Source organism: Peromyscus californicus, unplaced genomic scaffold (genome assembly GCF_007827085.1).
Source record: "Peromyscus californicus insignis strain IS unplaced genomic scaffold, ASM782708v3 Scaffold_14__1_contigs__length_90479793_seg_2, whole genome shotgun sequence".
NCBI classification, from domain to species: domain Eukaryota; kingdom Metazoa; phylum Chordata; class Mammalia; order Rodentia; family Cricetidae; genus Peromyscus; species Peromyscus californicus.
The window spans coordinates 48,256,145-48,327,853 of record NW_026294436.1 but is presented as its reverse complement, the minus strand read 5'-3'; the positions used below and the strand labels follow the sequence as shown (position 1 = coordinate 48,327,853).

At 42.5% G+C, this 71,709-nt stretch overlaps 2 protein-coding genes across 4 annotated transcripts; both read left to right on the top strand.

The window, feature by feature from the left end:
- Positions 1–830: 830 nt before the first annotated feature.
- Positions 831–24,930, top strand: Fmo2 (flavin containing dimethylaniline monoxygenase 2). Of its 2 annotated transcripts, XM_052737414.1 has the most exons (9): positions 831–932; positions 1,283–1,420; positions 11,850–12,038; positions 13,011–13,173; positions 14,310–14,452; positions 18,287–18,486; positions 19,695–20,050; positions 22,522–22,594; positions 23,521–24,930. In XM_052737414.1, exons 2-9 carry the CDS (start codon positions 1,289–1,291, stop codon positions 23,870–23,872), a joined length of 1,608 nt encoding a protein of 535 aa, XP_052593374.1. In that variant the 5' UTR covers positions 831–932; positions 1,283–1,288; the 3' UTR covers positions 23,873–24,930. The 2 variants fall into 2 exon arrangements, with proteins under 2 accessions (XP_052593374.1, XP_052593373.1); XM_052737413.1 differs by lacking the exon at positions 831–932 and having other exon boundaries at positions 1,159–1,420.
- A 7,727-nt stretch (positions 24,931–32,657) lies between these two features.
- Fmo1 (flavin containing dimethylaniline monoxygenase 1) lies at positions 32,658–64,081 on the top strand. 2 transcript variants are annotated; one of them, XM_052737411.1, is made up of 9 exons: positions 32,658–32,911; positions 39,977–40,112; positions 51,071–51,259; positions 52,585–52,747; positions 55,951–56,093; positions 57,521–57,720; positions 60,069–60,424; positions 60,915–60,987; positions 63,351–64,081. In XM_052737411.1, the coding sequence occupies exons 2-9, from the start codon at positions 39,981–39,983 to the stop codon at positions 63,691–63,693; spliced, it is 1,599 nt and encodes a 532-aa protein (XP_052593371.1). In that variant the 5' UTR covers positions 32,658–32,911; positions 39,977–39,980; the 3' UTR covers positions 63,694–64,081. The 2 variants fall into 2 exon arrangements, with proteins under 2 accessions (XP_052593371.1, XP_052593372.1); XM_052737412.1 differs by lacking the exon at positions 32,658–32,911 and having other exon boundaries at positions 39,667–40,112.
- The last annotated feature ends 7,628 nt before the right edge of the window (positions 64,082–71,709 follow it).

Below are 71,709 nucleotides of genomic sequence, written 5' to 3'. Positions count from 1 at the left end.
TCTCTGATTTAGAAGCCAGCCTCATCTACAGAGCAAGTTCTGAGACAGCCAGGGCTTCACAGAGAAACTCTGTCTCAAAATTTAAAAAAGAAAGGAAAGGAAGGAAGGTGGAAAGAGAGAGAGGGAGAGAGAGAGAGAGAGAGAGAGAGAGAGAGAGAAGGAAGAAGGAAGGAAGGAAGGAAGGAAGGAAGGAAGGAAGGAAGGAAGGAAGGAAGGAAGGAAGGAAAGAAAAAGGAGGAAAGAAAGAGAAAAGAAGAAAAATCAAACTAACAACAACAACAAAAAAAAAAAACCTAAGTTCAGATCCCCTACACCTACACAAAAATCCAACCTCAGTAGCATGCATCTGGAACCAGGCACCAGGTAATTGGGAATGGGAGGATTCCTGGGGCTCACTGGCCAGAATGTCTAGCTGAATTGGTGAGCTCCAAGGTTAATGAGAGACCCTGTCTCAAAGAATAAGGTGGGAAATAATTGAAGAAAACACCTCATGTCAACCTGTGGCCTCCACATCTGTGTATAAATGTGTGATGAGCACATACACACATACACTATATGGGTGGAATAACTTGCCAAAATATTAATGGTGGTTGTAGGTATATCTGAATGATGATAGTAGGGATGGTTTTAATTTTTTTAAATTTATCTACTCTTCTCAATTTGTCAATGCACACTTTCTACACTGACTATAAAAATAAGCTTTAGACCATCTGTAAGCTTCAGTGTTCTCAACCTCAGCAAGTGGACCTCTTGCTTAATTTCAGTACTAATAAAGCCCTTGGAGACTGAGCTGGCAGAGTGCTTGAGAAGGAGGAAAGCTCCTCCCACTTCTCACAGCCTCTTCCATCTCTTAAAAACTCCCATCTCTCAGCACACCACCCTCAGAGGGAGCTCTTCTGCCGGAGGGACAGTGCTAAAGAGCACAAATCAAGGTAGGATGACAGCTGGGGAGAGGGGCTGAGAAGGAAGTCCTCAGACCTCCAGAGAACACAACCAGCTTTGGTTCACAAGCCTGGGACTGTTCGGTTGAGTAACTTGGCTTGCTTAAACGGATCCCTTTTTAATATTAAGCCAAGACATTGTAAGCACGTTTACAATGAAGATCATATGACCAGACAAATTCCTCTTAAGGGGAGGAGGAGATGAAGATTTGATTAGTGAGGCATTTTATTTAATTAGTGATGCTTATTAAATTACCACCAGTGGTGTGACCTGACCACACTGGGGGATTCTCTTACCTTTGTCCTGGTTAAGCAGTAATGACTGATGGACTCATTGACAGGAAACAATGACAAAGAAGGTCGCAGTGATTGGAGCAGGAGTCAGTGGCCTGATCTCCCTGAAGTGCTGTGTGGATGAGGGTCTGGAGCCCACTTGCTTCGAAAGGACTGAAGATATTGGAGGACTGTGGAGATTCAAAGTAAGTGAGACTTTTCTTGCCTTAGACTAGGGCACACTCAAATTTCAAGGTGGCTGATGGGCCTTTGAAAGATCTCTTAAGCAGCTTTGATCCAATTTTATTTTTTTTTATTTATTCAGCAAACCAGGAACTGAACTCAGGCTGGCATCTCTCCTAAGTCAACACTGTGCTAACCCATATGATCAACTCAGGGCTGCAAGGAATCTTCTCTTTAAAATCCAGCTAATTGCAAAACAGCCCATATTTCTGTCATTTTTCTGATATGTGAATTAGGTCGTATGCTAATATTAGAAAACATTTTATAAAATAGAAGTAATTAAAATTATTTTTAAGACATCACTCTTATCCTAATCATTGAGTCAAATGCTTCTTCAGAGGATGAGCCCTTATCACTTGTGACTTTGTTTTTCTCTGGAAATGAACCATGCTTTTCTGGTTATATTCCAGTATAACTGCTGTGAACCTCTTTATTAGATATTTTCTATTAATTAAAGTCATTCTATTTATCCAACCTAAATTTTCATAATATTAACTGTCATTCAAAATTTTATTGATAGATTCACAGTCATAGGCTTATGGCCTGTGAATATAAATATTTGCATTCCCTCCTGAGAGTGGTAGCACATGTCTAGAGTTACACCACTAAAGAGGGTGAAGCAGGGGGATTGGAAATTTGAGGTCAGCTTTGGCTACATGACAAAACTCTATCTCAGTCAGAAAATATACTCATTCCCAGAACCAAAATCTCCTGAAGAGATTCACACAAGTCTAAGATGAACCCTACGATAATGGTGAAACCGCTTGGCAAACCGTGGGACAGGGGCCAAATGAAAATGTATTCACCCAACCGTGAAAACACAGAAGTAATGGAGAAATTGACCTTTCTGTGAGATGAGTGGCTGTACAGAGAGGAATCACGTCTATGTCTTAACGATCACTGGCTGCTAGAATTACAATTTTTCCTGAGAAAGTAATGTAATATATTCCTGTCTTAATTGATGAAACTTATTATCTTCTACATTGTGGGCTCACACACACAGGGGTTTCTTTTGCATCTAAATAGGTTTAAAGTGTAACAAATTTAGCTTTTATTTAGTGTGTGTGTGTGTGTGTGTGTGTGTGTGTGTGTGTGTGTGTGTACGTGTGTGGGTGTGTGTGTACGTGTGTGGGTGTGTGTGTACGTGGGTGTGTGTGTGTGTACGTGTGTGGGTGTGTGTGTGTGTGTGTGTGTGTGTACGTGTGTGGGTGTGGGTGGGTGTGGGCGTGTGATATGTGAGCTTGGGTGCTCCGGTGTCAAAGCATGCATGTGAAGATCAGAGGACATCTTTTTAGAACTGGTTCTCGCCTTCCACCTTTACGTGGGTTGCAGGGATTGCATTCACATCATCAGGTCTGTACAATAAGAGTTTGACCCAATGAGCCATTTCAATGGCCCTGTAAACAGATTTAACGTGTAAGACTTCATATCTAAGCACAAAGCGCTCCTTATTTGTCACTAATGTGTTAGCCAAAGAGGTAAAAGTTACTTTGAATGGTCTGTCAACAACATGATTTAGTACATTCCAGGAAGGTAGCTCCTATAGCATTTCCATGACCTAGTGTATCACATTTTAAAATCAGAGATAGTTCCTTATGTATTGGGGGGGGGGGGACAGATTAAAACGTGAATTAATTAATCTTTATTGGATAATGTTAAATACATAATTTCCTAGCACCTATAACAGTGTCACATGCCAAGCCTCTCTTAAGATTACATCCAGTGGAGAATGATAAATAATTTTCTCCTCTCAAAGACCTCTTTACTGCAGAGAGAAACACTAAGCAAAATTTCACAGGCTGCCACTGGGGCCCCATGAGCATCTTGGATACTGGACTTCCAAGAGGAGACTCTGGAAAGGATTCTTGGGGTTTCCACGCTCATCCCCAGGGAAGCTGCTCCTCATGATTACACAATCCAAAACTAGATCAAATCAACTATTCGCTGATTCCCACATGGACACAGAATCCTCTGAGATCACTTGACACATCTAGTGCTTACATAAAACAAACCCAAAAAAGTTTAAATCTCTGTGCCTTGCCTGGCTTAGGTGATATTGAACTCTTCCAGAAGGTTCTCCAGCACCCCCTGGTGTCATCTTTGGGATACAGGCAAGGTGATTAATTAAATATTTTTTGCACTTCTTCCAGCAAAGCAGCACTCAGAATGCGTTGTTTTTCTTCAGACATTTAGGGTTAGATCTTACGGTTTTTCTCACCAGTGGCTGAATGGGAAGCTGAATTTTGTGATACACAGTTTGCCCGGAGGGAACACAGTTGAAAGAAAAGAACAAAAATGAAGGTCTGTGTGATTCCTGAGGCCACACACTTATTGAAGAATTGAGAGGGGGAAAAGCAACAACAACAACATCATCTTTCTGCAGTCATTAACTTACTCTGCTTCTATACCCTATCATCACAGAGAAATTACTAATATACACTGTTTTCTGACTTGGGAATTTTCATACATAGATCTCCTCTCTCTTAGCAATGCATATCCAGTTATTTTACTTAACCTTTGCATAATGGTCTACAGATTTCTTTCCATCTTAGTCTCTTTTGTCTATAATCAGCCTGAAATATTACCATCTCTTAACATGTGACTCTCCTGAGATCTAATATTCAAATGGATAATATATTTTTTTTTTTTTTTGGTTTTTCGAGACAGGGTTTCTCTGTGTAGCTTTGCGCCTTTCCTGGGACTCACTTGGTAGCCCAGGCTGGCCTCGAACTCACAGAGATCCGCCTGGCTCTGCCTCCCGAGTGCTGGGATTAAAGGCGTGCGCCACCACCGCCCGGCTGGATAATATTTTTAAAGCTTATCTATTTCAAGATCAGAGAGATGCTGGCCACTGCAGTAGACATTAAGCAATGAATCAGACACAATCACTTCTCTCAACAAAATTGTTATCAGTTGCCTGAGTCTTGTCACTAGGATTTACCTTGTACTTCACCTGGATACCACCTCCAAGGGTCTTCCAATCAGCAGTAACATTAAGAGCAAACATATGCAGGCACCACACTTCCTCTCACATCACTGGGAGTGCTCTATACATTGATGAGTCATATTGAGTTTGGAATCAAATAAAACTCTAGGGTCTTCTCCGTTTGAGCAACTAATAGCGTAAGTCATTATTTTCCTGTCCTTGTGCGATGGGTTTTAACCCTGTTGAAAAAGTTCACATCTATAAATATTAAATATTATTTAGTTTGTTTTGGCCTTGGGAATTTTATTTGAAATTTCAGTTACCTGTCATCTTTGCTATACCACCCTCCTGTGAGCATACCCAAATATGATCATCTGTATTTATAGCTGTCAAAGTTATTGATTAAAATATTGATCACAAGGCCAGCTATGAAAAGCCACACTGTAATTGCCACACTTGGGAGGTGAAGGCACAAGGATATCCAGCTCAAGGATACCCTGGGCTATAACAAGTTTGAGGCCAGGCTAGGCTGTATAGACCCTCTGTCTCAAAGAAACAAACAAAATATTGATCAGAAGAAGATGAAAATATAAAGTGTGTACCTGAAGTATCTCTCTCCCAAATGAGGTTTTCTATTTGGTGCCACCTCTACACTGACCCAAACATGTACTTGATCCATTTATTGTTTGTGTCCATCACAGCCTTCCTTCTGTTTTAGTTGACATCTGCCATCTAACAGCCCATTCTGCTCACTTAGGACATACCATTCTACAGACTCTTTCATGTCCTTTCCTGAAGAGATGACAAACAGCCTTACCCTTGTTGAACTGGGAATTCTCTTGGATAAATTTATCACAGCATAATTCAATATAATAAGCATTTGCATCCTAATGGCTGTTTATAGAACCATGTTTAACATAATATATGTGCACCTCTCCAGGCAATCAAATATGTAGTACTATGGTCCTGTAGGCATAGTCATTAACAGTCTAAAATACACTTTGATTCTTCCTAACAGCTTTGAAGAAGTGGAATTTGCATGCACAGACTAGAAGAAAGTGTCTAGCATAGGATCAGGAAAAACAAAAACATGTGCTTTAAGCCCAGGCCTGGTAGTATAAACAGGTAATCTCAAACACTCCAGAGGCTGCTGATGTAAGGTCATAAATCCAAGGTCTGCCTGGGCAACTTAGTGAGACCCTGTCTCAAGTTTTAAGTATAATTTAAAATAAAAAATTTAAAAAGAGACTAGGGGTGTATTAGTGGTAAAGTACATGTATGTGCTTATATGCATAAGTCCCTGAGCTTAATCCCCAGTTCCTCAAAGAAAAAGAAAAACATATAATATTTTTATGCATAAAATAGAATGACCTCTATAGTATCCTATGAGAAAGTCTATTTTTCATCCATTGTGCTATTTGATATCTATTCAATGCCATCAAGCTCCTTTGCAGAGACAGAGGAATGCTTATGATTGATGTTGCACATTCTTTCACAAATATACTGGCTCATGCTCGATGCATTCCAGACATGCACTCAGTGCTGAAAACACAGAAATGCAGTCTTTGTTGTCGTCAGAGGGTGTGCACTTCATGGCGAATCACTAAGGTTATCACTGCTAGGGTACAGTTCTACCAGGGCTGCTTTAGAAGCACAGGATTCAGTAGAGAATAGGACAGGCTTTCACGACTGTGATGTTTTCATCTGTCTTGACAATCAGCAGGGAATCCTGTGACTATGGAGAAACAAAGTTACAAGCAAACCAACAAGCACATTAAAAGGTATGGGAGCTTAAATCCGATGCTCTAAAAACGGATAGTCACGATCTGTGGCTGGCACGGAGGCTGTGCGTAAGAGAGTGACACCCAGTGAGACAGAGAGAACCATCAGAGACCAGTCAAGAGGGGACTGTGTCCCAGGTAAATGATGACCCTCTACTGTAAATGGAATGTAGAAACTAGGCAAAACTGAGGCAGGACTCTATCAGTGACTGAGGCTGATCTAAGGAAATATCATCCTACTTCATTAGAAGGGGAGGGTGGCAGGGTGCTGTGATATGGATGATGGCTCCCCAAATTCACTGCACATGAGAGTCAGCTGGGGAGCCCTTCTAAAATACAATGGGCTGTGTGTTTGATTAGTGATGTAGTGCTAGCCTACCATACACGTGACTCTAAAGCCCCAGCACCATAAAATTATTTATTATTATTAATTATTATTATTATTAAAATACAGTTTAGTGTGAGGTCAGGTGCTTGCAATCCTAGCACTTGGGATGCAGAGACAGGAAAGAGGCCATTGTGGGCTGCATAATGAACTCAAGGCCCGCTTGGATGCACAATTAAACCCACATGAAAAAGCAGAGTAAGTTAAGACCACATGCTGCACTTCTAGAAGACCTAAGTTTGGTTCACAGCACCCACATTGTATAGACCACAATCATCTGTAACTCCAGCTCCATCAGATCTGCCACTCCTTCTGGCCTCTGTGGGCAACCTCCTCCATACATAAATAAAAATGAATCTAAAAATATTAAGAAGATTAGTTCATGCAGCATATGATTAAAGAATTGAACCTGTTGTTTAAATAAAATAAGAATTAAATGGGGAACTACATGATCTGAGTTGGGGAAAAAATAAGAAATAGAATGCAGGGTGCCTCATGGTCGAGAGACAGCCCGAACTGACCTACTCTGGTGATGGGATGGCCAAACACCCTAATTGTCGTGCCAGAAACCCCATCCAAAGACTGAGGGATCTGGATGCAGAGATCCATGGCTAGGCCCCGGATGGAGCTCTGGGAGTCCAATTAGGGAGAAAGAGGAGGGATTATATGAGCAAGAATTGTTGAGACCAAGGTTGGATAAAGCACAGGGACAAATAGCCAAACGAATGGAAACACATGAACTATGAACCAATGGCTGAGGGGTCCCCAACTGGATCAGGCCCTCTGAATGAGTGAGACAGTTGATTGGCTTGATCTGCTTGGGAGGCATCCAGGCAGTGGGACCAGATCTTGTGCTCATTGCATGAGTTGACTGTTTGAAACCTGGGGCCTATGCAGGGTCGCTTGGCTCGGCCTGGGAGGAGGGGACTAGACCTACCTGGACTGAGTCTACCAGGTTGACCTCAGTCTGTGGGGGAGGCTTTGCCCTGGAGGAGGTGGGAATGGGGAGTGGGCTGGGGGGAAAGTGAGGGGGGCGGGGGGGGGGGGGGGGGGGGGAGAACAAGAGAATCCGTGGCTGATATATAGAACTGAACTGTATTGCAAAAAAAAAAAAAAGAATACAGGTGCCTCAATGCTACCCAGACCAACTTGAACTTTATAGTATCAAAATTCCTCTGAGTTCTTCTAATGCTGCTGCTCCACTCTCATATGTGAGGACCATAGTTCTCCTGATCATACAAGGAGGTGAGACGTTTTAATCCTATCCATTCCAAGTACTGAAGAAGATAAATGCAGGAGTGAAAGGATGGATGACAAGATACTTATAAAGGCCTGCAATGTTATTGTTTCCTGAGTACAATTGATACGGCTGATAGGATGCTTCATTGAGAAGAGGGCTGAGTTCAAGCATTTATCATTCACATGCATGATGTCAACTTTCACTTTACAAGCCCCCCTCACCTTGAGTAGTTACATTTCACTTTGGTAATCATCCTTTTGAACTGTAGATTTTACCACCTTTTCATTTTCCCAGAGTCAAAGATAAACTTCAGCCCAACCCATGATCGAAAGATGGAAAATTTAAAACCAGTTCTCACTGAACTCACTCAATTCTGCTATGTGGTTTTAGGAAATTCTGAACATGATAAATTAGCAAAGTCCTTTAATAAAAATTATTTATCTTGAACATTTAGCGAGTTCCAGAACAGCCAGGGATACACAGAAACCCTGTCTCAAAGAGAAAAAAAAAAAAAAAGAATGTGGCAGGAGGGTGGAAATCATGGGGCCTTAGTCATACTAGATAAGTATTCTACTACCCCCAACCAGACATTGTTTTTGTCAAGAAACTGCTTCTGTGAATGAAATCTACAATAAAGATTGTCACTTCCTCCTCAGGAAAAAAAAAAAAAAAAAAGACTTGTGAAACCATCACTGTTTGGTGATAATCTGTAAAAGTGAAACTTCCAAAGAAGACTTCAGTCTGGCCCTAAAATTTGTGTTAAGAATCAGAAATTATAATGAGTTCTTCTCATCCTCAAATCCTCCTTTAAAAATGTACCTGATGGAGAATCCAATCAAACTTCTAGGCAATGTTTTGATTCTTGAAAAAGTCCTCGTGTTTTGGCTATCCTGTCACAGTCTTGGTTCCAATGAGTGTGATGTTTTCCTGCCTTGGTGAGGTTCACCGTGGTGGGCTGCAGGAAAGGTGAGAGAGGCAAGCATTGACTTATCACATATTTGGAAGCGGGCATTATGCTAAGCACTTTATCTAATCTCTGTAAACTTCAGAACAACTGTTTAATGTTTGGGTTATTAACGAGCCCCATTTGACACAGGAACATGAAGAAACTGGATTATGTAACTTGTCCATGTTTGCAGAAGCATTAAGAGAGGCAGTAGGGATGGGCCCCAGTGGAACAGTCATAGAATCCTCACTGTTTACTCAGCACTACTCAAATTATGGAGCCTTAAGCGGGGGAAATGCATATCTTTTCTTAATGAAATATTTCCTATTTTAAGACTCTGGTTGGATAGAAAAACCAAGTATTCAGTCTTGCCAAGGACATTGTGTTCAATTATGTCCAAACAACCAGAAAAAAATGTTTGTACATCAATATGACTGTAGTGTTGCACAATTTGAAGGTAGTGTTTGAAAATAAAAGCACCATTACTTATTCATCCAACGTCCAAGTCATCATATCCCTGTATGGAAGTCAGAAAACCCTACATTCTACTGAAAGGTGCTTTTGTATTCTATACATATATATAGCTCACTACAACAGCACCATAAGCCCTCTCTGTCTAGAGACCCAGCATAGTCTAAAGGCTGCATACTCTGCTCTGCCTGCCTTTGCCCAAACCACCTGCAACTGGAACAAAGTTATTATCCAAGTTTAGATTGTAGTCCAAGAAAAATAAACATGGGGAAAGTCTGATCATAGGCATGAGAGAATAGATATATGAATGCTGCATGAATGATAAGAGAAGAAAGAAAAGGGGTGTGTGAGGGAGAAGGATATTTATAAGCAAATCTATATTTAGCAAGAATTCTGGATATTTTTTAAACAACCTGTTCTGAGAGTGAGTAATATGTTGTTGAGAATCCTGATATTAAGACCCAGTGAGGTCCAATACCTAGAGTACTTTCTACTTAGACAATGGACGGTAAGTCACATAAGCTTGCTCTTTTTTAACTCACCGAGACCAAGTACAACCTCTTGCAGAACGTCCATGTGTAATAGCGAGCTACAATGCCAGTTCTTTTTTTTAATCAGCAGAGTAGCTGATACCCATATTAACCTCCAGTGCCACAGTGAGCTGTAATAGTATCAATGCCGAGGTCTAACGGCATTCTTCATAGTATGGAGCACTTCTTACATCCCTGTCTCACAGATGAGAGGCACAGATTGGTCCAGACTTTCCTCTTTAAAGAGAAAGACATGTGTTGACACCTATCCAACATGAAGACTAAGCTCATCTTCTAGTCCTGGTTACCTCTTTCTTTTTTTTTTTTTTGTTTTGTTTTATTTCTTTATGCATGCTTTTTTGAGACGGAGTCTTGCTATCTACCTGTGGCTGGCTTAATGATCATTATGTAGCTCATGCCTATCTCAGATGGCCACTTTCTTTTTTTTTTTCCTCGGAGCTGAGGACCAAACCCAGGGCCTTGCACTTGCTAGGCAAGTGCTCTACCACTGAGCTAAATCCCCAACCCCTTTTTTCTCTGTGAGTTCGAGGCCAGCCTAGTCTACAGAGTGAGATCCAGGAAAGGCGCAAAGCTACACAGAGAAACCCTGTCTTGAAAAACAAAACAAGACCACTTTCATTAGTGCCAAAAACTAAGGAACTGAAAAGCTTGGCAGGCAAGGAATAATTTTCTATTTAAAAAAAAATTACAAGAAAGAAACATGCATACTTGATTTAAAATGCTAGTTGGATAATAAGTGAATATTTTTCTTTTTAAATGTCTCTATAGAAGAAGAAACTATGGTGCCATACAAGCAAAATGAAGTTATTTCTTTCAGCTAATGAATTTCTACAAACTTTACTATCTTTACAGTCACTCTAATGCATAGTCAAATAGCAATTACTATTTCTCTGGATTATAGCTTAGTCTTTGTACACACAGAAGCATCTATTGAAGAGTTCTTAAGCGCCGTTATTTAAATTTTCTAATAAAAGCCTCTCTGATCACAGGTTTATTTACAGGCTCTGATCACCAGTCTTGGTTACTTGCATAAATTTACATGAAGTACATCATGCAGAGCATGACTTTAGAAGAAAACATTAACTCAATCATAACATGTGCTTTATGGGGTTTTTACCAAGGCACAATTGCAGACATTAAAAACCAGGTTTGAGGTCTGGTTGATGTCTTAGTTTGTTTCCTATTGCTGTGATAAAACACTGACAAAACCAACTTGGGGAGGAAAGAGTTCATTTCAGCATATAGGTTACAGTCTCCATCATCAAGGGAAGCCAAGAAGAAGTTCAAGGCAGGAAGATCCTGGAGTCAGGAATCAAAGCAGAGACCACAGAGAAGTACTGTTTACTGGCTTGCTTAGCTTGCTCTCTTACGCAGCTCAGGCCCACCTGCCCAAATATGGCACTGTCTACAGTGGGCTGGCCCCCGTACATCAATCACCAGTCGAGAAAAGGTCCTACAGATATTCCCACAGGTCAATTCCTCAGTTGAGATTCTCTCTTTCCAGGTGTGTCTGAGTGTGTATCAAGTTGACAAAAAGTACGCTGTTTGGTGTCAGTATTGATCACCTTTATCTCTTAAGGAAGACTGACTTGAATTGAGCACAAAATAAAGACCTATGGGGTCAAATCAAGATGTAAAGCCTCCCTGCTCCTAAAAGCACTCATTTAATTTTAAATTCTGTATCCAGTGCCCCAAGAACTATTAGTCCTTAAAAGGCAGAGGGTAAATAAAGCCTCCCCAGGGGAGTTTAGGAAGGCAACTGGCTCACCAAGTTTGCTGTTAGATAGGTAAGAAGATGGAGTGCTAAATAGTCTGCAATGTTTAAAAAAAGGGAAAAAAAAAAAAACTTCTCTCTACTCCAAACCCCACCAGGGCCGATAGCACACCCACTGAGCAGCACTAGCTGTCAACAAACAGGTTCATCACACAGAATGATGGACCACCTGTGCCTCTGCACCCAGATGTTTTAGTCATAATACAGCAGGGAAAGAGATTGCTGTCACTCGGGGGTTCGATTCCAGAAGACAACTTTTAGCACAAGTAAGACTTGTATTAAAGTCATTACCATTAATTATTTCACCTGCTCTTTCAGGAAAACGTGGAAGATGGCCGAGCAAGCATCTATCACTCTGTCATCACCAACACCAGCAAAGAGATGTCCTGCTTCAGTGACTTCCCAATGCCCGAGGACTTCCCCAACTTCCTGCACAACTCTAAACTCCTGGAATACTTCAGGATTTTTGCCAAAAAGTTTGACCTTCTAAAATATATTCAGTTTCAGGTACCGTGTGTGGTGGGAAATGGATTTCTCTGCCTTAGCTCAGTTCACGCTTAAGTAGAAGAGCAACTCTGGCAATGAAAGAAGTTCGAATAAACTATCCCATTTTGGTGGGTTTGTTGGAAGGCAAAACGTGGTATTATACCCAAAAAAAGTAGTCTCCCTACTCCTGATCCTTTTAATGGTACACATGAACAGGGGAGGAAAACCATCCATTAAAACTGAAAGTTTAAATGATGATTTTTAAAAAATCATATTAAAACTACTGTAAACCACGGCTACCACTGACTTCCCCAAGTCTCAGACCTCTTGAAAGGATGTATGAAATAGAGTCAAACTGTTCTTTTCTTAAGTTCTTCATAGAAATGGCTTAAACACACTTTCTACTTTCCATTTATCTCAGGTGCACGAGATAACTATTTTTTTTCCTAATTTCTTTTCTTTTCTGCATGTAATCTGCAGCAGCAGAGAGATGGTGAGATCCTTTTGAGTTATACTTGAAATTACCATTCCCTGTACTTTGTACAAAGAGGAACAACAAAGAAACATGTAACCATTAAGCATGGAGCATTGTTACATTTGAAATTGCATTTCTGAATAAATAACTTAATGGGGCTCATTTTTAATGCGTTTCACTTTCTTAGCAACTTCAGCTGCTTAAGTACCAGGCTTGTCATATTAACATAACCACTGATCTTCATGGAAACCTGTATTTGTAAATACTGTTAAAATGTTCAGTTTTACCTATTTCCCCCTGCAATTCCTGGTAGAGCCATCCCATGAATGACAGTCTTCTAAGGATATCCTCAGTGTTTGCCTGCCAAAGAATAAGAAGGGCGCACTTGGCCATGTTTGCCTTCAGAGGCTGGCAGTGGGCTCAAGAAAATCAAATGGGTTACCTATTACACTCACCCCGTCCTTACTTCCAGGGCCCTGACAGAGTAATTAATAAGGCCTTTTCTGTGTTTCTTCAAGACAACCGTCATTAGTGTGAAAAAACACCCAAATTTTGCAACTTCTGGGCAATGGGAAGTTTCTGTTGAGAGCAACGGCAAGGAGCAACGTGCTGTCTTTGACGCGGTTATGGTTTGCAGCGGCCATCACATCCAACCTCACCTGCCACTGCAGTCTTTTCCAGGTGAGGCTGCAGGGCTTCTCAGACCGTAGGAGTAGGCTTCCAGGAATCTTGCATGCCATTTAGATGGGTAGGCAGGATTTGCTGCTAAGAACGGGAGTGATAGTAAGATTGGGATACAGCTGGAGAGCTGAAAAATGCCAAACACCGTCTTTGTCTCCATTGATTTCTCTGGGTCATCACACATAGCTAACTTCCTCCAGCATCATTACATTTTCCCCAGCAATTCAAAGAATTCTCACAAAAATTCATTCTGTATAAGAGGACCTCCATTGCCTACTCTAATTGTTCTGTCCTGCCAAACCCATGTAAATTTGCTACATCCTTGGAGCCTTTTCTACCGGCCAAAGGTTGCTAGAGAGAATTCCTGGAAATACACACTGAGGCAGGACAGAGATGAAGGGAGGAATGCAGGTCCCTGAAGCCAGCTGTCCTGATGGCCGAGCCTTCCCTCTGAGACCACTTCCTAGTCAAGAATCATCCCCTAGACAAGGAGTCACAAAGAACACTCCCTTCCCAGAGTTCTCTGGGAAAATATCTGACACAGTGGGTGAGAACCAGGCTTCATATGAGAATTTGCCCACACTAAAAGCAAAGGATACTTTAATAAGGCCATATATTCCTGGGAAGTATAAACGTGGTTAATTGGAAGGACACAAAGGAGCATACAAATGGTTAACAAGCAAATGGTTATTGAGTCACTCAGTGAGAAACTTCTGTAGGCCTGGGTTTAGTTGTTTAGTAATTTGCTTTTGCAAAATGATAAATACTATTCTAGTTATTGCCCAATTACAATAACACTATTTCAAAATAGTTCTTAAAGGTATCTACTGTGTGAAACTAGAGTGTCACTAGACTGTCTGCAGTAGAATAGATAGTGAGAAGCCAGCATCAGGCCGTGCTCTGTACAGCAAAGGCACTTGTTTGCCATGAGTGAACACACACACTCCAGCCTCTCACACGGACCTGATATTTCTTGTGGACTTTTTACTTAGAGTTTGATAATTGACTATCATAACTCCCCTAAGAGAGGAAGTGAGAAATCAGAAAGGGAACACTGACCATGCAGCTTTATTGAAATTAACTTGCCATAATTGCTTACTTGAAAGTTCATAGTTTCCCTCTTCTTCCTCCTGAAGGTATCGAGAAGTTCAAAGGCCAGTATTTCCATAGCCGCCAATACAAGCACCCTGCTGGGTTTGAGGGGAAACGCATCCTGGTGGTTGGAATAGGAAACTCAGCCACAGATATTGCCTCTGAACTGAGCAAGAAGGCCTCACAGGTGCGATGCTTTTGCTGATCATGTACTGTGTGGAAGGGGTGGGAAGAGACATCTGGAGCGCCCGGCTGTACACCAAAGGTCCATTGCTTGACAGGTGGCTGCCTGTGGTAACAGCACAGGAAATCTGGGGGCCACAAAGCCAGAGCCTAACTCCCACCTCTGCTGCTAATAGCCGTGTATCCTCGAACCAGTTGTTCCAATTCTCTGAGCTGTGGTGCCTTCGTTTTTTGTTGTCTTTTTTTTTTTTTTAATTTATTTATTATGTATACAGTGTTCTGCCTGCATGTATGTCTGCAGGCCAGAAGAGGGCACCAGATCTCATTACAGATGGCTGTGAGCCACCACGTGGTTGCTGGGAGTTGAACTCAGGGCCTCTGGAAAAGCAGTCAGTGCACTTAACCTCTGAGCCATCTCTCCAGCTCCGCCTTCGTTTTTTCTTGTTTTTGTTTTGTTTTGTTTTGCTTTGTTTTTTTCCTGGCTCTCGCTCTGTAGACCAGGCTGGCCTCAAACTCACAAAGATCCGCCTGCCTCTGCCTCCCGAGTGCTGGGATTAAAGGCGTGCGACACCACGGCCCCGGCCTTCGTAGTTTTTTGGTTCTTTTTTTTTTTTTATAGGATGTTTCAACTAGATATTTCTGGTACAAAAGGCCTAGTTTTTACCCAAGGGGCCTAATGAGAAACTGACTGTTAATGCTTGTTTGTTTGTTTGTTGTTTGTTTGTTTGTTTGTTTGAGACAGGATTTCTCTGGGTAGCCCTGGCTGTCCTGGAACTCGTTCTGTAAACCAGGTTAGCCTCAAACTCAGAGATCTGCCTGCTTCTACCTCCTAAGTGCCTGGATTAAAGGCATGCAACAACACGCGTGGCCTGACCCCTTAATATCTTAAGAACCAACTTTTAGAAATTTAGTGCATGGACCAGGAGATAGCTCAGTTACAAAAGTTCTTGATGCACAAGTATGGGGACCTGAGTTTGATCCCTAGAACCCACATTGTTTTTTTAAAACCATGCATGACAATACACAGTTGTAATCCCAGTGTTAGGGAAGTAGACACAGGTAGGCACCACAGGTTTGTTAGACAGGAGCCTATCTACTTGGCAAGCTCCAGTCCAGTGAGATGCCTTGTCTCAGATAGATAGATAGATAGATAGATAGATAGATAGATAGATAGATAGATGATAGATAGGTAGATAGATCACTGTCACCTTTCACTTTTCAAAGCTTTCAGCCCTTGCCATAAAGAACAAGTAAAGAAGCAATAACTGAAAATTTGATACACAGTAGAAAGGGGTGGGAGCCACCAGCCACCATCTCCCCCATGCTGGAAACACCTCTAAAACCTGAGAGGAAGAGAGTGAAATAGGATTGGAGGAAAGGAACTGATCTGCCTTTGCTGTCAGCCAAGTAAAGAGCCACCCAAGGCCACTGCATGTGCCCAGGTCAGTGATTTGGACTTAGAACAGAGAAATGTCCCAGAGATTCAAATATTGAATTTCAAGAGCCATTTCTTTATAGGGTCATTACATATTAACAAACCTAAGTATTGGCCAAATTTGATACCAAGATGCTACTTTGGCTATATACCTGTGCCTTATAACTCATTAGTCTTTTGCATAGAGCCCATCTTCAATATTTATTAATCACATAAGTCTGTAATTAAAACAGAATAGTAAGTTCTCAGATCTTCACCTCTTGGGCTGGAAATTTGCATCTCAGAGAGAGCAACCTGAACCTTGACCCTCAGGTGGATCACAGTCTTCATCGAAGTTAGATTTCTATGCAGCAAAAGGGTCACAACAGAAAGAAAACCAATAAAACGGAAAACTCAGTATTGATTCTACAGAAGAAGAGGTAGGAAATCACAGAAAGAGATGGTGACGGAGTATTTAAATAGAATATCCAGTACCTACTCCAAATATTGTCGAGTCTGCACAAGCACAACAACAGCAGGAACAAATTGGGACATGAGCACATGGCCACACACAGACCAAGAGTACAGCAACGCTTGGGCATGCGCTACTTCACAAGCTTAGGTAGGATTGATGTCCTTCCCCCGCCCCCCCCCCCAAAGAAAATCTGTAATGCCTCCTCCAAGGTCAATCTACAAAACAATGAGAGTATGTGTATGCTTATACTTAACAGTACATCTGTAACTTCATTAAACCTGCCCAATAATGTCCTAAGACAGATGCTATGCTGCTCTATTATTTTTTTTTTAAAAAAGAGGAAACTAGAGCATAAATAAATCCAAATAATTCACCAAGGCAACTCAGCTCATAGGTAGTGGGGCTGAGTTTCAAACCTAGGGAGTCTGGACCCAGATTCCATTATCTAAGCTTCTTGAGTAAATTGGATGCCTTGAAAATGAGTCTTGTTTATTCATTGAAGACAACCTTAACAGAGCTAATAAAATGAGACAAAAATTCAGGAAGCTGAAATGACGCATTTGGACCATGGGAAGGCAACAGTAAACAAGGAAAATGCATCTTTGGCAAGATTTTTATATGTATGTTTTGAAAACAAGAGAAATTTTAGTGTTCAAGGCAAAGAATACACACGACAACAACAATTAATGAAAAAGAGGCCATCAGTTTGAAAGAGAGTGGGATCAGAGTGTACAGGGAGGGCATTGGAGGGATAAAAGGGAAGTGAAATGATTTATAATCTCAAAACATAAAAATAATTTTTAAAAAGATGTGTACTTGAAGAGGAATAGGGCCACCGCATACAGGCAGAGGTTTTAACTTTTAAAACACATAATATTCTTTTAGGTCCGGAAAGAGGTGGTTGCTCTTATTATTTACCATCCTGAGATACTGAGATCCATGCATGCACACCTGCAGCCATTACACAATAGGTGCACATTTGCAAGACCTGTGATTATTCACCAGATCTCCCTGGGTAAGCACAGTGAAAGAACAGAAGGAGCTGTTTCTCAGGAAACAGCAGAACACACAAGAGAGACTGATTCTCAACCAACCATGAGAATCAGTCCAAAGATTTTCTTGACTCTCCAGGATATTGTCAGGGCTTTGGTGCACTCCTCTATCAGTGCAAGTTACCAGATAGCCCTCGTCAGGACACAGCCACCAAAGAGGAGTGAAAAGGCTAGGAGGACCTCACTTTGAGGTCAAACGCACTTAAAATGGTACCTGATAAAGTTATTTCTTCATAAGCAAAGGAGCTGGGCTTGACGCCCAGAACCAGAGAAGGAAATGGGAAAAAGGAAATGACTAAAATTCATTATTATATAAATGTATGAGACTATTAATGAAAAAGAGAGAAGAAACAAACAAACCAGGAAGAAAAGAAGAGATGGAGGGAGGGAGGAGAGGAAGGAAGAAAGAAGGAAGGAAGGAAGGAAAGAAGGAAGGAAAGAAGGAAGGAAGGAAGGATGGATGGAAGGAAAGTTAGGGTTTGTGGTGCATACATCCAGTTCTACAGAGGCAAATAGAGGCAGATTCCTGGGCACTGGACAGCCATCCTATCCTAATTGGTGAGCTCCAGGCCAATGAGAAACACTGTCTCTAATAAAAATCAAGATGGGTAACAACGGGGGATGATATTCAAGGTTGACTTCTGGTGTTCTTATACACAAGCACACACACACACATACACATACTCACACACAGCTTCACAACACACACACACACACATATACTCACACACACCTTCACACACATACACTGAACACACATGCACTGCACACAAATAAATAAAATAAATAGAACTTAGCAAACTGTGCCACTAAACTCCTTTTACATCACCTGTATGAGAGATTCCTCCCAAAAGGCCAAAGTCCATAATTTCAAGGGCACTCCTTTCTGTTCACCAGGTATTTATCAGCACCAGGCATGGTGCCTGGGTCATGAGCCGAATCTCTGAAGATGGATACCCTTGGGACATGGTGTTCCACACTAGATTTAGCTCCATGCTCCGAAATGTCCTGCCTCGCACCGTTGTCAAGTGGATGATGGAACAGCAAATGAATCGATGGTTCAATCATGAAAATTATGGTCTGGTGCCTCAAAACAAGTAGTGTTATTTTTCTTTTTGTGGTATGCTTATTATAGGCAGGGGTGTCTGATGATGCCTCTCTTTGCAAAGATCCAGTTTGCCAGCATGGTAATTCAAGCTATAACCCAACAGTATGTGTCAAATCATATTGGTCCTGGAGTCTTAATTCCAAATTTATACTGTGTGTCTTTGAAAAAATACTTCAAATTATGGGGTAGAAGCTTAGAAGCTGCTCCAGAAAGAAGGGTTGGGATTGATTGGAAGAACTATCTAACAGTCAGACAGTCTGGAGAAGGCTCCATAAGAAGACCATGATCTCAGAGTACTGTGATAGGAAAAGATAGCTCTTCATCTGGTAAGTCAACCTTTGCTGTCCACATACGCTGAAGGCTGTTCCCATGAGAACATATTCCTTTCTAGTGGCCAAAAGACAAATATTTGCCAATAGCAAAGTTCCACATCTTGGACACTGTAAGCACAAGTAAACACTGTGGATGTTTACCTTTCTTCAGCTGATAACAGTCTCCTTCCCCAGAGGAGGGGGAAGATATTTAGTCTTGTAATAGATGTTCCATTGTGCTGAATTAAGAGTCCAGCATATATGCCATATATTGCCTTATTTTTTAAAAAAGAAGAAAATAGTTTACAAACCAAGAACTCCAGAAATACAAGCAGACTTTGCTCCACCCTCCATGCTACCACAAACAGTTTCTATGGATACTGGAGTCAGGAAATATCAGCAATTTTCATTTTACCCATTGATTCATACGCTGATCCCACAGTAGGTCTTGGTGCTAATGTAGTATGTTTTCCCTTATTTATTATCAGGTATAGATTAAATGAAACTACCGAATAATGAAAACTAGATAGCATAAAAAGTGATAAAAGTACCAGAGGGAATAATTACCAGCAAACTCAAAGATTAACACTAGGCGCCGACATTATATCTGAGCCCCTGGAGAAACTTCCACCTTCAGGTTGTTTTTTGTTTTGTTTTTTTCTTCTTTTATCACCTACTTGCCTTTCTTTGTTTGTCAAGGGAAGAGATTGTCAATATTAGAATCAGTCTAATGACGAAGTTTGGGGTGAACAAAACATTTGAGTTAGACTTTTATGGATACTTGGGAAACGCCTGTATATTTTTCAGAGCCTCCCCTAAAACTGCCAAAGGGGTTGAAGATTCCTCCAAGACCGCTCTGAATGTGTTGCTTCCTTTTGTGCCTCAGATACCTTATGAAAGAGCCTGTATTAAATGACGATCTGCCCAGTCGCCTGCTGTACGGAGCCGTGAAGGTGAAAACCAGAGTGAAGGAGCTCACCGAGACGGCCGCGGTGTTTGAGGACGGCACGGTGGAGGAAGACATTGATGTCATTGTCTTTGCCACGGGCTATACTTTCTCTTTCCCTTTCCTGGAAGAGTCGCTTGTGAAAGTGGAGGCTAATAGGGTCTCGTTGTACAAATCCATGTTCCCCCCGCAGCTGGAGAAGCCAACCCTGGCATGCATGGGTCTCATCCAGCCTCTGGGATCCATCTTCCCCACTGTGGAGCTTCAGGCGCGCTGGGCGACGAGAGTTTTCAAAGGTGAGTGGGCTGCTCAACCAAGAAAAGCAGAGCTTTTACATTTTTTTTGTTTGTTTGTTTAATTTTTAAAACTCTATTTATGGGAGGGGAGGCAGATCTGTGGTGGAAACCTAAGGACAGCTACCCTATGGGCGGTTGGCTCTCTGCTGCCACCTTGTGGGACCCGGAGACAGACCTCTGCTTGTCAGGCCGGCACATCAGCACGGCTCTACCCACTGAGCATCTATCTCACTGGGACAAAGTTTCAATTTTTTTTTTTTTTTTTTTTTTTGGTTTTTTCGAGACAGGGTTTCTCTGTGTAGCTTTGCGCCTTTCCTGGAACTCACTTGGTAGTCCAGGCTGGCCTCGAACTCACAGAGATCCGCCTGGCTCTGCCTCCCGAGTGCTGGGATTAAAGGCGTGCGCCACCACCGCCCGGCTCAATTTTTTTTTTAATGTTTATCTTTTCTTGTTTGTGCAGCACTTTACTTGAAGGGCTATTTTTTTTCCTGCTTCTGGGGTTCAATTCTGTTCAACAAAAACCTCATTTACCACCGAGCCCGTGCTGGGATCTGGTCAGTCCGAAAGAAACGCAAACAAGTTGTTTTAATTGCACGGCAGGTGCTTTGATGGCAGAAGGTACACTATGGCAGAGAAAGGGACGCGGTGTGATGACACAGGTCCAGGGGAGCTTCCCAGTACCTGAGTTCCTCAGGTACAGAGAAGGGTTTGCCTGAGCAAAAGACACCGCGTCAGGATGCCTGCGGAGAACTGCGAGCCCCACAATACTAGAGATGACGGATGAGGTGGAACCGGATGGGGGGGTTAACCTTAGAGAAGGATAGATGGACACAAAAGCCTTTTACACTGTGGTACGGATCCTGGATTATAAAATGTAAATGTACAGGCAGCTGGGAGGTTTTGTTTGGGTTTTTTTTTTCTTCCTTGTTTTGTGTGTGTGTTTTTTTGTTTTTTGTTTTTTTGGTTTTTCGAGACAGGGTTTCTCTGTGTAGCTTTGTGCCTTTTCTGGAACTTACTTGGTAGTCCAGGCTGGCCTCGAACTCACAGAGATCCACCTGCCTCTGCCTCCCGAGTGCTGGGATTAAAGGCATGCGCCACCACCGCCCGGCTGTTTTTGTTTTCGAAGCAGAGGAGTGAGAAAGAATCTAATGTAATCGAGGCTTTCCTCAAACTTGTTAAGGCTAGCCTTGAACTCCAGATCGCCTGCTTTTACCTTTCAAGTTCTTCTGGGCCTACAATTTCAGTACTCTAGAGGAGGAGGATGGATAAGAGTTTAATGACATCCTGGGCCACACAGCATCTTCAATCTAGCTAGGGCTTCTAGAAGGACTTTCTTGGAAGGAAAAAAGGGAGGGAGGAAGGGAGAGAGGGAGAGAGGAGAAAGAAAATACAAATATAAATAAGTTCTACCCAAATCTGGTGCACCTAAGAACCATCTAGCTGATCCTTGGGGATCCATAAGGATTAAGTCTGACCTCAAAACCTGGGATCTGCACCCTAGAAAGCTCTTAAACCAGAGGTGCCAGGGAGGGGTATCCTTGAAGAATAGGGAATGTCTACTTTACATTTAATGTAATTCCATCAGTTGTTTGGAACATGAACTTTAAAATCAGAGATAGAGACTTGAGGATCACTGAGAAAGCTCCAGCACTCACCTGTGCTAAAATACAGTGCAGCCTGGGCCAGAGCCGAGAGACAAAGGAGAAAGGAGAACATCCATGTTAGAAATAGTCGATGACAAAGCCAGCAGGGCATGCTGTGTGGTTCAGCACAGGAAAGGAGAAGACTCAAGGATGGCTTGCAGGATCTAGCAATGGAGAGCGGATAGATGGCTGGGCCTGAGAATAGAGACAAGAGGGTCTCAATGGCAAACTCAGCTTTGGACTACTTAAGTCTGAGATGCAGATGGCTGGCCATGTTTCCCCTCCGAAGCCCACAGGACCCTTGAGCACAGGAGACAGGCTCCCACACAGTGATCAACGCAATATTTTATCTAGCCCAACTGTTCTCATTAGTTGGGGTCGCTCTCATTCTCACTAGATTTCCTTCAACAGCCTTTTACCTGGTCTCCCTGATTGTAAGTTCACCTCCCGTGAGCCCTCTTTCCTTAACCAAAGAGCCAGGTGAATCTTTCCAACGCGCAAATTTAATCTTGTTACCTCACACAGGAAAGTCTTCGACAGGGTCCTGTCAGTGCCAGAATAGAACCCACCCCACCTGGCACAGCTTCTCAACCATACTCCCTTCTTCAGCCCTTTCTCTGGCCTCTCCAGTTCATAGTTAATGTCATTGGCTATGTACGATCCCCTCTGGAGGCCTCACCCCTGGAGTTCAGAGGCGCAGAGGTCCTGCCTGGTGTGACATGACTAAATGGCCAAAACCTAATTTTAGAAAACAATTACTGTACAAATCAATGGTATCGAATCAAACTCACTATTCAAAGCAAATTTGTTTCTATTTTTGTTTTCTAGGTTTGTGCAGCTTGCCCTCGGAGACAGCTATGAAGAAGGACATTGTTGAAAGGAATGAAAAAAGAATTGACCTGTAAGCACTTTCCTTATAAAAAAGGAATGTCTACATAGAGTACTGTGTCACAAAATACCATGATCTGACTATCTGTGAGAGACGGCTCGCTGTTAAAATGCAGTCCTGGATCACAGCCCAGTCCAAATGGATCAGTTCTGTAGATGAGACTGGAAATTTGTAATTCAATGATTTTTTTTCATATGATTCTTAGACATCCTGGTTTAAAGACCCAGAGAGAGAGAGAGAGAGAACCAATTCAGAATATCTTTCCTGGGGTTAATCTTATTTCCTTTATCTACGGTGCCCATGTGAGATTCCATACCCTCTCAGGCCACCCACACTCAGGGAATGGGACGACACAGTGGTGATGACAGTAGCCTGAGGCCCTCGGGAAGCTTATCTGGTTTGTCAGTTCTGTTGAGGTGGAATCGAGTTTGACAGTAATCAATACTCTTGCAAACCCGACTCAAGACCTTATAGACATAAGGAGTTATCTCATGTGCAAACTTTAATTCATCTAACACAGGTTGAGCATCTACTACATGCCAGCCAGGTTACAGGGTCCTTTAGCAGTTTAACAAGGGAATACCTCGAATCCCTTCTCTAGAAGACACTACCTCTCTGATATCTCACTAGTATTTTGTATCAATCCTGAGTCATACAATCTTACTTGGAGACTTACAGCAGCTTAATAAGTAATAAAATAATAGTCACCCTTTCCATATCATTACATTTCTAGACTCTCCATGGATTTGTCTATTTACTCTGTGACCTACTCATCAATCTGAGACATGGGCCTCCTAATGGAGACTCCCGGAGATTCATTCAAAACTCAGGCCCTCGTTCATTCATTCCTTTATTCTCCAAACAGCTATTGAGTGCCTCGTATTAAGATACAACTTAGAACATTTGATGAACCTGCCCTTTTTATTTACTTCATTAAGGTTTGGAAAAAGCCAGAGCCAGATCCTGCAGACCAACTACATTGACTACCTGGATGAACTCGCCTTGGAGATAGGTGCAAAGCCAGACTTCATCTCCCTCTTTTTCAAAGACCCTAAACTGGCTGTGAAACTCTACTTTGGGCCCTGCAATTCCTACCAGTACCGCCTAGTTGGACCTGGGCAGTGGGAAGGAGCCAGGAATGCCATCCTCACCCAGAAGCAGAGGATCCTGAAGCCCTTAAAGACCCGTACTCTGAAGCCTTCATCCAACATCCCAGCATCTTTCCTGCTCAAAATCCTGGGGCTTTTTGCTGTTGTTCTGGCCTTCTTTTTCCAACTTCAGTGGTTCTAATCTGACAGCATGACACTTTTATCCACCAGTGTCTTTCATTCATCGGTGTCTCTTTGGAAAAAAGACTAAAGAAATTACATCTATATTATAATTTACATTTCAGTTACAGTTCTCCTACAAGTAGGGGAACTAATTGTAGGGAGATTTGAAGAATTAAGTCTAGATATAAAACTAAAATTGCGGTCATGGAATATCTTTATCATTCTACTCTTTCCTCAAAATCATCAGTCTTCAAACAGTATTATACAATAACACCAACACAGGTAGATAGTGCTTCCAGGCACACAGGTTTTGAGTTATATGGAAAAAAAAAACAATAAAATGATGCAGAATAAAAAGCAAGTCATAGCTAGGCATGCTGGCTCATGCCTTTAATCCTGGCACTTGGGAGGCAGAGGCAGACAGATCTCTGTGAGTTTGAAGCCAACATGGTCTACATGGCAAGTTCCAGGGCAGCCATGACTGCGTAGAGAGACCCTGTCTCAAAAAGAAAAAAAAAGCAGCAAGTCACATAGATTAGATTACTGAACAATTTAAACTGTGGTAGACATTTCAAATCCCATACACTGAGCTCCATGCTGTTACTACTTTGGTCATAGTTCCCAAGTATTAGGGTCTGTTGTTTTGATGAGGGATCACTAAGAAATACTGGAGGACAAAAATGAGATGGTAGACCAAAAGCAACTACTTTAAATGATGCACACAGCAAGCAAATCGACACAGTTCCTGTATATTGACAGAAACCCTGATGCAAAAGTGAAAATAATATACCCTAGCTACAACATATAGATAGATATTGTATCTCACAGATTAGACATTGTGCTATGTGTACATCATATATATTACTTTATTTGATTCTCATAGCAACTATGGGAGGGGTAGAGCTATCATACTCATTCGATAGATGATGCTGAGGGACAGTTACTGAGCATGCCCTTAACCACTGGTTTTGACATGAAGTTTCAACTGGAGCCCAGTTTGTTGAACTTTGGAACTAAAGGTCATAACCTCACCATGTCATATGCTCATTTATTAAAACCTCCACTCTTGAAAAAGTACTTACTAGTAGTTTATTTTATTCATTGTTAGATTAGATTGACTTCTATTCATTAGCATAAAGTCTTCTAAAACTATTATAGAAAATGGTACTTTGCTTGCAAATACAATCTGACTAATTTCATTTACAGTATTAGGTCTATATTTCATCTAGATTTTAAAAAGCACTTGAGCTGGGCGCAATGGTACAGACCTTTAATCCCAGTACTCAGGAGGCAGGTGGATCTCTGTGAGTTTGAGGCCACACTGGTCTACATAGCAAATTCTGGGCCAGCCAGGGCTACATTGTGCTACTCTGTCTCAAAAGAAAAAAAATTGAAGAGATTTAAAATGAAAAATAGTTATGCGATAATACTTAAAATCATCATCACATTTTGAAAAATAAAAATTGAAGTAAAGTATATCTCCCAAGCAGATAAAAATTATTACAGTGACTGAGCCTTTGCCTGGCATTAGCATTATAGATAAGCAAGGAAAATCTCAACAATGTATTATCTTTTTTCATCTGATAAAACACAGGGTGTGTCAGTTGTGAGAGATATTTTCTTGGAACTGAAAACTAAAGGAAATACAAGCAATTCCATGCCAACAAACATTGAGCAACATAACAAACACCAGGGTATGGACACTCCTGATAGCAACTCTTTTCATGAACCGCACTGTGGGAGATGAGCTACACCTAGAGACCAGACCAGAGTCCCTGAAGAGAGGATGAAGGTTGGGATATTGAAGGTTTAGGTAAATAGTTCTTTATCCCTCAAAAACATCTCTGAGCACTATTCTTAAACCTCGGTAGAGCTCTCTCTCTCATGCCCCCACCCCACCCCTCTACACACACACACACACACACACACACACACACACACACACACACACACACACACACACACCGTCCCCAGTCCTATGGCAATCTCTCCCAGTAGAAACATCTTTCTTTAAAGTTCACTGAATTGGGCTGCAGAATCAGCCCATCTGGTAAAATGCTTGCCTTGTAAGCATAAGAACCTGAGTTTGAGCCCCAGAACTCACATTTTAAAAGTCAGGGGTGGTGGCACACAGTTCTAATCTCAGCACTGGGGAAGGAATTGAAGACAGATTCCTGGGGATCCTTGGCCAGCCACCCTAGTCCGTTTTATTGAGTTCCAGGTCAGTGAGAGACCCTGTCTCAAGAAAACAGAAGTAGGCAATGAATGCCTAAGGAACGATACCAGAGCCTGACCTCTGGCCTACATACACATGCTCAAATACACATGCATGCACCCCTGCACGTTCACATGCAACTGCACATGCTTGAACACACACAAACAGGTATATACACACACACATACAAAGTTCACTAAAATTATGTCATTTCACTACACTTGTGCTTGAGACTTTTTACTATACTTTTAAGTAAATTCCTTTCAAAATTACAAATGAAATACATTGTATGCATATTTGAAGTCTCAGACAAAAAAAAATTTAAAATAAAAATTACAAATGAGATACATATTCTTATTTCTTGATGAAAAGCAGATTATTTGTGCCAGGCAAGATGGCTCAGCTGGTAGAGGAACTTGCCACCATGCTTGATGACCTGAGTTCAAGTCACAGGACCTATGTGGTGGAAGGTGAGAACCTATGCTTGCAAGTTGTCCTCTGATCTCTGCATAGGCACTCATACCTACACCCACACACAATAAATAAATAAACAAATAAATAAATAAAATGCAGTAAAAATAAATAAAAGCAGATTATTTTGTCAATTATTAAAAATTCTTTTCAAGTCATGATGTTAAATTACCAAGCCTGAATAGCGAAACTCAGCAAGCGGTCATATGTGGACCAGAGCATCAGTGTTTATGATGTTTATGATGTTTTTGATGGTTTCATCAGGACAGACATACCCACTTACTTATTCCCCTTTCTTTTGTGCTCCAGTGGCAGAATGGAGTATTTGCAACAGGAGCGAGTGTGTGGGCCACCAACCCCACGGTCCTTACTGTCTGCCCTGTTGCAGAAAGCATGCCAACTCTGCTTTGCCTGTGCCAGGCAATGCTCTAATGGTTACACACACCCCCTACTCAGTTCACCATCGCCACTGCCCCCCGAAGCAGCTTTGCCTATCACCCCACTTCTCCAGTGAAAGAGATGAAGGACACCAGTCAGACTGGTGCTCCATCAGTGGGGAGGATTGCTTTTACCAAGACAATTTATTATTAAATTCACAGACTGAAAATTTTACAAATCTCTTCAACTTTTCCCAAATCTTCTGACAATCATTTTCTTCAGCAGCAGTGCCTTTATAGAGGAAAATGCCTCTGAGAAGTCATTCAGTCTCCCTCTGCCTCTGTGCATCTTGAACATGAAGTTACCCCGGACTAACTTTCTAGGGCTGTTTGCTCCAAACCACAGTCCAGAGACCACCTACTTCAGAGACCCTCACAGTGCACATGGATATGACCTTAGAACTTTTGGGACATAAACATGACAATAACCTGCTCAATCAGAATCTCTGCTGTTTCAAAAGCTCCTTTGCACATTAGACATGGGAGCTGTGAGTGTGGAAAGAAGGAGCACAGGCTCTGTGTGTGTGTGTGTGTGTGTGTGTGTGTGTGTGTGTGTGTGTGTGTGAGAGAGAGAGAGAGAGAGAGACAGACAGACAGACAGACAGACAGAGAGGAGGGAAAGGGGGGAAGAGATGGGGGGAGGCAGGCTGGTTACTTCTAGCTAGGTGTGGTAGCACACACCTGTAATCCTGGGACTCAGAATGCTGAGACAGGGAGATAACATGTTTGAGGCCAGCCTCAAAGACCCTGACTAAAACTAGGGAAAAAAGAAAGAGAGAGGATGGGGGAGGAGAGGGGAGAGGAGAGGAGAGAACAGGGCAGGAAAGGGAAGGGAAGGGAAGGGAAGGGAAGGGAAGGGAAGGGAAGGGAAGGGAAGGGAAGGGAAGGGAAGGGAAGGGAAGGGAAGGGAAGGGAAGGGAAAAGGGAAGGGAAGAAGGGAAGGGAAGGGAAAAGGGAAGGGAAGGGAAGGGAAGGGAAGGGAAGGGAAGGGAAGGGAAGGGAAGGGAAGGGAAGGGAAGGGAAGGGAAGGGAAGGGAAGGGAAGGGAAGGGAAGGGAAGAAGGGAAGGGAAGGGAAGGGAAGGGAAGGGAAGGGAAGGGAAGGGAAGGGAAGGGAAGGGAAGGGAAGGGAAGGGAAGGGAAGGGAAGGGAAGGGAAGGGAAGGGAAGGGAAGGGAAGGGAAGGGAAGAAGGGAAGGGAAGGGAAGGGAAGGGAAGGGAAGGAAGGGAAGGGAAGGGAAGGGAAGGGAAGGGAAGGGAAGGGAAGGGAAGGGAAGGGAAGGGAAGGGAAGGGAAGGGAAGAAGGGAAGGGAAGGGAAAAGGGAAGGGAAGGGAAAAGGGAAGGGAAGGGAAGGGAAAAGGGAAGGGAAGGGAAGGGAAGGGAAGGGAAGGGAAGGGAAAAGGGAAGGGAAGGGAAGGGAAGGGAAGGGAAGGGAAGGGAAGGGAAGGAAAGGAAAGGAAAGGAAAGGAAAGGAAAGGAAAGGAAAGGAAAGGAAAGGAAAAAGAAGAGGGGAAACCTTCTTTCAGGGCTGAGTCCCCGGCCTGGCCTCCCTCCCCCAAATTCCTCCTCCATTTAGTGCTTCCTGCTGCTGTCTGCAATAGTTGCCCTTCTGAACAAAACGTGAGCGGGTTCCCACTCCCCTCCAGATCTCTCCGCAGGAGGAGTCTCCTCACTAATCTTTCCTTTACCCCTCCCCTACGTGAGAGCTCCTTGGTTTCCTCCATAAGAACCAGATGTGCCACGTTTACTCCCTACAGAGAAGCAAGGATGTTGTTCAAGTCAACTCCCCAGGCCGTGACATAGAAAAGACTTTCAAACCATCATCCCCAAACACTAAGGTTTTGAAAGCTTAACCCAGAGGGACAGCTTTCTTTGCGGCCAGTCTTTCACCCTGGAGGCTGCTCCTGACCTGGAACAGCTTTGGCCTGCCTCCAGGAGGTACAGTGGGCTGACACCGAGCAAGAGTCACATGTCCATCCTGCCCTATGACCCAGGAACAGATCAAAGCAGCTAAGGCGGCAAGGCCTCTTAGGATAAGACTCTAGTCGATCCAGGTCAGAGGCTAACGTGAGATGAAACATGCAAGGTTTTTCTACGGAAGACATCTGTGTCAGCAAATAAGAAGAGGGCCTGTGAAGGCTGCAAGAGTCATCAGCCCACAGTGCAAGGTCCTTCCTCTGTGAAGGAGAGAAGGAAGAAAGACCAGGTGCAAACAGTACAGACTGTTGTACAACCTCAGGGGGCGTCCTCGGGGCCACAGAGTTGTCAGGTTGTCCGAGAGGCCCAGAGGAGCCGGCGCTTCTGACCTACGAATCCAAGCAACCCATCGTGAGGACTGACGGCCCTGCTGTGTGGGTGACAAACGTACTCCTGAAACTTATCATATATGACTTAATGAGATACCTAACTATAGACACTACAAATTCCGAGGCAGGATTCTATCTACAATCAATGAGGAGTTTGCTTGCTAAATAGCTCTGTAGTCGGAGCCATTTACAGGTAGAAGGTGGATGGCTGTATAAAGGCGTCAGTTTCTCTTGGTGTTGAGCTATTTCAAGGTTCATCAACCTTTTGTGACCTGGGTAAAACACTCAGAGCCATTGTATGTCAGAAACATTTCAATTTACTTAATTATATTTAGTTGGAGCAGTCTGCCTTAAGACTGCCATCAAAGTAAATCCCTTCACCCAAGTCATGTGACCTGTATGGGCTCTTTGGCTCCACAGCCAAGTCTGCTCACTCTCAAGCCTTTTCTGTGTGAAGGTACACAGAATAACATAGCCATTGTATCTTTGCATTTTCCAATAACTGCCTGAAATCCAAAAATAACGTGTCATGTCGATCAGCATATCCCATCTCTATGCATCAAAGATGGAAATGAAATGCTGGTTGTCAAGGGAAATTTTTAAATGGCTTTAATATGTCTGATATTATAGAATAAAATTGTAATGATGTACATAGCAATAAATATTAAATTAATTTAACTATGACAGTATCTAAATCAGAATGGGAACTGCATTGTTGTAAGTACATTAGGTGAAGGGGTTGAAGAATAGAGAGATGCATAGATTTGAACATTGCTTTTTGCATGGCTCAAAGAGGTATAAGGGGTATACTGGGTAGGTCTACTTTATAACTCGGACTGAAACTAGCCCTGTGCAGCTTTGCAGCCCTAAAATTCTGTGGCTCTAAGAATGAATCAAAGTGGGAGAAAGAAAGCAGATATTTAAGACAATGGACTTGGAGAAATGGCTCAGCAGTTAAAAGCAAGTAGTGATCTTTCAGAGGACCTGACTCCAGTTCCCAACACCCACATAGGCTAACTCACAACCTCTTGTAACTCCAGCTCCAGGAGATAGAATGCCTTCTTCTAGACACTGCAGCCCTCTGCATTCACATGTGCACACACCCACATACATAATTAAAAATAAAAATAATTTTTTAAATGAAGATGGTTTTGAGATATAAGAATGATCCAGTAAACAACCTTCTAGTGCTTTGGTTAGTGGTGGCTGAGCACAATTCCTTAACCGTAATCACCAAATCTCCATACTTAGAAACAAAACAGAATTTTTCTTAGACACTGGGAGTCTTAAAAGTTGATGGTTACCACGCTGAAAACAAAGGAAGTCATATGGGAGCTTGTCCTGTCACTTTAGTGCTCCCTCCCAGAAGAACTATGTTAACTTTGGCTCATAGTTATTTGAGCAAACTAATCGTGTTTCCAATCGGCCACTGGGGAGCCATGCAGTGCAAGTCCATACTACTTTCTAACGAGCATTATTGGCTACCAATCTGGCTTCTAAGGGTCCAGACTCTCTTGAATAACAGGCTAGAGAGCTTTCTTCCATCCTCTATCCTTTTAACTATGGCTAATTAACATCAAGCCCTAAAAGCAGCCAAAATGGAAACTATCAATGAAGACCAAAGGCCTCATTCATTCATAATTAATACAAGTCTCTGGCCAATTATTGAAATGAAACAGTATAATAAAATGAACATGTTTATGCTCAGCCAGCAGCCCAATGTCCATTATGTGCAATGTGTCCTCACCAGGGCCTAGGGGCTCTTTTAATGCTCTCCATGTACACATCAATTAATTTAGTTTGCTTGAGTACATAACTTTTGGACAATAACATAGTCCTAACTCTCAAAATGCTTCTGAGTTAAGGCCACATGTTTTTAGATATTCAAAGTTACATTTGATCTAACAGTAGTCTTAAAGGTTTACTTTATGGTAAAAATTCAGTCTTAAATCATTCAAGTACTATCATCTTCAAAGCTGCAGGAGGGTAGATGAACTAACAACTAACAGCTAGCAATGCTGGCTCCTTGCCAAGCATTTAATGCGCCATGAAGGTCAGAGCTGAGCCCCATAAATGAGCAGAGTATTCGGTACTGTATAAGGTCCTCCAGAAGGGAGGTTAGAGGCTGTGCTGGAATAGTATCAAAACCAAAAGAAAAGATTCAGCCTGCCAAGAGCCTTTTACTGTCTCTCAGTGCCTGTAGGATTCACTTCAATACTGGGACTCAATCAGCAATTTTTTTTTTTTTTTTTTTTTGGTTTTTCGAGACAGGGTTTCTCTGTGTAGCTTTGCGCCTTTCCTGGAACTCACTTGGTAGCCCAGGCTGGCCTCAAACTCACAGAGATCCGCCTGGCTCTGCCTCCTGAGTGCTGGGATTAAAGGCGTGCGCCACCACCGCCCGGCTCAATCAGCAATTATTATCGGGCAATATATAACACTACCAATGCCACCATACACAGGAGTTTTCTATGCACATGGCCCTTTCACATAGATTATTGCATCTGAATTCCATGATAACTATTTGAAGTAGGCATTGTAGTGCTTGTTTTAAATTGATGAAGCTGGAGCTGAGGAAAACCATACAATTTTTTCAAAGATTATTTTGATAATAGAGCTGGTGAAGACATTTGAACCCAGGACTTAAGACTTCAAAGGCTGTGTTCTTTTTATATATCTGTCGCATGTTTCGTAAGTACCTGGGCAATCATCAACACTTAAAAGAACTTTAAAAATTGTATTTAATAAGGTGAGTGATACATGCTTTTAGAAATAATAATTTTCTCTAAAGGAGAAATGGACCAAAAGTCTTAGAAATGCTGTTTGATGTAGCAGCTATTAATGATTGTGATTTGATGCAGCAGCTCTTAATTTTATCCTTAGCCCCTTGAAGAGTGAAATGAAGGATGTCATTGTAAGTACCCCGTTTAATTTATAGTTTGCAAACAGAAGGATGAGGTGGTTTTTTTGTTTGTTTGTTTGTTTTGGGGTTTGTTTTGGTTTGTTTTGGTTTTTCAAGACAGGGTTTCTCTGTGTAGCTTTGGAGCCTTTCCTGGAACTCACTCTGTAGCCCAGGCTGGCCTTGAACTCACAGAGATCCGCCTACCTCTGCCTCCCGAGTGCTGGGATTAAAGGCATGCGCCACCACTGCCTGGCCCTGGATGAGTTTTAAGTACATATCACCAGGCATACCACTGTTGCAATTAATCAATTTAAAATACAAACAACAACTAACCTTGGGCTCCATTTTTTTTTTTTTCGTAACACTGTTTATCTCTTAGACCAGGCTCATCCTGTGTGCTAGGAACTCCCAAACACTGGCTCACATAGACCATTTTGATTTTTGCCGGCTCTGGGATCCTAATTGTGCCGGTGCCATTGGAATGAGCAGCTACAGCTACTTAAAGTAACCTGATAAAAATCTCTGATTCCTCCTCTGGGTGCAGTAGGTGGAGCCGGGGTCTTCCTGTTTTGTTATTGCACATCAGAGAAGAACCGTCTCAGCAGAACACAGCTCCCCCGGCCAGTGACCCTGGAGGAACTGTGCCACCATCCCTGGCTCCACAGTAAGGAACGGAGCTTGAGTCCTTGTCCCGGAGCATAAAGTCAGATCGCTAAGCTTCTGTGTTCACTGGTAAGTTCTCTGCAGAATGAATTACAGAGTCCTTCCCTCAGCAGCCTCGAGCGTATCGTGAGTTAGTGGCTCAGAAGCTTTGTGTACCAAGTGTTGGTATTTTGTGCAAACGGAAAGAAGCAGCAAGCCAGTCTGGAAACTGGACTAACTTAGGGTTTGCATGTCATCAATCGTCTGTTACTGTGTTTCCGGCTTTATTCTGTGCATGGGATTAAAATTTCTTGATTTTTACATTATTTCTAGATCTTTTCTGCTAATCCTAAATCCGCAAGTATTAATATCAAGGGTTTGAGAGTCACTTCTATGCAGTTGAATTCCGTATGTTTTACGGTTAGAAAAACTGAGTCTCGGTGTCTGATTTTTTTTTCTTAGTGTCTGCTCTCTTAGGGAAATGGATAGAACTTGTAAGAGGCAGAATTTGCATTGTGTGGTAGTTGGGTCAGGATTAGGCATGAGGAAGTGAGTGGCTACTGTTAAGAGGATACAAATCCCAAAATGTAACTCTTGTTCCAACCCAGGTCTCAGCAGCTTCTGCTCTGGGTCATGCTCTCTGCTAGGCTCTGGGGACTATGTCTGCTCTAGGTTAGGCTATGGGTGCCTTGACCCACTCCTAATCATCCATCGGAATCTACTACAACTGATAACACTTGAAATGACACAACCTATTTAGGGATATGCTCTTTTTGGAAAGCCTGCGCCTGTCAGTATTCTGAGAAACTTGCACACATTAAAGAGGAATGTGTGGGTATCTGCCTGCACCGATAAAGATAACAACTGCCGAGTAAATGCATAAGTGAGTCATACTGGTTAGCTGATCCAATGCTGAGATCAGTTAAGGGAAAATTTCCTGAAACAATCAATAAGGCCTCCGAGTCAATCTGAAACACACTCAAAAGGTAAGACTTTGCCTCGAGGTTCCCAGACTTCCTAGTTGGAGGTATGATTCCTGCAGCAGCAATTTCTTCACAGCAGCCCCAGGCCAAAGTCCCTCTTATTAAGTCCCTTTTATCAAGCCCAAACAACTCAGTACTTACGTTCTAACCACTGAAGTTGGTTGTATAAATAATAAAGAAATTAAAAGAAAATGGCAATTTTATTTCACTTTTTTATTAATTAAATTTATTCATTTATTTTACATCCCGACCACAGTTCCCCCCTCCTCTCCTCCCATTCTCTCCCCCTATATCCCCCCAAATCCACTCTTCTGTTTCTATTCAGAAAGGGGCACTCTTAATCACACTCAGTAACAGATTTATGGGGCTGCTGAACACTGTATAAATTCTCGAAGCTTAGAATCAGCTAAGACATTACCTCCTCATGTGTTGTTCCACCTCAATGTTGCCGTCTTTTATCGTAGAAGCTACTGAATACCTGTTTTGCAAAACTGCATGAGGTATTATTGAATGGATCACAGCCCTGCCTCATGTTAAAACTGTGTGACATGCCCCAGACTCTGGGAGACTGCCATAAGCTCAAGGCCACCCTGGGTTGCATTGTGAGTCCTTGCCAGTCAAAGCTATAGTTATGAAACCTGTCTCAGAGAAAAAGAAAAGAAAATCTACCCACACCTGAGACAACTTAAAGAAGATTCAAACACTATTACTGTGTTCTCTGTGACATTCTTAAAAAACTCAAGGCCCATCTGTGTTTTGGAATGAGACCCCCACACCCGAATGTTATCTCAATAATGGAGGTGCACACTCAGTCTGTCCTCATTTAATTAATTATTTGTGTTTTCCTTCCTTGATGTAGAGGACATAGTACAAAATCCATAGGAAAACGCAGTAGCTTCTGACCTTGCTGTTAAACATTAGTGACTTTTGTGCAACCAACAGTGATTTCCCAACTCACTTAGAAATCTGATGAGGCTTGTTTTGTTACTTTTGTTAAATTCCTATTCCCTCAGTAACACCAGCTTAGCAAGTTACGAACCCCTAATTTATGTGACTTATTTCTTCCATAGTCAGTTAACCCTGACAATGCTTTCTTCGTGATAATATTTCTTTTAAAACTTGCAACTAATAATTAGACAGTTTACTGAATAGTCTAAAGATACTTTAAATGCTATCTTTGCATCAATAATCAGCAACATTAGTGTGCTATTTCCATTAATAAAATGTCTTACTATGATCTTAGTCACCCCACCAGTGCTGGAATTACAGGCATGTGGCAACATACGTATTTGACACCAGTCACTTTCTCTCGGGGCCTGATACACCCCAAGAGCTACTCTAAGTGCTGCTTGTACATTGACTGAGTGATTCATACAGTACCTGAGGCCAGGTATATCTCTAGCTTCATATTAGAGATGAGGAAATGGAAACACGGAAACATTAAATTATCTACCTCTACTGATAACTATCCAGCACTGAAATTCAAACCCAGGTCTCCAATTTGTAACCCCCCCTAAACAAAGTCACCCAGAAAGTGTGCTGCTCAGAGGTGGCTGAGTAAGTCTGCCTCACGCTGGGTTACAGTGGCAGACTGGCAGAGGGAGGGGTTCCACACGTTGCATGATTGATTAAAAAAAAAAAGGTGGTTTTATAAGCCATCAATCTCTGACTCAGGATATTAACTTCCAATAAATATTTGCTCTGTTTTTTTTTAATCAAAGAGCATGCAAAATAATGAATTCATTCATTCTACCCAATAAGAAATTAAGCCATTGCCAAATACTTATTCAACAACTATTATAGTGCAAACATTATTCTGGGAACTGAGACATATACATCAAAGAAAATACCCTACTTTGGGGAAGCATAGCCTTGTGCAGAAAGAAGACCCACAGATGTGATCAACCAATCAATAATAAAATGTAGAATGCTCTTATGGATGCATGCTGTAGTTTCCCTAGGAATAAAGAAAGAGTTGAGTTCACCATGTAGCCGGAAAGCCACACATGCCTCATGGGACTATTGCTATCCCTGAGCTGCTCCCTGACTCTGGATCCCATTGCCTCATCTCCTCTGACTGCTGAAGTCCTTCCTAGTCATCCCTCCAAACCTAAGCAACTACCATTGCCCTCTGTCACATTCCTGCCACTCCAAGGTCAGCAGAATATCTCCTTTTTCCTGCTCTCACTACAATTTAAAGATAAAACATCTTGGTGCTTTACAAGACATTGAAATTCTTGCTTTTCAACTTTGGCTTTCCCACTAAACCAATCACTCCTCTAGACAAAGCTTCAATGAAAACCTAAAATACCAGTGTTACCAATGAAGAAGCCACTCAGTGGGTGGTTGATGCCTGAATTAGTCAAAGAACGAACTCCAGAATCTAGTCTAGGATCCCCGAGGGCATCTGATTCTATCCTCTACATCTCCTGCTTAGATTGTCTCCAAACCTTTGTCATCTAGACTTCACTTTGGTAAAGCCAATCTCAGAGCTTGAAATATTGGTAAGTGTTTATATTGAACTAGTTATCTTTTCTGTTGCATCCCTAGTCATGATTCTAATCCTTTTCTCTGTGAGGTAAGAACAAATGTTTACGTTGTTGTGTCAATAGATGTTAATAGTCACTATATGCCAGGTGGTGGTGGTGGTGGTGTATATCGTTTTAATCCCAGCACTCAGGAGGCAGAGGCAGGCAGATCTTTGTTGAGTTCAAGGACAGCCTGGTTTGCAGAGAGAGTTCCAGGACAGCCAGGGCTACACAAAGAAACCCTGTCTAGAAAAACAAAACCAAAAAAACAAGAGTCACTATGCATGTGCTCTTTGGCAAAGTGAAGCTGGGACAGTTCAATTCCTTGTCTGAAGACTGCATTAGCTCACAGCATAGCCGGTCCTTGGCTTCTTCCCTCTAGCTCTATTAACAATAGAACAGATGTGTTCCTACTTCCTTCCATCAGCAAGGCTATAACTAAAACAACAATACACTGGGCAAGGAAACAGACCAGCTGGTCTCTGCGTCTGAGTGCACATTCTGGGCACTGAGGACGGGAGAGTCCTACTAACTAGCCTTTCTTCTTTCTCCGAGGCAGCCACACTCCCCTTGCTAAACTCCTCTCTAGTTTCAGTGAAGCCCTAGGGAAATTACCTCCCCTCTTTCTTAACCCAGCTCTTATAAAGGGCCCCTCGCCTTCCCAGAGCGTAAAACATGGCCAGCATTGCTTCCAGCCACCCTGCTCACACTCCTCCTAGAGCCAGCATACTTCTGCACACGGCTTTCAATGTCAACGTTTGTATGCAACTCCCTCTTCTTTTCCCCCTAGAGTCATTTTTTTATAAAAGTAGTTACTTTTCATTGGATGACTATTAAGTCCCACCAAAAAAACAAACAAACAAAAAATTATACCATGTGTCACAATGAAGAAACTGGAAGCCAGAGGTAGCAGTTTTCCCGTGTCACCAACCTGATTCCTAATAGAACAGGGACCCAAAACAGACAGACACACCTTGATGCGGCCCCTGAGCTCCATCTCCCTCTCTAACTGCAGGGTCACAGCACCCCTCTGGCATCCAGGAAGATGAAAAAGATAAAATCACCACTCTGCTGCAGTATCTATTGTGGTCTAAAGCTTGCCTCTTCTGAGAGGATTCTTCTAGCACTTGCTAGAGAAAGTAACCAGTCCTACAGTAACATCTTTACAGACATATGAAAGGGGGGCCTTTTGATACAAGAGACAATTCTGCATCAATTACACTGTATCCTCAGTACTTCCCTGGAAAGAGCACACAGCAGAAAACGAAACTGCCTCAGCCTCGGGGGCTGAACTGCTTCTCTTGGGTTTCCAGTCCTAAAAACACAAATGATGCATACCCAATTCTGTGGATAGTTCACATGGAAAACAAAAAAATAGAAAATGTTCAGGAAAACTTCATCACTGAGGAGTTCTCTGAGCTTGAGGGGTAGGGTTCCAGCTCATATGATAGAATGAATTTCTGGTATGCACGAAGCCAAGGATCACAAAAACAGGGTATGGTGGCATGCTCCCAGTGCCCAGGAGGTGAAGGCAGGAAAATGAGGTGTTCAAAGTCACCCTTGGCTACATATAAGTTTGCTTGTGAGACCCTGTCTCAAATATATATATATATATATATTTAAGATAAAATTACCTCAGAAACATATTAAGAAATGATATCTAATATTTGATTTAGTGTATGCTGAATGTGTATGCTCTTGATCAGAAATTCAGAGAAATTACAGAAAAGAAGAAGCCAACTTTGGAAATAGGTTACATTATTGAGCATTTACTATGTTCCAGGACCTATTCCAGATACTTGTTAAGTCATTTAATCCTCAGAAAACACTGCAAAAAAGCTACAAGATTTTCTCTGTTTATATGATGCCCAGAGAAACTAAATGATTCAGATCACACAGTTTTAACTGACAGAGCTTATTGCTTACCCAACGTGCTATATTGACAGTGTTCTTTTTATTATTATTATTATTATTATTATTATTATTATTATTATTAAGAAATTTTTTATTCATTTTATATACCAACCACAGATCCCCTATCCTCCCTTCTCCCACCCCCACCCTTCCCCCCCATTCCCACCTCCTCCAAGGCAAGGCCTCCCATGGGGAGTCAGCAGAGCCTGTTACATTCAGTTGAGGCAGGTCCAAGCCCCTCCCACTGCACCAAGGCTGTGTAAGGTGTCCCACCACAGGCAGTGGGCTCCAAAAAGCCCGTTCATGCCCTAGGGATAGGTCCTGAACCCACTGCCAGAGGGCCCCTTAAGCAGATCAAGCTACGTAACTGTCCCACCTATGCAGAGGGCCTAGTCTATTCCCATGGAGGCTCCACAGCTATTGGTCCACAGTTCATGAGTTCCCACTAGTTTTGTTTGGTTGTCTCTGTAGGTTTCCCCATCATGATCTTGATGCCCCTTGCTTATAGAATCCCTCTTCTCTCTCTTCAACTGGCCTCCTGGAGCTCGGCCTGGAGCCCGGCCTTGGATCTTTGCATCTGCTTCCATCAGTTACTAGATGAAGGCTCTATGATGACAGGGTATTCACTGATCTGATTACCAGAGTAGGCTAGTTCAGGCACCCTCTCTGCCATTGCTAGTAGTCTGAGGTGGGGTCATCCTTGTGGATTCCTGGGAACTCCCCTAGCACCTGGTTTCTCCCTATCCCCATGATGTCTCCCTCTATAATGGTATCTCTTGCACTCTGTCCCTGTTCCAACTCGACCATCCTGTTCCCTTATGTTCTCATCCCCCATGCCCCACCTTCCATTGTCCCCGTTCTGCCCAATCTACCCATGGAGATCTCATCCATTTCCCCTCCCCAGGGTGATCCATGCTCCCCTCTTGGGGTTCTCCTTGTTAGCTAGCCTCTCTAGAGCTGCCCTCACAGTGTTCTTACAAGTCCATGCTGTTAACACATGGCCAGAAAATTCTCAAACCTGCACCAAGGCTGACTGTGCCGTGGGCTCCACAAAGGTGAATCCTATCCTGCCCTTCCACTCCAGTTCCTCCCGGCAGTCACCTCCTCTCTTCCATTGGTGACTAGTGATAAATTATACTCCAACAGCACTGTTGTGGCCTTGGCAGAATGCCAGGAGAGAGCCAAGCGGGGCCGTGCTGTGGCACCTGTGATGGCCACAAGTGTCTTGGATCCTAGTCCCAACCCCACCCTACCAGCTGCTGCGCAGTTTTCTGTGATGTCCCCAAACCAATCGGAGTGTCAACGTTAATGTGATTTTTAAAAAAAGAGTGGGTTTTACAAAGCCACCCTGTTCTGTCTGCTGCTCCAGCCTGCTCTGAGGTTGGAGCCGGGTGGATGGAGGCAAGCCAGTTCAGAATGCAAGACTCTGCCCACCAAAAGGGTCTGGTTTCAGCCACTCTGCCAGAAGCTGCAATTGCTTTAAAGACCACGAGCGAGTGAACTGAGCGCCAGCTCTGGCCAAGGGGTGGGGACATAATCCAGCACAGGGGTTAACCCGATGACCTGTACATTTTCTTTCTCACATTCACACACCACAGATAGCCTACAGAGGACTCAAACTGAGAAAATCTCTTAATCTTCCAAATTCTTTTCCTGGTTTGTTGAGTAGCCAAGGTTTGGGTGGGGCTTTCGTGAATAAAACGCTCTCCTTCGTTTTCCCTCCAAACAAGGAACATGGGGAAGCGAGTCGCAATTGTGGGAGCTGGAGTCAGTGGCCTGGCCTCCATCAAGTGCTGCCTGGAGGAGGGGCTGGAGCCCACCTGCTTCGAGAGGAGTGATGACCTGGGAGGACTTTGGAGATTCACCGTAAGTAGGGGATTCATGTGCTTTTATCTGCCTATTGGAGAGTAGCTTGAAAAGATTGGAAATGTCTGCGGAGTAGAGACCATTCAGGAAGGACCCTGAAATTGTGAATGGTAAAAAGAGATACGGGCAGAGCCTACACTCTAGAGTCTACAGGGAGGTGCCAGCCATCTTATAACTGTCTAGGGTGAAGAGGAAGAAATGCCTCCAGAGAAGCCCACAAAGTGGAGAGGAAAAAAGTAATGCCTGAGTCTGACGAGGAAAGCATAAGGCAGGAGTGGGGGACCAGGATGGGGGAGGGGTGAGTTGGGGGAGGTTGGGGTGGGGGGTCTGCACAGAACAGAGTCTGCAGAGAAACTGAGCTGCCTCTAGTCACGTGGTTTCTGGGTCCCGCTTCAGCTGTGACACAGTGACACAGGGTTCAGTGAAGCAGGAGTTCCATAACCAAGATCCCGCTGCCTGGACAAAGGTCGTCCACACCATGAACAAGCAGTAGAGAATGTGAGTCAGGGCAAAAGAGATGTTTGCTTCTGGACTCTCAGTGGGGTGCTAGTGTGAATGGGTCAATGGTCTGGAAAGCCCACCCTTGGCTGGCCTGGAGCCCTAGCAGGGTTCACAACAGCCCTGCTTTGGGCCAATGAAACCCCAAAGCCAAAAGAGAAAGTGTCCTTTGGGCTCCAGCATTCAGCCAGAGAAGCAGTTTGTTTTTTTAAAACTCTCTGCAGCTTCAAGGCGAAAACATTTCCCACGAAATTTAGGCAAGCTGTCAAGAGCTGGGGAAAGGAGTGTCAGACAGCCTGGCCCGGGATCCCCTGAGAAACATCCCCCATTATAGAAGCCAGGAACTTGGAACTGAAATAAAGTAATTCTTTTCTAAATCAGAGAGCAAAACTCCAGAGAAGCCAATGTTGCCTATTTACGCATAGTGGGCAGGCGTGGCTCACATAAAAACACATCTGTCTTAAGATGTGCCTGGCTACCAGACATGATCTTTGATGTATAGAAATTTTCCAAAGGGGTCAAAGGAGCTCTTCCAACCCCATGATTTAAACTATATGTTCTGACAGGTTAACAAACCCTCATGTGCTAAAACTCCTCTTCCAATTCATTGTAGGCCTTACTGATTAAACAGTTGACATTTCCATGATGACTATCGGTATGCCAGATGAGTATCTCTTGATCAGTAAATGTTGAGAACTGACTTGAAAAAACAAATGAAACTGTTCCATTAAATTCAGAGTTATTTGGCTAAGGTAAATTTCAGTCAAAACAGAAAGCGAGTCCAAAGATCAAAAGCTGTACTTAGCCCTTGAGACACTAGACAAAAATGCTCAGGGAGGTCGTGTAACTATTAGCCCTAAAATTCATTTTCCTGAGAATCAGGAGATATTAGTCTCGATCCAGTTGTGCCCAACTGATGTGAGCAGATCAAACATCTGCTCAAAGAACCCAGTATGGGGATGCAAAAAGGAGAAGGATTCACTCTGCTCTGGAGAACCGTTAGCAGAAGAAAGAAGGCGAATACTCTTGGAAGTCACAAACAGTGCTGTAGGTGTTGAAATGAGGGCAGGATCACGGCCACTGCTGGGAAACCAGAAAAGTTACAGAGAACGGACAGCCCGTGACAGGTGTCGAAGGAGTCCAGTAAACGGAAGAGAGCATGCTCAGAAACTAATAGGTTATTTATTGGTGCATGCAGTACACATAAGAGGAGTAATAGAAGGGAAGTGAGTGGATGAATGTCTGGGCAACTCCCGTAGCAATGCAAGAGAGCAAAATACAGGAAATTCTTTGCTGCTGCAACTGCTGCTGCTGCTGTTATTGTTATATTTGAATATATGCATGACAGAAAGGCTCAAAGATGACGGTAGCTGAAGACTGGAAGTCCCTAGATGACAGGACGTGATTGAATATGCCAGTCCAAACTGAGACACCATCCTGACAGAAAAAGAAGGGAGTGGGATTGCAGGCACAAGAAAGGGGATTAGTCCAGGAAAGACAAAGAGGAAAGGTGTACTCTTCCCCACAGACTGGAGGAAGGGAGAGGGAGCACAGGGGAGGGAGAAAGTACAGAAGAGAGAGCACAGTCAGCCACGCTGAAGCAGAGAGGTGAGAAGATGAAGGTGCACTAGTATCAGTGGCCTTGGTTCTTACTGGAAAATACAGCAGTTTTGTGGGGTGAAGAGGGTGTAGGGGTGGGAAAGGGAATTAATTTTAAGAAAGAATTTTGTCATTTTAAGAAAGAATTATGTGGGAGAGGGCTGGGGGCGAGCTCAGAGGGTAAAGTGCTTGCTGTACAACCATGAAAACCTGGGTTTAGATTTCCAGCACCCATGGGAAAAGCTGGGTGTGGTGGCTCAAGCCTGCAATCCTAGGGTGGGGAGACAGAGACAGGAGGGTCTTGGTGGCTTGCTGGTCAGACAGCCTGGCCAATCAGTGAGCTCTATGTTCAGTGAGAGGCCCTGTCTCAAAAAAAAAAAAAAATGATAGAGGAAGATACCGAACATCCAGCTATGTCCTCTACAGGTGTAACACAGACACATACACACACACACACACACACACACACACACACACACACAGGAAATGTGACAAACTGCAAGAAAAACAAAAAGACTAACAGGATTATCTAGCAGCTGCCAAGTTAAAATGGCACCCAGACACCAAGACATTTCATCTCTATGACTTTATTTATAAAATGAAACCAAGTTCGACAAATGGGTTAATGCTAAATGGATTTCCAAGGGTTGGGATTAGGGAAATCTTCCCCATCATCATCTAGCATCTCTCTGTATATACAGCAGCCTGGAGGCACCACTACGATACCTTGAAAGTCCCTGCACTAGGCAACCTTGAAGTTGTCTTCCAGCTCCAATATGCTATGAGTCCCCTGAGATATTCAGTCTCCCTCTTTCCCCAACACACACACACCACCCACTACCACCACCAAGAGTAAAGATTAGCTCAAAAACATCTTGAGATTCAGAGAAGGTAAGGTACCCCCATTCAAAGCCAAAGAATTCAGACAGCTTCCATTTCCAAATAGGAAGAGAGCACAAATGTTATAAAGATTATGAACTCATTCATTTAATCGGCCACTCCTAGGATCATGATTCTGGTCCTCCTAGCTATCACAGCAGACAGAGGTTGAGATGAAAAGGTAAGGGCATCATAGACTGAGCCAGGAGTGGATGGAAATCACTAATAATATAATTTTAAAAAGGCAACACATTGGTAAAGACTACTTCTGACTGACTGCCTCTCAAGTGGATAGAGAGCATGTATAGGGAACACCTTTGTCACAGTGAGCCTCTCTGGCAGCTGAGGGAAGAGGAGAGGCTCACACCAGTGGCACTACTGTCTGATGGTCTCAGCTATAAAATAATAGTTGGGGTTGTACTTAGCTGCTAGAAGACAGGACACATGAAGCCCGGGGTTCAGTCCCCAGAGGTAGGAAGACTGGAAGGAAGGTCAAGCTCATCTTCAGCTACATAGTAAGGGGCCAGCCTGGGCTACTTGTCACCCTGTCTCCCAAAACAATAAAATAATTGAAGGAAAGGAATTTGAGGGTTTGTCTTGCCACTAATAATAAATATTATTTTTACAGAACTTAACTGTAGGAAGAGAACTTGGCAGGTAGTCTTTGAGTAAAACCACAGCAGCATTCTCTGGAGAGAATTAACAGTACTGGCTGACGAATACCCCATGACAGATTTCAGGGTTTAACCACCATCCAAAGGATGATACCTTCCTGTCTGTATATCAAGATCTTCACATACATCCTTTCATTTATTCAGCAAATATTTATTGATAGCCTACTATGAACTTTTCCTCTATTTTTATTTTCAATAAGGGGAAAGGTGAAGCATAAAAATAGGTCATTCCTGTGAATCGTTGAGAAATTATTCTTCAGCTCTTGCTTCCTTAGACTTGGTTAACTTAATTTGCATAACCTTTTAAAAGGCATTTTCATGTATTACTGTGTGTGCAAGTGTCTGATGGTCAAAGCATACCTTTGTGGAATCACCTTTACATGGGTTCTGGGGAACAGAACAGAAAAGACTCAGGTCACCAAGCTTGTGTGGTGCCATCTCACTGGCCCCTACAACCTTCTTTAAAAGTCTTAATTCTAAAACTTCATTAGTCTTGGTGGGTTTCATTTTATTCATGTATTCTAATAATTTATTGAATTCCTGTTATCCATATTGGAGTACACTAGACAAACCTCTCCCCTCACTGAGCTTAGATTCTTGGACTACAACAGATTTCCTCAAAGGTTTCTACAGCTCTCCACAGACCCAAGAGCTGGTCCCTGTCCTTCAGGGAGAGTGACTGTCACCAGGAAGCAGTGCTGGAAATGGTGATGCGTTCTCTCACTTACTGCTACATCTCAGTTGTTAGGAACCTTATTGCCATCTTTTTTCTTTTTTATGATATAATTAAAGTGTAATTAAAATTTTAGTTAAATAATATAAAATAAAGATATTTTGTATAGAATTCTCAACGAATTAATAAAATATCATTTCAAAAGAACTTATATTTTTACTTTATGCTTTGTGGGGGTTTTCTCATTTTCATTGTACTTTAAGTATTTAACACAATACGTTTCGATCATATTCACCCCCCTCCCCCAGCTCCTTCCAGATCTACTCCCCCTGTCCTACCAACCCTTATGTTCCCCCCTTTTTTTAACAGTCAAGTCCAATTTGTGCTTCCCATATACTCTTGAATGTATGACCTTCTACCAGACGGTGGTCAACCTACCAGCAGTATACCTTTAATAAAAACTGACTCTCCCTCCCCCAGTAGCTCCTCTCCTAGGGATTGGACTTCCTGTCCACCTTTCTTTTCCATGCTGGGACATTTCTGGCTTGAGCTAGAGTAGGATCTGTACCTGTTGTCACAACACCTGTGAATTCACAAATGTATCTGCCTTTTTGTGTCCTGAAAACACTACCCCCGGCTTTTACAATATTTCTACCCTTTCTTCTACAAAGATCCCTGAGAAGGGGGGTTGGGGGGGGCTGTGATATAGATGTACCACTGAGGGGTGAGCATTCTTCGATCTCTAGGACTCATTCTTGGCTCTATAAGGTACAAGATATGGGTTTCATCTTGTGTAGTGGGATTTAAACCCAATCAGAAAGTAGTCGTTACTGCCATGATGTATGTACCACAATTGCAAGAACAGTGAGCTTGTCTTGCTAGTTCAGTCATTATAGTAACTCACAGCGTTCACGGTTGGGTAAGACTGATGATTTCTTTTCTTCTCCAATAGCATGCATAGTACCTTCTAGCACTCTGAAAGCCAGCCTGCATGGATGAATCTCCTAGGCCAATACCAGTTTGATTTCTCCATGTTCTGTGGCTCAACTATGGGGCATCTCCAGCAATAGTGTCTTTACTATCAAGTCCGGAGGGGATAAAAGAGGACTGGCAATGGCCTCTAATGTTTGTGGGTCTGTGGGTCCACAAAGGCAAAAAACTTCAAAAGAGATAACCCACTTCTGGCACTGGGATTTTTATTTGTAAGCCTATAATGTCTAGTAGGGGCATTGTCCTCTCATTATAGGGTAACTCTTCTTATTTGTTTATATGTACATATTTTAGGAAGCTTTTACAGTAGTAGGTTCCTACTTTTTTGAAAGGCCTTTAAAGCTAACCATCCCTCCCTGTATTTCCACCTCTACCTCTCCTACCCAGTCACTACCCCAATTTAGCCCAGCCTGTTCCATTATTCCCCTTTAGCCCTTTGTACCCTCGCACTCTGTTTACCCTCTCTTGAAAACCATCCCACCACGGTCCCTTACTAATTTCGTGATCTTTATGGATATTCCAAGTGAAATACATATATCTGAAGATGAAAAGCCAATATCCAAAAATGAGAGGAGGAAAAAATGTGACATATGTCTTTCTGAGACTGGGTTACCTCACTCAGAATAAGTGTTTCCAGCTCCATCCATTTCCCTATGAATGCCATACTTTGGTTTCGGAGCTGAATTCCATTGTGTAAATGTATCACATTTTCATTTTCTGTTCGTCAGTTGATTGACATCTAGTCCACCTCCACTTCCTGGCTGTTATGACTAGAGCATCAGAGAACGTAGATGACTGGGATCCTTTGGGTATATGCCCATTGATTTCCGTAGTTTCTGCACCAATTGGCATGGCTACCAACAATCAGTAGATGTTCTTCTTTTCACCACGTACGGACCAACACTTTTTGTGTTTGTTTTACTTTTGTTTTTAATCTTAGCCATTTTGACTGGGGTAAGATGAAATCTCAAAGTTGTTTTAATTTTCATGGCCCTGATGCCTAAGGATGTTGACCATTTTTAAAAATGTTCCTCAGATATTTGTGTTTACCCTTTTGTGAACTCTCTGTTTAATTCCGTGTCCCATTTTTTTTTTGCTTTTTTATTAGATTTTTATTATTTAAAGCAACTTTTAGATTTAAATATATTTTGATCATATTCTTCCCCCTCCCGAGTCCTTCCAGATACTCTCCCCACCCACCCACCCAATTTTAAGTTCTTTCTCAGAATGAGAAAGAAAAGACCTTTGACCCACAGCACCTCGGTTGCCAGCCGCTCTCCTGAGCTGTCCCCCTGACATCACAGCTAATAGTTAACGTTAATGAGAAGCTCAGCAGAGCTGTTTCAAGTAGCTTGCCACGTCCGTGTCCATTTAGCCCAGGGGGTGCATACCGCTGTTCCTCCACACAGGCGGGGAAAGTTCCGAAGAGCACTCAGTAAAAATAAAGAGCTTCAATGTGAACCTGGGCAGTCTGCCCCTGTGCTATGGAGACATGCCTTGCAGTTCTAGTCGGTTTCACAGTTCAAAGGTCAGGCAAACCCTGAGTTGTGCAGGGTCCCACCAAGCACCCTGATCCCACTGTGCTGCAGAACCAAAGTGGACCAGAAGCCCCAAACCCTCCCTCCGGTTTTTTCTCTTCTCTTGTCCCTTTCTCCAAAGCCCCTCTCTCTTTAATCCCTTTCATTCATTTTTTTTCACTGCATGAGGACTAAACTGCTCCCCTAGATGACCCCATCAGTTCTCAGCAGGCATATACTCCCACACTGCGTGCCAGGGCAAATAGCTGAGGCACCCAGGAGTGCCTGCAGCTGGCAGGGAGGGATCGTCTGGAGACAGATCCAGAGGGTCTGGGAATCACCGGAGCAGACTGGGGCATCACTGAGGCAAATGCTGGTCCGGGACTCACAAATAGCACTGAGTGGTAACATGGACCCATGCTCACTACACATGTGCTCAGTACTCAAGCCCTGGTCTTTCTGCAAGAGAAGCAATTGGTGGGAGAAAAGAGAGAAAAGAACAGAGTTCGCTGTGGGTCTGACCCTAAGGGCTAAGCGTTCTCTCTGCGGCTAACATCTGTAACAAATTATTTCACAACAGGCTTCGGTGTTTCCTGGAAGCTCTTTTTCTGCGTTTCCAAGCATTTTCTAAGTTTTGCAAAATAGAGGGCTTCTCCACTCCCACCCTCTTTTTTATTTGTTTGTTCAGTTGCTGTAAGAGTTCATGAAATACAGGGTAGCTTGGCTTATTTAGTTCCAGCGGGCTCTCATTACTCCCTGGTGTGTGTGTGTGTGTGTGTGTGTGTGTGTGTGTGTGTGTGTGTGTGTGATTTATCTTTACTGAAAATTGTCTGTACTAGCAATAATACAGTTGTGAAGTTCCTGGAAGCCATAGAAACTTGAGAGAATTTGGGCCCTATACAAACTGATCTCCAAGTGTTTACAATCATTTCTTCTGACAGCACAGCTTCTTCTCTGGGTAGTTGGTTCTCACTCATCAGGACTTTAGCTCTTCATAGCTACATTCTTATTCCTATAGCTCAGAGGGAAGCTCACTGCTGTTTGGAGCACATCAAACCCACTTTATAGTTAGTGCCCATGCTCCCCTGAAGCTTGAAGGGTCTCCCTACACTCTGCCACGCACACACAGCACCTCAGATGTAGCTGGGATGAGGAAAGAACTGAATTTTTATTTCACTTACTTTCAGTTCTAAATTCAAGTAGTTATGGTAGAATTTCCCAGCATATTGTGTCAACTGAGATATGTGGATCCAGTTTCCTTTTCTCCAGAGCCCAGCTCTCCCTCGCCTCTCTCATTCATTTTCCCCTCTTCATGAAAACAAAACTTTTCTCCTAAATGGTCCCATCAATTCTCAGAAAGCATGGGATCTCACAGAATATCCAGGCAACTGGCTGAGCCAATACTAAGAAAATTTAACATATATAGATAGATAGATAGATGATAGATAGAAAGAAAGAAAGTAGGAAAGGCAGAGATAATTTTTGAAAGCTTAATGTGGAAAATAAAGCAAACTACTTCATTAATAACTTTAGGTTGGTTATATGCTGAAATATTTATATATATTTAATTAGGTGAAGTATATTTTTAATAACCTTCACTTGTTTTTTAATGTATGGCTACTCAAAAGAAGTTGTAAATACAGTTTCTATCACATTTCTATTGGGTAATGCTGTTGTAATGTTTTGTTACTCAAATATGGCCCATGGCATATTTTGACTTTTAAAGTATAAGAAAAATAAACTTTTTTTTTTTTTTTTTGGTTTTTCGAGACAGGGTTTCTCTGTGTAGCTTTGCGCCTTTCCTGGTACTCGCTTTGGAGACCAGGCTGGCCTCGAACTCACAGAGATCCGCCTGCCTCTGCCTCCCGAGTGCTGGGATTAAAGGCGTGCGCCACCACCGCCCGGCCAAGAAAAATAAACTTTTAAGAAAATGTAAGTAAAAAACTGTGCAAAATATAATCATTTCTATTGAGTTAGAGATTATAAAATTAATTTCAGTAAATGCCATTAAACATAACAATTACAGAAAAAGACATATTTTTATTTGAAAGTGTACACATAGGTGGTAGTCACTGCTACACTTGTAACTTTTAGTTAAAGAAAGTATTTTGTGTAAAATAACAGTTCTCCATCTTAAATAACTATAGGTGCGCTTTGATTATATGATGCTGCATTAATGTCTAAGGGTGTTTTGTTTTGTTTTGTTTGTGGTACTAAGGATGGAACCCAGGACGTTACGCATGATAGACAAATGCTCTCACACTAATATACCCCAACCCAATATCAAAGGGTTTTGCTGTGATAATTAAGCTAGCTTCTTGCTTATCAATGTACCTAGTTTGGAGTCCATGGATGATAATATCCTGCTTATGAGGATAAAGTAAATACAGACTATTCCTAAGTATTGCTTAGAAGCATTCTAAGAAGAGAAACAAATGTCACAAAGGTATGTTGACTGAAATGGAAGATTTTAATGCCATATCAGTTCAAAGTATTCTGTTTAAAAACTGCTATCCACAGTGAAGCAAAGGGTGATGGATTTTAAAATATAATTACATCGCTTTCCCCTTCTCTCTCCTCTCTCCAGCCCTTCCCATGTCCTCCCTCACTCCCTCTCAAATTGATAGCCTTTTTTTATTATTGCTACATATATATATAAAATATAAATACATAAGTATGTAAGTACAACCTGTCGAGTCTATTTAGTGTGGTTTACAACTTTGTATTGGATAACCAATTAAGAGTCTTATCCCTGGGAGAGGCTAATTCTTTCTCTGTCAGCAGTCATCAGTGGCCAGTAGTTCTTTGTCTGGGGTGTGACACCCTGAGATTTCTCCCTTCTGCATTAGCAGAACTATAGATATTATTGTCCAGGTCTTGTTTTAGGCAGCTAAAGTGAAGCCATCTGATGTGAGATCACATACCAATTTACAATCCACTCATATAAATTGATATGGACCAGTCCCACTAATTTAAACCAGTAACATTAACTTTTAATCATATTTAATTATATTCTCTATGATTGCTATGCATTTTGTTCATACCTAGATTCATATGCTGGGAACAGAGTAAGCCTATCCATATGAAAGGTTTATGTTCATGTTTCCACTTATTCATATAAATAAAATAACTTATTTTTCTGTAAAAAGAAAATGTGTGTGTGATTACAAATCATGTTATAATACTAAGGACTTTCCCTTTGAAATCAACAGTCCTCCATAATACTACCCACAAGACAGAGGCAACATATAGTCAAAGAATTACTAAACATACTCCTCAATATTGCAGGAGTTGTGTGCTATATCACTGCTACTAACTAACTACTTGAGTCCAAACTGAGGCTGGAAATTGATTAGGGCCATGCACACAGTTGTCCAGTCTTGAATCACTAACCTTCTGTCTTTCTAACTCAAATTCTCTCATAATCCTGTGCCATTTGTCTTTCCACAATTCTACAAGTGCTAACTCTCTCAGTCCCAATGTCATTATCTCTGTTCAGGTCCTCATTAGCAATCAAGAAGATTTGTGTCTTAGGTTCTTACCTGGATTCCTTCATCATCATCCTCACACTCTATAATCTCTGATACATCTTTAATAGAACCAAAACTATATTTTCAAAGTTTAATGTGAATCATTTCTATGTTGCCATGAACTTCCTATAAAAATCCAAAAGCCTTAGTTTTTTATGCAAAACCTTCATAATTCAAATTCTGTTCCTCCATATTATTCCAAGAGTAATCCATGAAGCTAAGGTACCCAGCAATTCTTCTTTATCCAAGCCTGTGTCCAGGCTTTTGCCTATGTGTTTCTATATTCTCTCGAACTTTTCTGTGATGCTGCACAAATATGAGTTCCTCCCAGATTTATTTGGTGCCATGTCATGACTGAAATAATGGTTGTGGTCAAGCAGTTTACACTGGGTCCAATGTCCATCATTTCCCAAATGCAAGTCCTATTTTAAAAGTAACAGGTAGCATATATTATCTTAAACTCAGCTAATGTTTGAGATTTCAAGAGTGTTAACATCCACTGTGTGTGTGTGTGTGTGTGTGTGTGTGTGTGTGTGTGTGTGTGTGTGTGTGAGTGCGTGCATGCATGCATGCTCATGAGTGTGTATTGTTTACACAGGAACATGTTGAAGAAGGAAGAGCCAGTCTTTACAAGTCTGTGGTTTCTAACAGTAGCAAGGAGATGTCTTGTTATGCAGATTTTCCATTCCCAGAAGACTACCCAAACTTTGTGCCAAATTCTCTATTCCTGGAATATCTCAAACTGTATGCAAGCCGGTTCAACCTTCTGAAATGCATTCAGTTCAAGGTAAGATGAACACAATTGGCAGTCGGGAAGCTTTCTTTTACTTCTCTCCTATCACCTCTTTATAGCACAGCTCTGAGCTCTGTAGATGAGCTACTGAACTGGTAGGAGAAATGAGACCTTTGCACAAGACAGAATTGCTAATACAAATGTAGACGCCCAACAGGCATTTTGAGTATTATAAAGCAAACAGTAACGTCAGCAGGAAGGACTTAAGAAACCCAACTTCTCTGAATGTTTTTAAAAAAGAAAGACGGCCCACCGGGCGGTAGTGGTACATGCCTTTAATCCCAGCACTTGGGAGGCAGAGCCAGGCAAATCTCTATGAGTTTGAGGCCAGCCTGGGCTACCAAGTGAGTTCAAGGAAAGGCGCAAAGCTACACAGAGAAATCCTGTCTCGGAAAAAAAAAAAAGAAAGAAAGAAAGAAAGAAAGAAAGAAAGAAAGAAAGAAAGAAAGAAAGAAAGAAAGAAAGAAAGACAGCAAATCCTCTTGGTTAGTGAGCAATTTTTACTTTGAAGTTTTACCTGTATTAATTTTTTTTATAAACATCTTGGGATTGGAAGTAGAGTACATGCCACATAGGAAGACCTGGGTTTACTCCCAGCACCTAATCAATAAATCAGAACTTAATACTCATTTGCGTATGTGTATTTAATAAAAAAAAATTCCAAGGTTATTTGAACCTTGGAATAGTCCCAAATAATTCAGGCCATAAGGTTAGCAGTCAGTTTCTAGATGTGGGTAAATTTCAGTAGTGTTTTCTCTAAGACTTTTTATGAGCTAAGATAACTATGATCAAATTTTTACTTTCAATGATATATAATCCTTGCCTCTGTTAAAGAAACTATTGTTAAAGAAAGTTCTCTGTGAAAAGCAAGGTTTCACAACAGAAAGAATAATTTTCAAGCCTCATCAGAAGCATGGGTTATAAGATTGGGGCTTGGAATAGAGCGCTTTCCTAGCAGGCCACATTTGATCCTCAGAGCACAATTAATGAATCAAAACTTGATATTCATTTGCATATAGTAGTTCAATAAAAACAAACAAAAAATATATTATTTGAACTGTGAACTAATCCTAATGTTCTATCATTGACAAAGAGAATTTGAGCAAATCATTCAATGTCTTTGGTTTTCACTTTTTCAAACTTAAAAGCTTTCTATCTAATACATCATGTTTGATTTGATAGCCTAACTAGAATTCTAGGGTTCTGTTCATGAAGTATGCTTTGTATCTGTCCCAGACCTTTTGAAATGTCCACTAGTGTATTAGCCAGCCCTGCAAACAAACTTGACAGCTGCTAATCATGTCTGTGATTCTTTTCAGACCAAAGTCTGCAGTGTTACAAAATGCCCGGATTTTGCTATCTCTGGACAGTGGGAAGTGGTCACTCTCCACGAAGGGAAGCAAAGCTCAGCTATATTTGACGCTGTCATGGTCTGCACTGGCTTTCTAACTAACCCGCACTTGCCCCTGGATTCCTTCCCAGGTACAGAATTTTCTACCAGTTACCTTGAATTGTCTCAAGGGACCCATCCTGATATGTGGTTGATCCCAGGATGAATTCTTGGGGCTCTTCCATTAAATAGTTAAAATTGTGCCAAGTGGAACTTTGCCTAGCCAGACTTTTTTTTTTTTTTTTTTGGCTTTCAAACGAATTGTGAATGCAGACGAGAACAGTGGATAACACACTAAGCAGGTTTCTGCTTCACTGAGGTTCAGTGCTCCTCCTTAAGTGACAGGCAGTATTTAGTCTTCTGAAATTCGGGGTGCTTACACAACATGTTGACCTCAGCAGCTGCTGCACACTGCCAAACCTGGGTTTAAAGAACACAAAGAGCAGTGTCTTGGAATAACAGAGTGAGAAACCTGGTATGTGCTTGCCTGCTCACCTCCCTGGGTTAAACGAGAGCTTCCTGGCGCTGGAGCAATAGTCAGAAGGGAAATTAATCTTAGGATTCAAGTTAAGACATTATCAGGTCTCGGTTCCTTTACCTAGCTTTTGCAACCATAATTCATGTTACTCTATGCCAAATTTCACTTCTATATCAACTCAAGGAAATAGAAAATTCAAGGGCTTGAAGGTTTATTTCGCCTGCAGTAACTTTCAAAAGTTAGAGAAAGAAATTCTTCTCCAGATCATCTAGATATGACCTGAAGTGATCCCAAGATCCATCTTACAGTATCTCACCTACTTCCAGTGGGCCTGGATCTGCCCCAGAGCTCACTCAGCTCAGGTCCGCAGAGGAGAAGTAGAACCTGAAAACTACCCTACAACAGAATTGCAACAAAGAACCAAGGTGGACCTCTTCCCAATGCAGGAAGCTTCCCTAAGCAAGCTGAGCCCGGGCCAGGCTCAGCAGGGAAAGATGCTTTCTGTGTACATGTGCTGTCACCCAAGTGTATACACACACACACACACACACACACACACACACACACACACACACACACACTAAAATAAGCAGTGATCTCCAAGCTTCTACTTGGACACATTCAGTAACAGACTCTCATCAGCCCTCAAGGTGACATAACACTTGGCATTCTTGCCTACAGATCAAAGCCTTGAAAAGCCAGCCAGCCATTCAAATCTCTCTAAAGGAGCTCCCAGTATAAGATCGCCCCCAAGAACTCAGGAAGCTCTATAGTACAGACAAAAAAAAAAGGCATATTCTCAGTACTCGCAATATATTATACTAAATACTAACAACACAGAAGTGAATACAGCATGTAACTAGTATTAAAGACATGAGCAGAGATTTTACTGAAGTTTGGTATAGGAATCACAACCTACATAAGACCCAGAGTAACACCAGTAGTCCAAACTCAGAGACTTGTTCTGGATCTGCCCTGGGAGCTATATCAGAAGCCTTGTCAGATCAGAATAGAGCAGACTATGAATGCATGCAAGTCACTGTGTCTGGTTTGAACTGGATGCGCTGCCAATCTGAAAAGCACACACTAAGCCACATGGCTCACCAGACCACAGTCTTTGGCCTTTTCCCTCACCTTTCAAGGCCTCTGGGGTGGGGAGTCGCTGACAAACAGAGAAAGTCAGATCACTTTGTCCAAATGTGTGTATCACAAATCAAGTGAAGAGGGCTGCATAAAGACCACAGCCCTTGTATCATTCTCGTCAGGCACTACCTATGGGAAACCCGTGGCTCATGATGCTCAAGGAGGCTCTGAGCTCCAAGACTGATTCTGACTTGAAATGGAGACCTCTCAACTCTGCCATCTCCTCCCTGCTTTGGGGTGGTTATGAACCAAAAATTTAAATTCAGTGGAAATATCCAAAATATTCATCACAGGTTCTGAAACCAGTTCCAAAGAGGGGTTCTCAAGAGTCTTTGTAAAAAAAAAAAATATATCACAATTAGAATTAGTGTACCATTTCCCCAAAAATAATTAGTTTTATTTCTTTAGCTACATGCATTCTAGCATTTGTTAACACAGCTGTATTCACCTCCTGTAAATTCTTACTCTGTCCTCCTGTGAGGTAAGAGGGGAAGATATTGATCCATAGGAGACTCACTTGGTCTCAGATTTGTCCATTTGTAACCCAAACAGCCTGAGTGGGAGACATTCTAGGGTAACTTACAGGTCTGGAGACAACTCTATGGTCCATCTTGGGTTTTCCAGTTGTCCTTTCCTGAATGGTCTCTGAACTATATGGAGTTCCTGAACTTCATTAATACTTGAACTTGGTAAAAAATCTGTACCAAATACTAAATGATCTTAATTGTGGTTAAGTTTTGATCAGGATTTGTGCTAGAGTGTGAATGATTCAATGGGAACTTAAGACAGCCACTTCCTACAATCACGTGTGCTTCTCCTCAGAGCCCAGATGTCTTATCCTTGTGCTACAAAGGCCAGGGTCTCTGTTGAGCACATATTACTTCTGATTGTGCAACTCAGCCTTGAGAGGATTTTCCAAAAGCTTTCTGTTTGCATTGGATATCTCAATAGGATTTGGCACCAACTGCCTGAGCTATCTAGTGAGCCAAGGAGGTGTGGTCTTGGTGTCACACACACACACACACACACACACACACACACACACATACACACACACACACACACACACACACACACACACACACACACACACACGGCCCTTTTTTTCTCTGAGTCAACTCTGACTCAGCGATCTCAGCCTTTACTTTGGACCAACAGCAAACATCTCCATTTTATGAGAACCCTTGTGAAGGGGGACCATGGTTCATTGATCTTATTCCCCCACCCCATATCATCTAGCACAATGCCTGGCATGTAGCCAGGGTCCCCAGAAAGTTTGGTGAATAAAATCGGTGATTCACTTCTCTGCTCCTGTTTATAAAAAGCCATACCACATAAATAAATCACCTGCCGACTAGAACACCACCCTTCCTCTTTTGTGCAGTATGTCTTATGTCACAGTGTTTCAGCTTAGTACTTAATCATTTAGCAAGAAAGAGCCCTGTCCAATGAGATAATTAACCCTTTTGCCCATAATCACATAAGTAATCAAGTACATAATTGCCAGATATTTTCTAAAGTTGTATGTTCATATTCCAGAGTTTCTCAAACTAGAGTATCCTAGTATTAATAAAAGAAGCCTAAATCATCTTTCAAGGTGTTACCAAGGAAAAAATATTTATGCTTCACTTACCGATTTTATAAGTTCTCTATGTGCTTTTGTTTTCTCTGTAGGCATAAAAAATTTTAAAGGGCAGTACTTCCACAGCCGAGAATATAAACATCCGGACATATTTAAAGACAAACGAGTTCTTGTGGTTGGAATGGGAAATTCTGGCACAGATATTGCGGTGGAGGCCAGCCACTTAGCAAAAAAGGTACCCCTCTTGGTGTAACCTAATGAAACCTTCATCTTAACATGTATGTCCCAGCCAAATTGTTTGACATTATGATAAATGTCATAATTTATTTGGTTCAAATCTGCCGTTTACATTCTCACTGAAGGGCTGATTTGGGCCTTTCTACTGTCTTGTCTTTATTTCCTCTTTGCCCCACCAGCCCCCTCCTCCTGCAGTGATCTTTCTCTTACATTGTAAAATACATTTACATTTGGCACAAAGTGAGCTTTCCCTAGTCAGGATGTGCCAAACACTGTGCTGGGCCCAAACCAACAAAATTAAGATCCACTCTCATGGAGCATGAAGCTGTAGGGGAAACAGATGCCAGATAAATTAGTGAAAAAAACCATGAAGAAAGAATATTGAGGGCTCCTGACTTAGAGATCTCCCCTGTTACTTTGGACAAAGGAGTTGATGAATGGTTCATTCACTAGAACATTGGTTAATTGGTTTGAAGAGACTTAGCAATTTGGTGACATTGTCCCAAAAGAAAAGAAAGGACCTCCTGAAAACAAAACTTAGAAGGGGTGGGACCACTATAATCTCCACCTGTGGGAACATTGTTTGTCTTTCTCTAATTACCTGGAAATTTCTGTAACCATAAAACATGCTTTGACATTTATCTTGTCATTTCTGAATTAACAAAAAAAAAATGCCCCCCCCCTCGGTTTACAGCAGAATTGGTGTCTACCATTCTATATCACGACAAAGAGGCAGCATCAGTCAGTGCAAATAGCCCATATCAGAACCTTGGATGGGCCTGAGGCTCTTAGCATGTTTCCAGGGCTGTGTCCACTGATCTATGATGTTATAAAGTTATGCAAAAATAACAACACTGTCTGTAGCCTTCATGCATCACTTAAGTAGGAGAAAAAGCAATCTGTTCAGTCTGTTTGTATTAGCAAACAACAGATTGAGTAGCCAAATGTTTTGCTTTCTGAACAGTTATCCAGAAAATTACTTTTTGTGTAGATATCAAAACACTATTATCTTAGCTTGATCAGCTAGCCAATGAATGAAAAGGCCAAATGGCCAATATGGCTGAGAAAGAAGGACAGGTGGAGGGAAGGAAGGAAGGAAAAGGGAAAGGAAGGCTTGTATTGATATCACCTTTGTAGACAACTCCCAATTTCCACCACGCCCTGTTCTCATTGCCTACACCTCCAGTGAGTAAATAAAATTACAACCAAATGTCTGTTGCCTTCTCATATGATACTTAAAGCTCCCCGTAAGTTGCTATTGTCTCTCAAGTCTGGTAAACAATGAGTATTCAATAATACACTCTGTGCTGTTTTAATACTCGGTATATTCAAACAATTAGAAGAACAAGACTATCTTGTCAGGTGCGCATGTTCACAATATCAGACATCAACCTTCAACCCCTGTAACTCTTCGGTTGATTCTAGGTTTTTCTCAGCACCACCGGAGGGGCATGGGTGATCAGCCGAGTCTTTGATTCAGGTTACCCGTGGGACATGGTATTCATGACACGATTTCAGAACATGCTCAGAAATTTTCTCCCAACTCCAATTGTGAGTTGGTTGATATCAAAAAAGATGAACAGCTGGTTCAACCATGTGAATTACGGTGTGGCTCCAGAAGACAGGTAAATGTATCTGACGTACATAATTGTGTAATAACAATTAGTGAAAAAGGAGGCCATGAATGTGAAGGAGAGTGGGAGGGGTGTATGTGAAGGTTTTGAGTGAAGAAAGGGGAGGGAGAAATGTTGTAATTATATTATAATCTCAAAAACCAAACATAACAAAAACCTTCACCAACAGATCTCTAGAATGTGCTTGTCTCATATAACAGAGACGTGACACTATTGGGCAGTAATTACCAATCCTTCTCTCTCCCTCTGCTGGCAAGTTCTGCTCTCTTCTTGGATGAGTTTGTTTTAGATATTTCATGAAAGTGTTAACATGCAGTGCTCACCCTTCTTTGACTGGCTTATTGGAGGATTTCCTTATATTTATAGAGTAAATAATACTCCATTGTATGCATAAATTGCATTTTCTTTATTTAGTATTTTTTTCTTGGAAATTTGGGCTATTGCCAGGACATGATTAATGTGAGTAATGCTACAATAAACAAAAAAGTACTTTAAAAAAAAAAAGTTTACTCACGAATAGGCGTGAACTAGCAAGTGCTCAGTATTTCTGAATTCCACCTTGCCAACAACTCTTTAAGGTAAGCATTATTATTATATTCTCTCTGTTAGTGTGAAAAAACTCTAGTCACTTTGCCCGAGCTCATTTAGTAGGAGGTTGGGCCTCAGATCCAGCAAACAGAAGATAACAATCTGTCTTTGCCTTTTGCATTGTTTCACTAGGGGAGCCGGTTTGGGGAGGGGTGCTGAGTCTCAGCAGACGCCCTAAGGTCTCTTTGTAGTGACAGTGCCTTCTTGCCTTTGTGACCATTTTGATTTCAGTCTAACCTTTAATTAAAACCTGTAGCTTATCCCATTAGAAAGAACCAAGTGTCACTTTGTCATTCATTAAGTTTAGACAATTGTATTAGAGGAACAGAGCTGGTATATATTTGGTCATTCATTTGTCTATATGGAGATTTATTAGAGTGGCTTACAGGCTGTGGTCCAGCTAGTCCAACCATGGCTGTCTGCGGGTGGAAAGGCCAGAAATACAGAAGTTATTCAGTCTGCAAGGTTGAATGTCTCAGATGGACTTCAGTGAATGTCAGAATCCCAAAGAAGTGGGCTCTTACTCCACCAGTGCAGGAGTGGACTTGCCAGACAGGAGAAGGGCCAGCAGGCAAAGAGCAAAGACTTCTTTCTTTATCTAAGCTGCCACAAGAAGGTGTGGCCTGGATTTAAGATGGGTCTTCTGACCTCAAGCAATCCAGTTAACTAAAAATCCCTCACCAGTGTCCCCAGTAACTTGGGCTTTTAGTTAATTCCAGATGTAGTCAAGTTGACAACCAAGAATAGCCATCACAACAATTCAAATTCATTGCCAGGTACACTGCAAATCCTCTCTGGTCTCCTCCAGATATCATTCCAGACCAATATGGACCTGTGGCCCGAGACCACAGTGGTGATAGGCAGGGACTCTCTGTTTGCTCTCCTCTTACCAGTTCTCTCTATTGTCCTCACATCTTTCCTTATTTCCCTCTTCTACCTCTAGATCTCTCCAGAGCTCTAACTCTTTCTGCCAACGCTTTTTCTGTCCTTAGTTTTATCTAGCCCAGCTGGTGGCTGGCAGGACTGAGGAAACACAATTCCTCTCTCTTTGATGTAGTCAGTCTTTTTCCATTTCCGAAATTCCCACAGCCGACATTTTCGTATGCTTTTTCACTCTACCTAAGTGTCAGTACCTGTACTTTTCAGAGGAACAGAAGAAATCCCGGAAGGACCATTTGAGTTGTCCAAACTCTGTCGAGCACACACTATAAAAGAAACTATGCTTACGACCTCCAACTCTCTCTGTTTCCATTTTGCTATACTATCTCTTTCTGGGAATTCACCACAATCCATAAACACGTTCAACTCATAGCAAAGCGACTCAACAAAAATGTTTTTCTCTGTTGAGAAGGGGGTGTGCCAGAAAAAGATAATGCTGTTTGTGTTCCTTTGGCATACAATGGTGATTTCCTTACACAATTATTCTCTGGGAGGAGGGAGAACGATATAGAAGGGCAGAAGTCCTTGCCAGATATGGGCTTCCCAGTCTCCCTTGTGGTCTTTTAGCATTCTGCTGTCTCTAGAATGATAGCAGTAGCTGAATGGTGAAAATCAGCTAGAGAGAGGCTGCAGAAGGCGCTGGCCGCCTCCTCAGCTCTCAGACCCTCGTAAGTGGTCAACACATTTCTTAACCCTTCGATACGGTTCAGCCCCTTCCAAGACTGGCGGCTCTGGTCCAGCCAAGAGAAGAGGAAAGAGGGCACTGACTCCACTGCTGACCTGCAGATCTCGCTGCTCATGCTTCTGTTTAGGGTTCAGCTGAGAGAGCCCGTGCTAAATGATGAGCTGCCAGGCCGTATCATCACCGGAAAAGTGTTGGTCAAGCCAAGCATCAAGGAGGTGAAGGAAAACTCTGTCATATTTAACAACACCCCAAAGGAAGAGCCCATCGACATCATCATCTTTGCCACTGGCTACACCTTTGCTTTCCCCTTCCTCGACGAATCGGTAGTGAAAGTTGAGGACGGGCAGGCATCGCTGTACAAGTACATCTTCCCTGCACATCTGCCGAAACCAACTCTGGCTGTGATTGGCCTCATCAAACCCCTGGGCTCCATGGTACCCACAGGCGAAACACAAGCTCGGTGGGCTGTTCAGGTCCTAAAAGGTAACTGTGGGAGAAATAGCTGGGCACATTTATTACGTTGTTGTCTGCTATGCGAACATTAATACTGGAAATTAAAAATGGAATCCATTCAGTAAGAGTTATTCTGGCATAGTGACTTATGTCATCACAACACAAATGATAAATCGGGGATTAAAAAGACATGTGCCTCCCTATTATTTTGACTGAATCAACTGGTTCAATAAAAATTAAAGGTTCGGTCAATTAAATGGCATCATTCGATCAAACCAGGTTTGAGGTTCTGTCACATTAAGTAGCTAGTAAGATGGCCAAATATTCACCTTGTTAGGCAGCAGTATTAACGCCAGGAACACACCACCAGTCAGCGCAGGCGACAACTGACACGTGCAGAAGGACAGGTAAGTAGCTGGGTACCAGAAAGATGAAAGATACACAATGACAAAGCAACCATACCTCTCAGTCAAAACCTAGAGCTAAAGTTAAATTGCACCGTCATGTGTTTATTTTATAGGTGCAGCTACAGTACCACCACCAAGTGTCATGATGGCGGAAGTCAATGAAAGGAAGAAAAACCAGCACAGCGGGTGAGTAGACTGATGGGTGTCCTTTATGAATGATAGTGTAATTGGTGAAACAGTTAAGTGGGGATGAGCTTTACACTCCAAAGAGAAGTGCCTGAGACTGAAGAAAAACTTAAGAGAGCCTGTGTATGGAGAGAGGAGGCAAAGGGCTAAATGGAGGCATCGTTAAATTCCTAGAATCATCTAGCATCACCCGGACTCACCCCACACCTCACAATCAGCAGGCAGAGTGTGTGCTTCCTGGGAGGCTCTGTCTACTCAAGAGGTCTCTACTGGCTTTATTATTTTCATCCAAATTGTTAACTCTAAAGCAAGAGTCAGTTGGCTTTGCCCTTTGGAACAGACCCACTGACCTACTTTTTCATTTTCATTTTCAAATAGTTGTTGAAGATAAAGATTTTGCAATTTTTGTTAAATAAAATTTAAACCAGGGTGACTGTATGTGGTTTTGTTTCAAGGCAGCCATGCTCACTCATTGTGCATTGTCAATGGCTGCCTCTGTGTTACCATAAAGACATCCTGCAGTAGACACAGAAGCCCTGTAATGGCCCCCAAAGCTGTTAGCATTTCCAGTGGGCCTTCTTCAGAGGGGGGTGCTGCTCATGCTCTGCTCTTCATGCCCACTCAAGGGCCAAAGGGAATGGAAGAGATATGGGCAACAAGGAAGAGACCCATGACTATTGTCTGCTATGGCTCCCGAGCAGCAAAAATACCTCTGACTTTATCTGTTTCACTGCCAAGCAAATCTTTACTTGAAGATCTAAAGGGCTCTATGGAAGATTTTTTTTAAAAGAAGGAAGAATTTTTAAAGTGAGCTAGTAGGATTACTCCATTTGTAAAGTGCCTTGCAAGCATCAAGACTTGAGTTTGGTCCCCAGAATACACTGAAAAAAAAAAAGCCATCTGTACCGCCAAACGCTTTCAATCCCCAGTGCTGAGAGGCAGAGTCCTAGGGCTCACTGACTGGTCAGCCTAACATACTTGGTAATTTTTCAAAAAAGGCTCTGTTTTCAAGAACTGGCCTGAGGAACAACGCCCCAGATTATCTTCTTGCCTCTACACACATACACACACACACACACACACACACACACACACACACACACACACACACACATACACACACCTGCATATACAAATGCAGCCACACACTACGAACATTCACACACTTGTGTACACACACTAAGAAATTAGCCAAATTCATTGGCTTATACCTGTAATCTCAGTGCTTGAGAGGCTGCAGCAGGAGGATTGCTGCAAGTCTGAAGCCAGCCTGGGATACACAGTGAAACTCTGGCCAGTTTGACATTAAGAATAAGTCTTTTTTTTTAATTACTCCATTTTAATAACTGACTTATCTCATTCATAGATTCTCACATTTCAAATGTTGCTCTATCCTTGTCTAGGCATTAAGGTCCAAGACAATAAAAGCGCTGTAGATATTTCTTCTCTAAAAGGTGGGGTGGGTGTATGTGTATGTGTGTGCCTGCATCTCATGCATGCAGAGGCCTTCAGAGGCCACAAGAGAGCATCTGATCCCTGGAACTAGAGATACAGGCAATTATGAGCTCCCATGTGGGTGCTGGGAACCAAACTTAGGTCCTCTACAAGAACAGTAAGAACCCTTAACTGTTGAGCCATCTCTCCAGTCCTGACTTTTTTTTTTTTTTTCGTTAATCCTCAGTCTAGAATAGGGCCTTGTCGCATTATAGGATGCCAGTATAATGGATAAATAATTAGAACTACTGGATAATGTAGAATCTTCCTGCCACAAAAGTCAGCCAACGAGTCAAAGGGCTAATAGTAGAGGTATGAGAATTTCACTCTGTGGAATTTTGTGGCTCATCATATTGTACAAATGAAGAAATAATTGAGCTTTAAGAAAGAATGAAAGCCGGGCGGTGGTGGCGCACGCCTTTAATCCCAACACTCGGGAGGCAGAGCCAGGCGGATCTCTGTGAGTTCGAGGCCAGCCTGGGCTACCAAGTGAGTTCCAGGAAAGGCGCAAAGCTACACAGAGAAACCCTGTCTCGAAAAACCAAAAAAAAAAAAAAAAAAAAAAAGAAAGAATGAAGCCAAGTGTGGTGACTCATGACTGTGCTCTCAACACTAGGAGGGGTGAGGCAGGAAGATTGCCATGAGTGAGACACCAGCCTGGGCTACAGTTTGAGACCCTGTCCCAAAGAAACAACAAAAGAAATAGGAAGAGACCACTTTAGATGTCTATGGGCATAATGGAAGAATACATCAGGCTGTTCCTGATCTTGTGGCAGTGTTTGTTTTGGACAAAGTCTCCATTTACTTGTTCTAGAATTATTATCATTGTAACTATCGTTCCTTTTCTTCCCATTCTTCCTATTGGAAAGGTTTGGCTTGTGCTACTGCAAGGCTTTGCAATCAGATTATATTACATACATAGACGACCTCCTGACCTCTATCAAGGCAAAACCGGATCTGCGGGCCATGCTCCTGACCGACCCACGCCTGGCTCTGAGCATCTTCTTTGGCCCGTGCACACCTTACCATTTCCGCCTGACTGGTCCAGGAAAATGGGAAGGAGCCAGAAACGCCATCTTGACCCAGTGGGACCGGACACTGAAAGCCACCAAAACTCGAATTGTACAAGAATCCCCATCTTCCTTTGAAACTTTGTTTAAACTCTTTAGTGTTCTGGCTTTGCTTGTGGCTGTTTTCTTGATTTTCCTGTAAGAAAAGGATCTGACTGGCTTTTCAGATGCATGGAGTATAATGCTCCAATTCCTCTAATGTAACAACTTTCCTTCATAGTCACAAACCATGTTCAGAGAGTGAAGGCCAACCTCTCCTCTCCCCTGATCACCCCACTGGCACCCTGGTTTTGCTGGGCCTCTAACAGCTCCATCAGGTTTAATCCCAAAAGATAATGCCCAACAATTTTTAGGGATCCACGCCCATTTTTAGGGAGGGGCTTCCCCAGGGAATACTCTGAGTACTCTTTCCCCTAAAAACTCTTTTCCTAAATCTTAATGAAAACCCCTAGCTCACCGAATATTGGTTTGCACTAAAATGGTTCTCTGTGGATAGGTGGACTACAAATAAAATGAAAGTAACCCCTTGTGCCAAGTGGTCTTTTGTCCTTTTTTGTGGGCTCGAAGGAAACAAGCTGTGGGTGGCTATGAATAAAGTCCGTAAGAAGATGGGTGGGTCAATGAGCTAGACAGTTTTCAAGGGAGAATATGTCCTTTACCATGCTGCTTTAGGAGACAATGGACTGCCTCTTCTTGAGAGTCAACCCTTCTCACCAGAATTCATTAGAGAAAGAACCCAGCTAAGACACCTCTAATAAAAAGAAAAGGAAAAACCAATGCCAACACCATCTCAAGAGCAGTATTTGACCAGAGTAGAGCCACTTCCTCTCACAGTCACATAGGATGAAAGTGGTACCCTGCCAGGAGCCAGCTTGGGCTCCTTCACCTCATTAAAAGGTTTATAGATGGAGCCTCACCTCACAAGAGAGGTTCAGAGATTGCTGGAGGAGAGGACCAAGGAACTCTGGTGTCAGGCAAGAGTGGGTACTGGGGCTAAATTAAATAAAGATTATTTCACTTTAACCCACCCTGCTGGCTCCCAGGATAATTTCTAACATCCCTCCTGACCCATTTCACTACGTAGCAGACACTCATGGTAGATAACTGTCCCCACTGAGAACATCCTGGATGACTTCTGAAGTGCCCTGCAGTGGAGCTGGTATTTTAGCATCCTTCAGGAATCTAATGAGGATCAGGGAGGTGATGATTAGTGATCAGCATGAGACAGGGCCAGCCAGAATCCCCAGATCACAGTGGCAAAATACTCTGGCTCTCCTGACTCTGTAACTCAGAAGAACTTCTGAAGTGTTCAGTCTCTCGGGGTAATTTTATAGTTTCTGAGCTTGTTTCTAATATACACTCTGAGCACCCCCTGTTGGACTAGTCTGAAATTGAAATATCCATTTCCTATACCAGTGCTCTTGGTCTTTCCACATGCCTAACTTTGGAGGGATGCTTAGAGAAGCAAGCCCAAACCTTAGGACCATGGGCTCCATCACTTTTTAGTTGTATGATGTTGACAAAGTAAGTATGATCTCTTACTTTTCCTAAGCCAGAAGGGTCTATATAGCAAGTTCAAGGGCACCCAGAGCTACATAGTAAGACCCTAGCTACAAAAAAAGTGGAGGGAGGGGAATTCTGCTACAAAAGTGGATGAACCTGTAGGACATTATGCTAAGTGAAATAAACCTGTCATAGGAAGACAGATGCCATATAAAGTATCTATAATTTTCTAATTTATAGAAGCAGAGAGCACAATGGTAGTCATTTGGGGTGAGGGATTGACCATAGGAGAGAATAGTTGTTATACAACGGGTATGAAGTTTCAATTATGTAAGATGAAAAAAATGGATAAATTTGCTGTAAACAGTCCCTACCACTCCTAATCCTATACTGTTCCCTGGATAATTAAGATAGTGTATCTTGAGTTACATGTTTGTGCCTTCTCTGCACACAGACTCGATAAACGAAAGGTGGGTGAGGAACCTGTCAGAGACAATGGATGCTTATGGCCTTCATTGTGGCAGTGGCTTCATGGGGGTATTCAGATTCAAACAACTGCCTACATCACATGTGTGCAGTCTTTTATCAGCCATGTTTCATTAAAGCTACTTTTAAAGTACTGATATTCTGGTAGAGAACAGCTGGCCCAGAGTGAAGGAAGCCAACTTCACCGCCTGCCAGTTTACTTAATGTAAATATTCCCACTATGACTAATGTCTTGTGATGTTGAATTCAGAGCTGGAATACATGCACACACATTCTCTATACAAGCCAGTTCCAACATACCTGTAAGACATTTCAGGGGGATTTTAAAGTACACAATGAATTGTTGAATGTGCATGGGGGGGGCATTCTTGTAAGATATACACTGAAACATCCTGGTGCCATCCTGAGGTTGGCAAATTATTTTTAAGTGGTTTACCAAATGGAAGTTGTGTGTGTGTGTGTGTGTGTGTGTGTGTGTGTGTGTGTGTGTGTGTGAGAGAGAGAGAGAGAGAGAGAATGTATCAAAAGGTTAATGAAGTTGAGCTCCATGGCTCATGCCTGTAATATTAGCACTCTGAAGGGTGAGCAAAAAGGATACATAGAAAGTTCAAGGCCAACCTGGACCTCATAGCAAGAACTCTTATTGGAGAGAGGACTTAATTATTTTAGTATTGAGAGTTTAATTATTTAGTGTTGAAGATGAGGGATGCATTTGTATTCATTGATGAAAACTATTTAACTTTTCTCAATTTTTTTTAAAAATAATCTGTTGCTCAGAAAACATTCCATATTAAAATCTGGATTTGCAGCTTCTACTGAAAGAGATGCCTAGCTAAAAGTGGTGGTGCACACCACTAGTCCAGGCACTCACTCAAGGAAAGAGGATCCCAACAATTTCAGGCTAGCCTGGGCTACGCAGCAAGACCTAGGAGAGGAGAGGTAGGGGGGAAGCAAGGAAGGGAGGGAAGGAGAGAGGAGAGGAGGGGTAGGCTGAGACTAAAGCCTCAGCATATTGAGCTTCTATTCCCACATGACAGCATTTAGCTAAACTGAGCAAACCACTGGGCTTCCCAGTTGGGTCTTGCTATCCACCTTTATTCATGTTGGCTTCCTGACTCCTTCAGGTATTTGCATTTCTGATTTCTGGTTCAGAAAATGGTCAATGAACTATGGTGGAGAACATCCCTTAGCAACAACAATCCTAGATGGAACACCATCACTATGGCGGCTTCCAAGCATTGAGGGAAAATAAGAGCCAGCCCTGCTTCCCTGGTATTTCTACTGCAGCTCCTTCCTCAGTCGCCCTTCCTGTACCCAGACAAATGTCTAGAGAAAAAGGATTTTTTTTTTTAAATCTTCTCAAACACAGTTTATCAGCTCCCTCTGCTGACCCAAGCTGAGGGACACACCCACTTGAACTGCTTGTGAATCCTGAAAAAGCAACATTACACTTCTGGGAATAGGAAAGAATGGAAGAGTGTGGTGGTCGGAATTATTTTCTCCCTTTTTGACAGCTCTTAAGATGCCCAGTAAAAGACTGGGTGGGGCACCAAAGTACCCTCCACTAAGAAGGCTGCGAGTTTGGCTCCCTCTAAAGGCAACAAGGACAGTTTACCAGTGCTTTGCATGTGCCAGCTAGCCTAGACTACCTGGTAAATTCCAGACCTGGTCAATTTCTATCCCTGGGAAGGGGTGGGTGGGCAAGGTGGCTTGTACTAGAGGACTGTGGGACATGAGTAAGGATGTTGACTGAGGAATGCCACCCAAGGCTGTCTTCCGGCTTTCAAACGAACTTACACATGTGAACACACATGGAGAACATAAAATGTGCTAAGTGTAGAGGCACATACCTGTAATCCCAACCATTTAGGAGGCTGAAGCCAGAGGCCAGAATGAGTAACACAGTGAGACTACATCTCTAAATATTTTTTAAAGGGCTAGTTATGCATCTTAGTGGCAGAGCTCCCGTCTAGCATGTGTGAGGCCCTGGGTTCAATCTCCAGGACTACAAGAACGAAAGAGCTTGTCCAGTGGTGAAGGCCTCCTATGAGAACATGCCTCCCACAAAGGATCTCCTTCATCCTTCTCCAGAAAGGTCTCAGTTCCTACTTGGCATATATGAAATGCCCAGGATGTTTTACAATTCCCCACAATCTTTAGCCATGCACAAACAGTAACTGTGGTAGTTTGTATAAAAATGGCAAGCAGGGCAGTGGTGGTGCAAACCTTGAGTCCCAGCACTCAAGAGGCAGAGGCAGGTGGATCTCTGTGAGTTCTAGGCAAGCCTGGTCTACAGAGAGAGAGTTCCAGGGCAGCCAAGGCTACACGCATGGAGAGACCCTGTCTCAAACAACCAAAAAAAAATTGGCCCCCATAGGCTCATATGTTTGAATGCTTAGTCATTAGGGAGTAGCACTACTTGAGAAGGATTAGAAGGTGTGGCCTTGTTGTAGAAAGTTTGTCACTGGGGGTGGGCTTCAAAAGCCAAACCCAGGCCCACTGTGACTCTCTCTTCCTGCTGCCTGTGGATCCAGGCAGCGAAAGAGAACTCTCAGCTCCTTCTCCAGCACCATGTCTGCCTGTGAGCTGCCATGCTCCCCACCATGATGATAATGGACTCACCCTCTGAAACTGTAAGCAAGCTCCAGTTAAATGTTTTCTTTTATAAGAGTTGCCTTGGTCATGGTGTCTCTTCACAGCAATAGAACAGTGAACAAGACAGTAGCCTTGTGTTATGATTATTCCACTGCCCTATGCCAGACTGCCGGAAGAAAAGTAAGACTTGTAAGAGACTGGTCCTTTAGGAAGAAACACACTGAAAGCACCCTGGATCAAGATGAGCAGGAAACTGTCCCAACAAATATATTTTGGATAAAAAAAAAAACAAAGAAAGTATTTTTACCTAAACCCATTTAGCCCCACAACTCTTTAAACAGGGAAAAGAGAGTTTGACAGCATCGTACCTGGTGCATACTGACTTTAGAGAGCTTCCACATTATTATTTTCATGGGTCTCTCCATTCAGCTTAAAATCTTTTGCTTTGTCTCCAGATTTTACTGTTCGTGTAACCAAACTCAACGGCTCACACCTAGATGAGTTCAAAGCCCAAACAAGGGAGACCAAGAAATAAAAGAATGGGAAAAGACTTCATTAGCTGTAGCACCTAAGGAGAACATGGAAATTACTTCAAAGCAATGTCTTTTTCCAACAAAGAAAATGAGGATTTTATTCAAAGATTCTAGACAGATTCACATAGAAAAATACACTAGTGGCCAGCACATTCCCAGTCATGTTCAATTCAACTGTATGTTTCTGAGCATATTTAGTTAAAACCATAGTTCAACAAAGAAAAATAATGGATGGTAACACTTGGGCCATGATTAATGTGATGATTTGAATAGTAATGCCCCCCATAGACTCTTGTGCTTGAATGCTTTGTCCATAGAGAGTGGCACTACTAGGATGTGTGGCCTTGTTGGAGTAGGTATGCCTTTGTTAGAGGAAGTGCATCACCAGGGGGCTGAGCTCAAAACCAGGCCTACTGGCTCAAACTTCTCCTGCTGCCTGTGAATCAAGATGTGGAACACTCAGTGCCTCTCCAGCACCATGTCTGCCTGAGTGTTGCCACGATGATAATGGACTGAACCTCTGAAACTATAAGCCAGCCCCAATTAAATGTTTTTCCTTTATAGGAGTTGCCATGGTCATGGTGTCTCTTCACAGCAATAGAAACCCCAACTAAGACAATTAGCTTACATCATGAAGATATGAGGAATACTTTGGGTATAAATACTTTCTTTTCTCAGAGAGGATTCAGTAGCAGCCAGGACCTTACTTTGCTATGGGATGTTCTGTATGGCAAATGTGTTGCTGATTGGTCAATAAATAAAACACTGATTGGCCATTGGCTAGGCAGGAAGTATAGGCGGGACAAGGAGGAGAATAAAGCTGGGAAGTGGAAGGCTGAGTCAGAGAGACATTGCCAGCCGCCATGATGAGAAACAGCATGTGAAGATGCCCGTAAGCCACGAGCCATGTGGCAAGGTATAGATTAATGGAAATGGATTAATTTAAGATATAAGAACAGTTAGCAAAAAGCCTGCCACGGCCATACAGTTTGTAACCAATATAAGTCTCTGTGTTTACTTGGTTGGGTCTGAGCTGCTGTGGGACTGGCAGGTGAGAGAGATTTGTCCTGACTGTGGGCCAGGCAGGAAAACTCAAGCTACATTACTTGGTGACTTAATACAGTTTGACCCAAACGGTGTTGCCTCACTTAGATACTAATGGTTTTATTTACCCACTGAATCTCAGTTATCCCTGGGTCCATACTCACTCCCTGCACTGAGAGGTCCATGGGGCACAATAGTAGATGGATTCCTTTGCTGCTAGTCCATTTCACTCGTATACTTTTCACTTTACCAATTTAACCAACAACCACTTCTCTTGTGTCTTTGAAAGACAGAGCAGAGCAGAGATCTGACAACTTCAGACCTTCACTTAGTGGCCTAGCAATTCAAGTGTTCTTCTTGGTGAAGGCCATTTGTTCCTGGTTAAAAAACTCTCTTAGGGTTTGTAATGCTGTGACCAAACACGATGACCAAAAAGCAAGTTGGGGGAGAAAGGGTATATTTGGCTTACACTTCCACATTAATGTTCATTGTTGAAGGAAGACAGGACAGGAACTCAAACAGAGCAGGATCCTGGAGGCAGGAGCTGGTGCAGAGGCCATGGAGGAGTGCTGCTTACTGGCTTGCTTCCCCTAACTTGCTCAGCTTGCTTTCTTACAGAACCCAGGACCAGTCCAGGGATGGCACCACTTACCACTGATGATCACTAATTGAGAAAATGCCTTACAGCTTAGTACCATGGAGACCTTTCCTCAACTGAGGCTTCTCTCTCTCTCTGATGACTCTAGCTGGTGTCAAGTTGACACACACACCACCAGCCAGCACAGAAGCAAATGGTGGCTCCTTCTCAACTCAAGGGAATCTACAGTTGTGTTTGCCTACTTGTTTTCACATCCCATGTTAAACCTAACTCTGTGAGATACCTTTTCTAGAGAGGAGGTAGGGCAGGAGGCGATGAGTGATCCGAGAATGGACACCAAGTAAATATTCTTGTGCTCAGCGCTTTGTTTAAGACACAATCCTTTGATGTGGGTTTTTTCTCTTCTCCTGTTTTACTCTTCTTTGGGTTTTATGAGGTCTTGCTATGTAGCTGTGTCTGGCTTGGTACTAGTACGTAATCCAAACTGATCTCAAATGCACTGCAATCCTTTAACATCAGACAACTGAGCACAGGGATAACAGTTATGAATCAGCACTCTCAGCTTTGGGATTTATCTTTTCTTATACAAATACTGTATCTCAGAGTGTTTTTCTAGTTTTCTTTGGGTCCAACGATTAGTCAAAGTTCAAACCCTGTTTGCTATTTCTGAGGTCCATTCTCCTTTCACCCTAGCTTGCTATAAAGTAAAAGACTCCCAAATAAACTCAGTTAAAATGGAAGGGCTACAGATTTGGAAATACACAATGAGCCAGGAAACCTCCCACCCCAACTTCTCAATGGGTAAGTTTGGAACAGGAAGCGCTGAGAAATCCCTCACTGCAACCAATGGAGTCTGGGAAGTCTGAGGACTCAGAATTTCTCCTGGCTCCTTTTACTCAGCAAATCCACTTTGTATTTGTACCTGGTGCTTCTGACCTGACTGTGAGGCAAGTTACAAAGCCACAGAGACAGAGTCCCCCAAGCCCACCTGATGGTGCGACAGCTAGCCTGAGCAGAAGGGAAAAGAGAGCCTCAGTGACAGGGTCACAGGACACCTCAAGTCTTCAGTTCAGCAGCACGCCCATGCTGGCTCCTGGGCCGGAGGTGCAGCTGTAGACTGACTCTGCCTCTCAGAGCAGGGCAGATATCAGAATGAGGAACGCTCATGCTAGGTTCCTCTTGCTGGGCCCACGGGCACAATACACACGTGCTCTCCTGGTTACCAAGGCAAATCCCACTGTTATAAGTGGTGCTTGCATTCAGAAATCACAGAGGGAAGTACAGCTAAAGCCCTAAAACGTATTTTACCTGCAAACTAGGGTGGTGGCATGTGATTGTAATCTCAGCACTGGGTAAAGTTCACACAAAAGGATAGCAAAATTGAAAGGCTACAAAGACA

Excerpts from the sequence above, each read along its gene's own strand:
- Fmo1 (XM_052737411.1), top strand. The coding sequence starts at position 39,981 with ATGGGGAAGCGAGTCGCAATTGTGGGAGCTGGAGTCAGTGGCCTGGCC. Across the intron at positions 57,721-60,068 it reads GGTGTGGCTCCAGAAGACAG|GGTTCAGCTGAGAGAGCCCG; the intron begins GTAAATGTATCT and ends GCTTCTGTTTAG. Across the intron at positions 60,425-60,914 it reads GGCTGTTCAGGTCCTAAAAG|GTGCAGCTACAGTACCACCA; the intron begins GTAACTGTGGGA and ends TTTATTTTATAG.
- Fmo2 (XM_052737414.1), top strand. The coding sequence starts at position 1,289 with ATGACAAAGAAGGTCGCAGTGATTGGAGCAGGAGTCAGTGGCCTGATC. Across the intron at positions 1,421-11,849 it reads GAGGACTGTGGAGATTCAAA|GAAAACGTGGAAGATGGCCG; the intron begins GTAAGTGAGACT and ends CTGCTCTTTCAG. Across the intron at positions 13,174-14,309 it reads GCCACTGCAGTCTTTTCCAG|GTATCGAGAAGTTCAAAGGC; the intron begins GTGAGGCTGCAG and ends TTCCTCCTGAAG.